The following is a 63,311-nucleotide window of genomic DNA, read 5'->3' as shown; positions in this document are numbered from 1 at the left end:
ATTTTATAGATAGATTTAGGTTTAGTATTTGTATGAGCTATCAAAATATGCTATCATATTGGTTTATAGGCTGAAAGATCATCTATTAAGCAATATGATTGAACTTAAGTTGTTGAATCAAATATAAGTTGCGACGAGAGAGATAAGAGGAAATATTAACAACTTATTAGAATTCCATATTACTAATCACGCTCATACACGAGGACATGTGAATAAAATCTAACTCCATCAAGTTTTCTAAACTATTAAACACCGAAGTTCATTTTACTTTATATTATTTTACTTTATGTCTTTTCAAATTTTCACAAACAATCAGAATTTGATAAATCATTCTTAAAATCATAGACATTATTGAGCAATTTATGAAACACAACCAATCCATGTGGAGATGATAAAAATTGTACTTGTTGTTGAACTAGCAACACCCCACCATTACGAGTGAGATCATGAGGGTGAACCAAGATCCCCAAGACATGTTAACTATTTTTTCTTTATCCCATGGAGCGCTAGCATCTCCACAACAACTTAGGGGTCCTATCCAAGTCGAGGATGTCCTCATAGCGAACCAAGAAACAAATACTTTATAAAGATATTTCTCGCTCGCCGTCCTGAGGCTGACTGACATTGTCGTGGAGAGATTAATACGGTTTTAACATATAAAAAAAATACTTATGAGACCCCTAAGAGTATGTCTCAATGCAAACCAATTGGATGATGGAATTACTTTCCTCACAATTGAAGATTAACGGTCACCTCTAAAGATTTATGCTCCCTCAATATCTTAGAGAAATAAGCACACTCTAGGAAAACCCAGGTCCTCATCACCACAAAGAAACTCTCACTCAAATACTTGTCTGCACCATCAACGTTACAAAATAGGTGACCTAGAGGCTCAATATCACGTTCCTCTTTAAAAATGTCTTGGGGGGAATAAAATACCCCATAGGAGAATTCTTTCACTCATTGGATTAATAAATATCCCATCAGCAAGAATATCTATAAGGATTTAGGGATATGATCATGCAACAGAATGACAAACCTTAATGAAGACGTTGAAATTGTGGATAATGGATACCTTTCTCACTTTTTAGGGGCGCAAAAGGCTTAAAAAGTGCAAATTGTTCGTCCTCACATTGAAGGACTATGTGAAGGATAAATTTAAGGTCCTTAAACCCGAATATATCAACTCCTTGGGCGAGTTTAGAAAACACTTCACATTCTATTTTATCATGTCTCTAAGGAAGCCGAAATCAGTAGAAAGTATGGGGACTGAGTCAGAAGAGTGATAAACCTCTAAGGTTTTACCTAGAGAGGTTAAATATGACAGTCGTCTAGAAAAGGAAGCAAATAACAAGATGAACAAGTATCTTCATAGTGAGGGACTTCAGAGGGGTTTGAAGTTCTCTTAAGGCGTGGGGATTAAAGAGTTCGAGAACTTCAATAATTTACTTGGTCGTGCAAAAAAGTATATCTAGTACAAAGATGCTGGAGATAAGAAAAGCTATTAACGACACCGTTGAAAGAGATTATTTGAGACTGACAAGTAGAAGGAAGTGTGGCCTAACAAAGATAAAAGCCTATATAAATACAAGGACTATACGCCTCAAAACACCTCTAGAGATTGTATTTTTCAAGAATGCGTCAATACAAAATTTAGAGAAGATGATGGGGAGTTCTCAAAAAATGATTGAGAGTGAGCTAGAATAGAAAGAACAAATATTTTTTATTTCTCTAGAAGAAACAACCATAATATAGAAGATTTTCTCCGGCTAAAGGACGTGATCGATAACCTAATCAAGAGAGAAAATTGTCAAGGTTCGTAGTACAATCTCGTATTATATAAGCCCGAACGAAGGAGTAGAGATTCAGAGACATGTCTCCTTCTCCAAAAATAAAAGTTAAAAGCGTTTGGATCATTAAAAAGGAATAAACTCTTAGAAGATGAAGAAGAAAATGAGTTGTGCATGATAAGCTCCATCTTTAGGAGTGTTCTCTCATTGAGGAAATTTCCAGGTCATCATGAACGTTAATGGGAAACTTTCTGGTCTTGTATTTGTTATCAACCAATTACTTCACACCATACTAGTTAAGAAAACACCTTTTTAAGATTCCATAGTTCCACGGTACATCATGAGATAAACATAATTTCTTATCCATACTAAAAGTTTATATACATACACTCACTCTTAGACCTTATACTTCACTATTTAATTTCAATACTTCATTTATTCGAGAAAGTATAAGGTGCCAAGAATATATACTTCATGCTACATTAAATTTAACAACACAAATTGAGAAAACAAAACAAAGAATAAGTGAGAATAACATGTCTTGTATTTGTCTTAAAATGCATATAATAACCCTACCTATATAAGTGGCTATATATGCACACATATGATATTTAATTAAGCACCGACCACGTGTACATTTCACATCTTTCAAATCTTATTATCCAAAAGTTCTTGCCCCCTTTTACAAATTATAAAATAAAAAGAATTATTGGTCAAGAAACAAGCCATAATTTTCAAAATTGAATTTATCCGAATAATACCATTTTCAAAATTTATAAATTTTGAAAAAAAAAATATAATTATGTAATAAACAACCGTAAATTAAGTGAGCAAATTGTATTTGATATATTTTTTTTATTTTTACAGTTTCAAATAAGGATAGAGAAAAATTTAAAGTGCAAAGAGTATATATAGAAGTGTTTATATATTAATAATTTAATATTACTCACTCATTAGTACAACACATCCACAATAAAATTTAAACTCAGAATTTTGTAAAATTTAAAGTAAAATACTATCATCTTGACACAATATGTATTTGTTATTATTTGATATTCATAAGATGATAACATGATGCCCAATTTAAGGATATATATGAAAGTTGAGAAAAATAAATAGCAGCCTTGTTTTTGTAGTCAAAAGAAGCACTTATAGAAAGCCATCGTTTTCAATTCTATAATCCATTCTATGTGTGAATGAAGCCAAGGGGGCATTGAATCATAAGAGCTGTTTGTGGAGGACACTATGATTGCCAAAAAAGACAATAGGAAAATGTCTTTATTAACAGCTTTTAGAGAGCAAGATCAGCCAAGTCAAAAGATTTGTTAACAGCTTTTAACCAAGAATCTGCTTTCTTTTTCCTCATTTCTTCGTTCATTAGAGGTCGGAAAATGTTTGCATTCTTCATTTTATCCTTAGAACCGAAAATGTAATCTTCGTTCCAAACTCCAACAGCTAATCCAGCTGCATATGCTGCTCCGAGAGCTGTTGTTTCAACGTCAGCAGGTCTAACTACAGGAGTTGCGGACAAATCCGCCTGTTGAACATTATTAACAAAAAAATTTCATCATTTATGTGAAAAATGGCTTCAAACAGCTTAATTAAGTGTTTATCCATGTTGTTTATAAGGTGTTTTCATATGCTATACTGCAGAGCTTGTGGAAATAAGCTGAAAACAGTTCATGGACATATCATAAGTTGTCTGGATAAGCTGTAACTAACCTCAAAGTATGTATACCAATAAAAAAGCTTAAACCAAATAGATCATCAGGGTAAGCATTTCAAAAAGTTAAAATGAACATGCGTTTTCGAAAATGAAAATAAAAAATATTTTCAAAGTAAAAGGGGCCTTAAAACAAAATGTTAAAGTTAGTCCAAACCTGAATCTGCATCATCAGGTTGTTAACAGTTGCACCACCATCTACTCTAAGCAAGAACTCCTCTTTGTTAGATTCATTGAATCCAGAATCTTTGCGCATAGAATCAATGACGTCTTTCACTTGAAAACATATGCTCTCGAGCACGGCTCGAGCAATGTGACCCTTATTTGTATACCTCGTAATTCCAATTAAAACCCCACGAGCATCATCACGCCACCATGGAGCAAACAATCCATTGAAAGCAGGAACAAAGTAAACACCGCCGTTGGATTCAACTCCTAATGCCATAGCCTCTATTTCACTGGCATTTGAGATGAGATTAAGACCGTCTCTAATCCATTGTACCGCTGCTCCAGCAATAGCAACAGATCCTTCCAGCGCATAATTGGTTGGAACATTAGGACCAAGCTTAAAAGCAATAGTTGATAGTAGGCCATGCGTCGATTGAACTACTTCTTCGCCGGTATTCAATAGAATGAATGCACCTGTTCCGTAAGTACTTTTAGCCTCACCTTTACGGCACGCTTGTCCAAGCATGGCTGCATGTTGATCGCCTAAACATCCAGCAATAGGGATACCGGAAATTGGCCATCCAGTAGCAACATTGCCTATAATTTCTGAATTACTAATAATTTTAGGCAAAATTTCAGGAGGGATTTCAAGTGTTTTCAAAGTGGATTCATCCCAGTTGAGGGATTTTAGGTTCATCAGCATTGTTCGGGATGCATTTGAAACATCGGTAACGTGTAATCCTCCTTTCACTCCACCGGTTAAATTCCATATCAACCAAGTGTCTATGGTTCCGAACAAGGCATCATTTTTCTTTATAGCTTCCTTGACAGCATCCACATTTTCCATCAACCACAGAAGTTTCAAAGCACTGAAATAGGTGCTAATAGGTAAACCACAAGTCTCTACGAAGTGTGTTCTACCGCCAGATAACTCCTTTTCCAGTCTCCTGTTGCAAAATAATAAACATTTATGAGATTTCTGATTATGGCAAGCAAAAAGGCAACAAAGGAATGAGATAGTGCACCAAACTCAAACATTGAATGGTACTAACATCAATAGCATAGCACCCAACAGTTCGACAGAAATAATCAGAACATTATACAAACCGATCCCTATGGTGCAAAGGCAAAATGGTAGTTCATTTGAAACGAGAGATATGATCTACAATGAAATCGGGAGGGTGATAGTTTTTCATTATAAATGAAATATTTACACAAAATATGATTAGTGAACATTTTCCCTTGGCCTCATACTCTCTTTACCTTGAGAGAAGGCACATTAAACCCAATTGGTCCTAGACTAAGCACGATTTTTATGGTTAATACCTGTTTTCACAATGTCAAACATATTCTTTAAAAAGAGATCAACTAAAGAAAAGGCCAATTAGTGTGACAAGGATGTTTGCTTTCTAAAAGAAAGACTTATCCAAACTTAGACAATGCGTCGAAGAGTGTGATCAAAAGATTGTGTTGCTACAATGACAGTTGACCACAAGGAATCCATTTCCTACAACAACCATACATATATGCCATTTTGCTTAGACGAGATCAATCTCCTTGCTATGTAGGACCAATATTTCAGATCACAGACGTGTAGACTATCCGACATACATGGTTTACATTCAATCACTTATATTTTCTCAAATTAGCGTTTACACGTCCGTGTATGTGTCCGTTCCTCATAGCCTTCCAAACAGATGAATTGTACTCTTAAGCATGCAAAGATTCAATTATATGCGCAACAAAGTAGAACAAAATGATTCCCTATACTCAAATTGAAAGAAAAAAAAAAAAAGGAGAACCTGCAAACGGAGGCAGTGCGAACATCCATCCAAACAATAGCATTGTGAAGAGGGGCACCAGTGGATTTGCTCCAAACAAGAGTAGTCTCTCTTTGATTTGTAATCCCAATAGCTTTCAACCCTTTACTCACATTGAATCCATCAGCTGTTGCCTTATCCACCGCCTTAGTAATACAAACCTTCACACTCTCCAATATCTCCATTGGATCATGCTCAACCCACCTTCCAAACCAAAACACAAACCCATCAAAATTTTCAAATAAAAAACAAAACTTTACAATGAAAACAAAAAATCCCATCAAAATTTTCAACAAACGAATAAAATCAAACATGTGGTGGACATAATTACCCTGCTTGTGGATAAAACTGAGTGAATTCAACATGGTGAGATCCAATTGGTGTAGCTGATTTGTCATAGATTATGAATCTGCTACTGCTTGTTCCTTGATCAATTGATCCAATGAAAACATCATCTGTAGACATGTTGTTTTGTTCTTCTTGAGATCAAAGAGGATAATGTTGTTTTTTTTTTTGTTGTTTGAGGATTGAATTGTGGGAATAATCCGAGGAAGAAAACAACAAAAACATTGTATTTATGTAGTTGACTATTGAACTAATGCCGTTTTTTTTGGGGAAATGCTGATGTCAATCCTAGTTTTTAGGTAAACGAATCATTACAAAGTTTGTCAATTTTAGATAAAAGAAAGGAAAAAAAAAAACAGATTCCTATATTTACTTTCCCTCATTTTCTCCGTCTTTGTTGGTTTTTTATTATAGTATTTTTTTTGAGTAAAAATAGAAAATTATAGTTTTAAGAATTTTTTTTTGGAAATAATAATTATATATAACAAAAAATCAGTTTGATACAACTCGCGACCCTTAGAGTCCAGCAAAATCATCACCAAACAAACTTAATCAACTATCATCTGAGCTATTTTTTCTCTATATTTGGGGTACACCCGTATCCTATTTACAAGGGTATCTATGATCTTTTTCCCTATATAATTGTAAGAAATTAAATATACCTCTATGATAACATTTTTACATGGGATAATCGATTTATTACTTGTTTGTTACTTGTGATTTAATTATGGGAAAATTACATTCACCTCTTCTGATCGGTTAAAATAACTCTAACACCTCCTCTAATTTTAAAATATACCTTAATCTCTAGTTTATTTATTTATATATATCAATGATAATTGTTAGTGGAAAAAAATGGTAGGTAAGTGTCATCAATATATAAAGTTTTTTAGTGTCATTTAAAGCTAGAGAAAGTGTAATCAAGGATTTGAACTCGAGTGGTAAACGAGTTTCTGTTACAGAACGAAGGTTCGAAAAATATCAAATTTGATTCTTGATGAAAACAATAATTGATTGTGTCATAAATAAACGGAGGTAGTAGTTGTTAGAAGAGCTGGCAAATCGGGCTACCCGGCCCGTGACAAGCTCGGGCTTTTGGTGGATCGGGCTTAAAAGTCCGGATTTTATACAGGCTAAAATTAAATTGTCCAAGCCCGGCCCTTCACGGGTTTCGATTATTCCGGCCGTCCCGAATTATATTTAATATTTATTTTTAAAATTTAAAAATTAATATACCATATAATAAAAACTAAAATATATATGAATATTGAGTATTAAAAATAATATATTTTAACTACATGCATAATATATAAATTAAACCATCACATAAATATACCATTTCAATCAAATAATTAAGATTAAGTGTAAAAAACTAGGAGATTAATATTTATTTATCCGTCACTTTTCTTCTTCTGTATCCCCTAGAGAGGGGTGATTTAGGATCGATTTTGATTCAAAATCACCCCTCCAAATCGTTCTTGTTTCTCTATTAATTAAATAAGTGATTTTCACATATATTTAGTGTTTTTTGTGTGATTTCGTCATTTTAGTGTGTCGTTGTTTGTTTTGATTTCCCGTCTTTGTGCGGTGTATTTTGTTTTTTTGTCTTTGTGCGCAGTGTTCATTTGTTTCAGGTTGAAAGATGAGTTTCAATCTAATGCAGACCCTATCTATGACTTTGGTGCCATTAACGCTAAAGATCTGGAGACATGAATATTTCAGATATTTCAAATGGCTATTAACATGAATGCTGTCATTCCTTTTTGTTTTTGGCGAATCTTAATTTGTATTGCAACAATGTACTCTATCAATTGGGGATGAATGAACATTTTAATTAGTCCAAAAAAAATGTAAAAAACTACTCACCCTAATTAATTTAAGAATTAAACTTCAATAAAATTAATTTGTACATAATAATTTATGAATTATAAAATGTAGAAAAGAATTAATAGCTAAAGTTAATCAAATGGATGTTGTCTCTATTTATTGATGTTCAAATCAAAATTTCCACATTGAATTCATATAAAAAAATCACTTATCACATTAAATTTATTGGCAGTCATGTTAGCTGGGGCACCTGAAAAGTCATGTTGTAAAAATGTGTTTTTGCAAAGTAAATTATGATACACATTCACTACACATACATGTGAAATTTTTTACTATATTCTTCTCCATATACAAAGAAATGAAGGAACAAAATTTCAATTTTATTACATAATTGACCTATAATTATTCCTTTTATTTAAGAAAAGGAAGACTAAAATAAATAAAAAAAAGTGTATTACAAAGTAGAGGAAATGGAAAATAAAGATCAAGATCATAATAGTAAAAGCTGCCTGCATAAGATCATATATCTCAAAGAGAAAGATCAGCTAAGTCAAAAGATTTATTGACAGCTTTTAACCAAGAATCTGATTTCTTTTTCCTCATTTCTTCATTCATTAGAGGTCGGAAAATGTTTGCATTCTTCAATTTATCCTTCGAATCAAAAATGTAATCTTCTTTCCAAACTTCTACAGCTAATCCAGCTGCATATGCTGCTCCGAGAGCTGTTGTTTCAATGTCAGCCGGTCTAATTACAGGAGTCGCCAACAAATCCGCCTGCCAACATTATCGACAAAAAAAGCCATCAGTTGTGTGAAAATATAGATCAAGATCATATTAGAAATATTTGGAATTAGATGAAAGAAAGAGTTTCATAGAACAAAATGTAAAGTTAGTCTAAACCTGAGTCTGCAACATCAGGTTGTTAACCGTTGCACCACCATCCACTCTAAGCAAGAACTCGTCTGTCTTAGAGTCGCTGAATTCAGAATCTTTGCGCATTGAATCAATGACGTCTTTCACTTGAAAGCACATGCTCTCAAGCACGGCTCTAGCAATGTGACCCTTACTTGTATACCTTGTAATTCCAACTAAAACACCGCGAGCATCATCGCGCCACCACGGGGCAAACAATCCATTGAAAGCAGGAACAAAGTAAACACCGCCGTTGGATTCAACTCCTAATGCCATATCCTCTATTTCATTAGCATTTGAAATGAGACTAAGACTGTCTCTAATCCATTGTACCGCAGCTCCAGCAATAGCAACGGATCCTTCCAGTGCATAATTGGGAAGAGCATTAGGACCAAGCTTAAAAGCAATAGTTGATAGTAGGCCGTGCTTTGATTGAACTACTTCTTCGCCGGTATTCAATAGAATGAAGGCACCTGTTCCGTAAGTACTTTTAGCCTCGCCTTTACCGCATGCTTGTCCGAGCATTGCCGCATGTTGATCGCCTAAGCATCCAGCAATAGGAATACCGGCAATTGGCCATCCAGTAGTAACATTGCCTATAACTTCTGAATTACTAATAATTTTAGGCAAAACTTCAGGAGGGATTTCAAGTGTTTTCAAAGTCGATTCGTCCCAATTGAGGGTTTTTAGGTTCATCAGCATTGTTCGGGATGCATTTGAAACATCCGTAACGTGTAACCCTCCTTTCACTCCACCGGTCAAATTCCATATCAACCAAGTGTCTATGGTTCCGAACAAGGCATCCTTTTTCTTTATAGCTTCCTTGACAGCATCCACATTTTCCATCAACCACAGAAGTTTCATAGCACTGAAATAGGTGCTAATAGGTAAACCGCAACTCTCAACGAAGTGTGTTCTACCGCCAGATAACTCCTTTTCCAGTCTCCTGTCTCAATTATTTTAAGTGTCTACATGTTAGTATTGTATTCAGAATACGCGTATGTATCAGTGCTTCATAGTCTCCAAGACAAAATCCGTGTATGTGTCGGTGCTTCATATTATTCAAGAAAAATGAATTATACTCTTCGCATATATACGCAGCAAAGTAGAATATAAAAAAGAGGACCTGCAAACGGAGGTGGTACGAGCATCCATCCAAACAATAGCATTGTGAAGAGGAGCACCAGTGGATTTGCTCCAAACAAGAGTAGTCTCTCTTTGATTAGTAATACCAATAGCTTTCAAACCTTTATCCACATTGAATCCATCAGCTGTTGCCTTATCTACTGCCTTAGTAATACAAACTCTCACACTCTCCAATATCTCCATTGGATCATGCTCCACCCACCTTCCAAACCAAACACAAACCCATCAAAATTTTCAACAAAAAAAACAAAATTTTCAACACTATAATAAAATCAAACATGTGGTGGACATAACATAATTTAATTACCCTGCTTGTGGATAAAACTGAGTAAACTCAACATGGTGAATTCCAATTGGTTTAGCTGATTTGTCATAAATTATGAACCTGCTACTGCTTGTTCCTTGATCAATTGCTCCAATGTAAACATCATCTTTAGACATCTTGTTTATGTTGTTTTTGTTGTTTCAAGTTTTAAGTGTAATCTGATGAAAAAAACAAAGACCTTCTATATATGTTGTTGACTATTGAATTGATGCTGTTTCTTTGGGAATGTTAACGTTAATGCATGTTTTTAGGTGAATGAATGATCATAATTTTTTTTGGTACAAGTAAATTAAGCAATTTTAGTAAGAGGATCCGCTCAAAATTAGTAGAGGATTAGTATTAATTGCTACTATATCAAGAAAAAAAATGTAATTCAATAATATTTTTAATGGATTTAAACCATTGGTCTTTTTTTTGAAAAGGAACAATATTTTTTCATTAATGTTTTTAAATTTATGGTACGATTAGGGGTGGCAAATCGACATGTTCCTTCGTTTAGATTTGTTCTGTGAAAATCCACAAAAAATAGAGTGGAGTAAGACAGACATAATTGAGAGTGTGGGTCAAAAATATTAGTTCGTTCTAAAAAAAGGTGAGGGTAGGATGAGGCGGACCCACAGACAATAGATCTACACTACATCTTTTAAGATTAAAAATATAAACTTTTATGTTAATGTCAACGTCCGCAACCGACTGAAAAAAAAAAGGACGAGATAGATCGTACACATTGGTTTCAACTCTTGGTTTGTCTCGCACTAAAGTGTTGGACCGATAAGTCTGCACTCGTTTTGTCATCCTTAAATATGACATAATCGAATAATATACTATGATCGGACGATCATGTAAAATTAGTTTATGGGATCTATTACACTTTATAATTAACCTATTTTAATTAATGAGAAATTGTTTAAAAAACACTTTATTTGAATTATGAATTTATTCTGTTTTTGTAAGTTTTTATTTTTTGAATTGCCAAATTTATTTTTTAGTCTATCTAGATTGAAAATTCATAGATAAGGGTATATTGATATAAGAAAATCAACTATCATGTGAAGAGTTTCATGTTTACAATAGAAACAACATTTATTAAACCGTTATGGTAGTTGGAGCACCAGCTTTCTCGTGTACCAAACTTTACTTTTTTCATGCAAAGTCCGTTAAAGTTGGTTTGACAGATTCTTCGTTTGGATAGAAAATTCTCATATTTTACTAAAAACTCCTCAACCAAAGGTTTTATTTATGGTGAGGTGTAGTCTTTTGAAGAATTGCCTATAATAAGACTATCTAGTTTTAGCTTTTTTTTTTATGTTTTTTATATGAAGGATAATATATATGAAAAAGATTCATTGACACAAAAAAGTAAAAAGTTGGGAGACAAGGTCAAAACGCACTCAAAATATCGAAATCTAATAAAAGGTAAATCAAGTATATTTTTTACATAGCCGTTCTTAATGTTAATCGGTAAAGAATCAAAAAGAGTGAAGATAGTAGATGTGCGACCTATTTTAGCAAAAAAATCGGCACAACTATTTTCTTCCATAAAAGTATGCAATATGATAAAGGACATGTCCATGATAACCTTGATACAAGAAAACCATCTTCCTCTAAGTTGCTAAGGAACCAAACTTAAGCAATGGAAGGAGAAATCTTTAACAACTGTAATAGAATCAATTTCTGCCCAAATGAATTTCCAACCTCTGTCTCGAGCTATCTCAATGCCCCGAAAAACACCACAAAATTAAGCTAACAAAGAATTGTTCCAAGAAAGCGTCTTAACAAAAGCAAGGAGAAAGAAACCTGAATTAGCTCTGAAAATGCCCCCACAACCTGCTGAACCTGAGGTAGAAGAGAATGCATCGTCAACATTACACTTAATCCAATTTGAGGGATGAGGGTTCCAGATAATTTCTTTGATCACATGAGTGTTAACCGGATGGATAAGAATTTTGAGTGTTTGGTGAAGCCAAAAATCAAACCAGCCATGTTTGTATGTCAGCTTGGACTTCGAAACTGTTAACTGAATCTGCACCAAAATGTTATTATAAATGAATTGAAATTGCAAAAATTTATTCTTGAACCTAACAGAATTCCTGGAAGCCCAAATGGCATTCATCAGAAAGAGGCAGGAAGCTTGAATGACAAAGACACCTTGCAGAGAACTGGCCTTGGAACACGAATTCAAAAAATAAATGCAGCCTTGTGTATGTCGATTTGAAGATTTCCCAACCAGTCCCATAATTTGACATCAAAAGGACAAAGAAAAAATTAATGGTCGATGGATTCCCGGTCAGATTTACAAAGGGAGCACTTAGAAATCATTGGTAAGCCTCGAAGTTCTAATTGATCATCAGTAGGAATTTTGTCTTGTAAAATCCTCCAAGATGGAAGCGAACATGAAAGAGGAATACATTTATGCCAAATGTAATCCGTTCAGGGGAAGAAGGGAGAGGCATGATGCTTGTATTAGTAAGCAAGCTTTAAAGACAGAGTTCCATTACTAACATTTTTCCAAGATAATTCCCCAGCGAATTCGGTAGTTAGAACATAATCTTTCGTTCTCGTCTAAAGAAAAGGGAAAAGATCCCTCCAAGCAACCGGGAAAGACCAACAATTATCAACCCAAAACTTATAGACTTTGCAATTTAAATCAATACCCAAGAGAATATCGTTTAAAGAGATGAGCTCATTAATCAACGAGTCACCACACCAAGCGTTCTTCCAAAAACGGATCCTATGACCATCCTCAAAGACCAGCAAGAAGAGGCCATCGCAGAGAAAAAAATATATGTAATTCCACTCTAAATCATTGAGGTAATGTGATGGGTAATTAGCCCGCAAGGTCTAAGGACCCTTTGACGAAGGATTACTGCCCAATCTTCCTAGAGTTAAGAAAGTCCTAGCATAATTTCAAATTGGAGGCCTCATTGAGACAAGTGAAAGATCTAATGCCTAAATCACCCAAAGCTTTTGGTTAACAAACCTTTTCCACGAATCCGTTACCATTTTCCTTTGATTAGAATTGCCACTCCAAATGAAGTTTCTACAGGCGCTTTCAATTTGCTTCAAAAGAGTGACAAGCCAAGAATACACACCAATAGAATGAGTGATCATAAAGTGGATAACAAATTTAACCAAAATTTCTCTTCCCACAATAGATAACAGAGAGCCTTTCCAAGAAGCCGATTTAGAAACCATTTTGTCAGCAAACAGATGAAGATGATAAGATTTAACTCTGCCCTTAAAAATTGGAACTCCAAGATATTGCAGTGGGAGGGATCCTTTACGAAAACCTGTGATACCCAATAAGAAGTTAAACCTGCTAGAACTTATACCACAAACCAATATAGCTGATTTAGAAGTGCTAAAGATTTGACTAGAAGCCTTAACATAATGCTCAAAGAAAGAAAATAGGGCAGTAATGTTAGACTTGGTACCTTTGCAGAAGATAAGAATATCGTCGGCATAAAGAATGTGAGAAGGAAAAGACATATTCTAAGTTCCCTTCATAGATTTCAAATTGTCATTAATCACCAAACTTTAGATACCTCTACTTAACACTTCCTCAACCAAGTAGAATATAAGAAGAGATAGAGGATCCCCTTGTCTAACACCCCTTGCACATTTAAAGTAACCACGAAGATAGCCATTCACCATAACTGACACGAAAGCCGAGTTAAGAATAGTAGATATCCAATTGATGAATTTAAGACAAAAACCAAAACAATTTAGGACCTTGAGTAAGAATCGAAAGTCCTATTTACATCCACTTTAATAGCAAGGTTACCACAAAAACTCTTTTTATCCAGAAGATTGAACGCCTCAAAAGCCAAATAGATACAATTTTTTATGTTTCTACCTCTAATGAATCCTTTTTGTTCTTTAAAAATCAAGAGAGGCATAAAGAAAACTAACATGTCTGCTAGTTCACAAATATATAAGCTATTTTTATCTACTAGTTAATTTTTATTAATTAATGTGACTGATTTGAATTGTTGTTGGTTAATTATTTATAGTCGTTAAAGGATAATGAACTAATTAGAATTAATTAATAAAAATGAAAGAAGAGTGATGTTATTCTTAAAAGAACTATTTTTCTAATTAGAAAAAAATGGTTCTATCAATTATTAGTTTGTCTTGTGGTGATTGACAATAAATTTAGTAGGAAGAATTACGATTTGATTCCATGCAATTGCAATAAAAAAGAAGTTAGAACTACTTAATGACAAAACTGACCCGTCAACAAAATTAAACAGATTAGTGGATAAGATATATATGGTGAAAAAAAAGGAAATAATTATATGAAGATATAGAAATTATCGCATTTAATTAAATAGATTCAATTAGTGGAAATTGAAAAGATTATAAACTAAAAAAAAATACTCCCTCATAAAAATATTTTATTCAGTGTTTTTTTATATTAATTTTTTTTACAAATAATCCAACATTTATTATTTTTTTAATATTTTTTTATTTTTTGTTCTATTTAACTACCCCACTAATTTTTTTTGTTTTATTATTAAAATCAACTTATCTAATAGTTGAACACTAATAGGTTGAAGAAAATCATAAACCAAATTCCTATCCAAATTAATCCAAATTTTAAAATGGAACCCAATATTATATTTCAAAAGGTGCCCCATTCAATAAAATAAAAAAGAACCGGGTACCCATATTTTAAACCGGTTCATTCTCCATTCTCCATATTCTCCATTCTCAGTTCTCCCAACCGCACAACCAAACAACAAAATCTAACAAAATCCAAAACCCTAATCCCAAATCCGACGAAATCGACGAAACCATACTTCAAATTCAACGAAATCGACGAAATCATTGTTTAAATAAACGAAATCGGACAACAACTTGAAACTCTCTTCTGTGTTTCAGGTAAGCAAATTTCTATTTTTAAGCTTTTTAGTTTCATTTGAACCTTTTTAGTTTCATTTGAACCTTTTTCTTTCAATGCAATCCGTTGTTTTCACGATTCATGTCTGTTTCTGAATTTTGGTTGTTCATGCTCCTTCTGTAGCGCTCACTCTGAAACTTTACTTGTTTCAATTTTTGAATTTTATTTGCTCCCTTTGATTCTTGCTTGTTCCTACATTGGTTGCTTGATGTGAATTTGATGTGAGTATTCGTTGCTTGCTGTGAATTTGTTGTTAATAATATTTTTGTTTGTTATTTCAGCTTCGGTTCAAAACGCTAGCTGCTCTTGCCTCTCGTCCTCAACTTCAACCTCAGGTATTCTTCTTCTTCTTAATGAGCAAGCATAACTACTTTATGATTAGGAGAATTTACTATAACTATGCATTTAGAGAAAATTGAACTTCAATATTTAGGTGGAATATCTATCATTAAACTTGCTACGAACAAACCTCGTATTCTTTTAATATTTACTTAACCTCGTATTCTTCCATTTTGATCCCTTAGAGACTAGAGTGTGTTTAACGATGGATTCTTAATTTTGATGTAATTTTCTGTGACACTTGAGGATCCCTTAGCGATACGGAAAAGCTTATGAGGTTGTCTAACTTGAAGCTAACATTCTTGTTAGGATTCTATATCAATTCTTCAATGATTACAAATATGAAACGAATTATTCAATATGTGTTTGTATAATGAGATTAAGGAAAGTTTGTTTGACTCCTAACTTACAAAAACAAAAAGATTCTCAACCTTTTTTCATGTAATAGTTACCTAATAGTTATTGTATGTGTATTTTAGTATCATTATTACTTTCTTCTATGCACAACAATGCCAAAGTGGAAAAAAAGTGTTTAAGCAAGGCATAAAACCATAAGCTGATATGTGTTGTTTTCCATCACTGAACTTTATGTCTCAAACTTCAATCCTTGTTTGCTATATGTTGTGTGTCCATTTACTGCTACATTTGCATTTTTTTTTCTGAGGCTAGCTTATGGAGAATTGGCTTTTCAATTTAGTACACAATTTATTGTAAGAAAGAACAATTTAATAATTTAAATTGTTTCAACTCTCTTGCCGAATTATTACTAGCTCTGATTAGAAGATTAATCGTTAACAAAGCATGATAATGGATTAAAATAAAACAGATTTAAAAAAAAACTGGTTTTAAATTTTGTTTTTTTTCAAAAACTGGTTTTTAAAAGAAAATAAAAAACTGGTTTTGAGAGAACCAGTTTAAAACTGTTCCAGCCACCACGTGAGTTGTTTTTGCACAGTTTCGTTGCTTAATGATTCTTCCTTTTCCCCCTTACGATCTAGGTTTTCTGATTTTGAAATTTCTGATTTATTAAGTTTCATCTTTTCTTTGTTATTTAGGTTTCACATAATCAAATTAATGGCTTTGGGAACAGTCACTAAAAGCTTGGGGAATAAACTTTTTCCCGCGTTATCTTCCACTTCCAGGCTACTACATTCTCATGCCACCAGTTTCGGTTAGTTGCATTCAAATTTTTTCGTTTTTCAGTTGTTGATTATTGAGAAATTGCTTTGATTCACATTTCCATACAATTAGGTTTCAAACATGTAAATGAAGAAGAAAAGGCGCGCATGGTCGGTAATGTGTTTACGAGTGTTGCTGCGAGTTATGATACCATGAATGATCTAATGAGTGCTGGATTGCATAGACTATGGAAAGAAAGGTTGCGCGCATTATTACATTGTCCATTCTGTATAATAACTTCGATTTTTCCTTTCTGTTTTCATTGTTTGGATTTGATTTATGTAGTACCGATACTTCTGATTGAAGGCTTGTATGTATGGTATCTGTTAGACATTAGTTTGTCTTCATAGGATTTGACATTAGTTTGTATTTTATGCTCAATTTTTCAGGCTAGTTTCCATGCTAAATCCTTTTCCTGGAATGAAGCATCTTGATGTGGCTGGTGGAACAGGTCTGCATCCTTTATACTCCTCATCTTTAAACTCGTAACGGTTTCTGAAGAATATAAAACATTCTCATGAGTGGGGTGATTGAAATTATTGTAGTATTAGTAGTTAGATAGAAAGAAAGATAGAAGAACTTGTTAATGTATGATAACTTGATATACCAACAAATAAGGGTAATATTAGAAAAAGCAATCAATACTACTTGATGATACCTTCAAGTGACTAATAATTTGAGATGAGTTAATATTCTAAAAGTGACAGATAATATGAGTTGGGAGAGTGTGAAGTTTCTGTATATAATCTTCAGAAGATTGAAATTTGAAATAAATTGGTGCAGTCTGGAAACATGTGTAGAGAATGGATGAAAGAAGTTATAGACTTATGGACTGGTGAGAGGGATGTAGTTAAAGGGCAATCTGGTGCTGTAAAATTCCTACAATGGGGAGGTACAGTGAATGGTTTAAACCATTTGTGAGGATCTCTTGACTGTTGTTAGCAGTTTTACTTTCCGCCTTCCTGGTCACACGGTCTCTTTCGTAGAGTGTAATTGTATTTTGTTTAACTTAAAAGCTTTATTCTGCTCACCAGTATTGTCTTAATAAGTTAAAATGGAAAAAAGTTAAGTGATTATGCTGCTTCATATAGAGATAATTAGTTACAACTTTTTTTGTGTAAAAAACTACTTTTCTTTTTTAAATAAATATAAAAACTTATAGGATTCGATTGTTACGGATTATAAAAAAAGTGTATCAAACAGATGAAAACTTCTAAAAGTAATTATTTTGTTTTAGAAAAAAAAAAGTTTCTTCACAAAAATATGATATCAAACTGGTTCATAATCATTAATAAGCTTTAGGATTTTCCTTTTGAGCTTAAGTTTCTTTATTTTACAGGGGATGTTGCTTTTAGAATCTTGGATAACATAAACAAAGTTAAGCAGAGAGGACTTCCAGACGCTTTTAAAGATTCTCTAGAGTCAGAAACTCAGATATATGTATGTGACATTAACCCTAACATGTTGAATGTTGGCAAACAGCGGGCCACAGAGAAAGGTAAATGAGAGTGCCTTAGAATTCAACACTTACTTCGAGCTTTCATGAAGGCTTTTTGTTTAATTTATCTTGATTTGTTAGTATTGAATCGTGGTTGTTTCTCTGCTTATTGTGATAGGCTATGGAGAGGAAGGTTCCCTTGTATGGGTGGAGGGAAATGCTGAAAGCTTGAGTTTTCAAAATGATTCAATGGATGGTTACACTATTGCATTTGGGATAAGAAATGTTACACACATCGAGAAAGTTCTTAGCGAAGCTCATAGGTTGGTTTGCACTTTTTTACAAAATTTTCCGACTTATCAGCTAATTGAAATCAATTAAATTTGTGCTGAATTTACAGTTATATTTATCATTTCCTTGACAGGGTATTGAAACCCGGTGGCAGATTCCTTTGCCTTGAACTAAGCCATGTTAGTCTTCCAATATTTAAAGAACTGTGAGTATCATTTGCTCTATTTTTACATTTGTATATATGACATAATTGAAGTTTACATGGAACTTTTTCGTCTCCTTTTTTACTTTCATGCTTAAAATTTTGGGCAAGAGAATATAGTTTATTGCAAGGAAAAAAACAAGAGAATGTGTCTTGGGTGAGGATAAGAAATATATTATCAGTAATAAAAACTCCTGAAACATGTATAATCAAGGCGCTAGAGAGAGTTGTGTGGGAAAAGCGATATCCTTAAAAATAGAGGGATTCCTCGGCAACTAAACTTACTCTGATCTACATAAACTGCACACTGCCATAGAATCATAGTATTCTTCCATACTTGAATTGGATATAACTCTTGATGCTACTCTTTTTCTCTTGCAGGTATGACTTGTACTCTTTCTCAGTTATTCCACGCATCGGAGAGATGGTTGCTGGTGATCGAGACTCCTATCAGTACTTAGTAGAGAGTATCCGGCGTTTCCCCCCACAGGTTACCATTTTTCAATCTATTGATAGGTGTCTGTAAGATCACATATACTCATTTTAGGCTCATTTGATTGTGCCAATTACGAATCCAAGTAAAATATTGAACATGAAAAAACTTGTCAGTTGTCACAAAAGTATTGGCTTTTTACTTAGCAGTGTATTCTGTTCTGAGTTATCTGTTTCTGTGTTGACCAATGTTTGAAATTGATGGATTGCAGGAAAAATTTGCGTCAATGATTGCTGATGCAGGGTTTCAAAAGGTAGAGTATGAGAATTTAGTTGGGGGAGTGGTTGCCATCCACTCAGGGCTGAAAATCTGATGTTTATGAACTTTAACCCTTACTTATATAATAATTCATACATCTATCTTAACTGTTTATAAGCAACTTCATGTATGATGCTAGAACTGGTAGAGTTTGTGAGAATGTGAAGTGTAATAGAAAGGTATCGCAGTGGAACGTTTCTCAATATTATCATGTCTCTTTTTTTTTTTTTTACTACTTTCACATTTTTACTGCTAAATCTGTTCTTAATTTTCTCCTTTTGGAGAAAAATGTTATCTATCTCTTTTTTTTTTATAACTATGAGGGCCAAGGCCCAAAAAAGAAAGCAACTACACAAGGGCTACATTATAGCCCAAAAAACCAGAATTATCACTATCCAAAGATCTTTTAGAGCCCCATGAGCTTGGTTGTAAAAAGTGATGTTATTCTCCCTACTACCAATCTTTGTTAAAGCATCAGCACAAGCATTTGCGCTTCTATAAAAAGTGATGTTATCTATCTCATTTTAATGTATGAAGAAAACTTTATTAAAAAGGAGAATGTATCGGGTCAAACTGGATATTCGTCTTAACTCTACATTAATACATTAAATTGTGTGAAAATATGAAATGAAAAATTATTATAAATATAAGCATTTTATATTAGTATTATAAGACATGATTATAGATGCTCTATTTATAAGTGAATTTTATATTAATTTTTCACTCATTATCTTGTTCTATCTAGGGATGCAATTGGACATATATATTTAGTGGGTACTTGGAAAAAAATATGAATAATGGATAGGGTAATAATCTGTAAGATGGAGATGACTAGAAGTAATTACTAGGTGTAGGTACGAGTATTTTAATACTCACTTTACTTTATATTTGCACAACATTTATATTATTATATAAAAATGCATGTTTATCAATTTAAAAAAATATTATGATTAAACTAGGATACATTTTAAAATAATTGGTTATTTATTTCAAAGTTCAATAATCAAATAAACTTTAAATGATATAATATTTTATAATTGATTAATTTATTTTTTTACTAGATATGCAGTACATATATAATACTTAGGCATATGAAGGATATTAATATAAACATTGGTGCACACATGCGTATAAGATCAGATACGAATTTTGAACATATATAATACTTAGGCATATGATCATGATGGATATTAATATAAACATTGGTGCACACATGCGTATGAGATCGGATACAATTTTTTTCAAAATTCGGGTACGTGGACAAGTACTATAATAGTATATATTTAGGCATATGAAGGATATTAATATAAACATTGGTGCACACATGCGTATGAGATCGGATACAATTTTTTTTTCAAAATTCGGGTATGTGGACAAGTACTATAATAGTCTGTCTGTCTATTGTCATCCTAATCATATAAATAAATAAAAAATACATACTTAAAAAGAGAATAATACAACACAATTTATCTGTTTTCTTTTCTCTCTTCTATTTTTTAATGGGTTTAATGGACATACAGTGACAGTGTAAAAAAGTTTTACACTGTTATCCAATGACAATATATCATTTTGCCATGTCATCTTAGTAATTTTAAAATAACAAGATGATTTATTGGGATACATAGTCCTGATTGGGATACATATATCATTTTGCATTATTCGTTTAACACTCTCAAAATACTATCTAGAATCGAACTACATAAAACATTAAAATTTTGGTACTGAAATAACATTAACTAAATGACATCTAAAAATGTATTACGTTAAGGTACATAATACTTAACAATCAATGCATCAGATGTCCTAACTAAAATAGACAGGAAAATACAGCAGAAACAAATCCATCAGACATCAAACTTTGATCTTCTGCCTTCTCGCCAAATCTCCAACTCATAAAGTTTACCTGAAAAAACAACATAATTGGGGGTGAGATTACTGAACACTACGAGACCCCAAATACTATACATTCGTACTTGACACAACACACACTTTGAAGCTTACAGTGCTTCATACCAACAGACATAATACTCGAAGCACATAACGCTTCACTCACACAAGAGAGTCATAGTTTATTAGTTATACTTTCCCGATGGATCAATACGAGTAATGAATTTTAGCCCAGTTGCATCGGTATCTAACGATCAATTAATTCGCACCCTCAAGGGTGTGGTGTTACAATTTTTCCACCTTCCTAATTTTGGGTCTTACATCCTCAAGGGTATTGGCTTACTGATTCATCAGCCTTCTTACTTTTAGATGTGCATCCTCCCCATGCCGCGCAACTAACTAGGAAATCTTAGGTACTACAACTTTACCTAACGGTTCCTTATATACATATTCTGCTCATTGAGGCACTGTCGAAGAACGAAGCATAACCGCTTTTATAAATTTCACCATTGGGTGTATTGAAGATCCTAGATACTTTGTTTACAAATTTCCACCATGGTTCATATCAAAGCTCCTAGGCACCTCAAATAATTAGAATCCAATATTTTACACCTCAATTATTATCTTTTAAGGTTCCTCGCTTACCGATTTGTTACTTACTATATATAAGTCTTACACAATTCAACACTTTAAGAGGCGTTTACCAATTATTGCACAGTCGAACTAATAGGTTCAAATACTACGTCAAGACCGACTAGTGTTTTACACCAAAAATGTCCAATTCGGGATTAATCAATACATATAAGCCCGATTCCGATTTTACACCAGATGTAGATTCTACACTTCCAACTCAAAATTTCCCAATCATAACAGTAGACGATTACCCCGAAACTCATGCTCATCAATTTCTATTATATCCCCTAATTATTCCTACCATGTGGACTTATTCCATGATAAAGCACAAACATAACATGCTTAACAAAATGAGTTATATCAACAACAATCTTATCAAGTATGTGTATTTTCTCATATTTCAAATATATAAAAGAACTCAGCCATCACACAATCACATATTGCATACAATACCAAGTTATATCGTGAACATGCATGAAGATAGCAACATAACCATACCACCAGGTTCACATACTTATAACACATACTAAGTTATCATGAAAACATGATATCTCATTATTATAATATAGTACATTGAACTAGTTTTCCAATGCATCCAACCGCACCTCGATCAGAGTCGTGAAACTTAAGTTACGTTATATTGCGGCAAGCCTAGCTCAAGGTGAATGGGTGATGCGTGCCATCTTTAACTGGGTTTTTATTCACGTCTAGTTCGTGACTAAAGATGGAAACTTTGGGAAAAACCCAAAACCCGTGGGTGATATGTGTATTTCCTTTTGTTTTCCACCTTCATCTTCATCTTCATCTTCTTTTTTTTCTTCCTAGAGTCAAGGTCTTTGATGATGCAACCTTAATCCTTCACAACCTCTGAGCGATTACAACCAATTGAATTTATGGGTTCACTTGACATATTTCGTTTAAATTCATCATCCCACCTAAACAACTTGTAGCTTGAGAATGCCTATAAATGTTGGACGACAAAAAAAATCAGATAAATAATGAAACATTAGATGAACAATGGACATTGTCCCGTGATTCGCATGTTTTCAATATCCCCTTTTAGGGTTTTATGTGGAATTCAAAATGTACATCCTCATTGATCTATTTCAACCACATACTTGGATTTGAAATGGATTAGAGTTTCCAACTGAGGATGTACCCATGCCTCACAGTGCAGAAGTGGATGACAACTTGTAAGAATAGTGATTTGTGTAGAGGAAGACAAAGAAGAGAGGAAGAAGAAGAAGAAGAAGAAGAAGAAAGACAACTTGAAATACAATTTTCTGCAATTTTGGATTTAGTCCTCCTTTTTAAAACCACGAAACTCTCATTTTCACGTAATATTAGAGTATTTGTGTAGAGGAAGACAAATAAGAGAGGAAGAAGAAGAAAAACAACTTGAAATACAATTTTCTGCAATTTTAGATTTAGTCCTCCTTTAAAAACCATGAAACTCTCATTTTCACGTAATATTAGAGTATCAGAAAAGAAAAATATAAAATTAAGTCCACATCATCACTATTTGTTACATCATTTTTTTAACGGAACTTTAACACCAGTGACTAACACCAAAAGAAAAAGAACAATTATGGACTCCATCCAAAAAAATATTTAGGAACTAAAACAAAAAACACGCCAACTTATAAGAACCAAAAGATTATTTATGCCTATAAGTTTTCTTAGATTAACTCTTATGGACAAATTTAAGAAGTTGAACGACAAAGTCAATGTTACATTGTAAGAAATGAAAAGCATTTGCCAAACTTCCACCAAGAAAAATGAATCTCCACAATAATACCAATTAAAATTTACCAATATTGATATTTTATGTGATATTTGATATATTTTGGTAGATTGAAGTATCTATAAAGAAAAATGTACATGTGAACTTCTTAATTGATCTACATGAATGGAAATCAACACTTAGATCAACAGATATTCTGGTGTAGGGGTGGGTAGGAGTAAAATATATATGTGTGAACTTGACAAAGGTTTTTTCACTGGTGAGACTGAGGATTGAAGCTTTTATTATGGGACAAACACCATTCAAAGTTGTTCCAAGCAAAATGGTCAAACATGAGAAAACGTATTCGGATAATCAATATTCTTTTATATCATTTGTCTTTGATACATTTCGTTTCCTAACACCAAAATTAAGGATGTCAATTTGCATTTGTCAATGGAGATCTATATGAAGATTATCTGTTCGGAACTCCAAAGTTGGGGAATTTTCCCCATGCGGATGAGGATGGAAGGAAATTTTCACCCAATGACATCCCTAACTAGAATGAGTGAATCTTATAACGAGAGTCCATAGACTTATGCAAAGTGACATTGCATCTCCTAGATCAACGGATGTAATTTTTAAAATGATTGATTTTATCATCCAAAAAAGAATAGTAACGCAACTTGTTGTCCCTTTCCTTATATTTTTGTATAAACTTTATTATGTACTAACTAGGTCCCTAAATGTAAGAACCCCTAGGGTAAATTATGTTAATTAAGAGAGTTGGTTAGAATATTAAATGTATTAATTATTTGAATGATTTTATAAGTTCATGAGTGAAAAATAATTAATGTTTATATATGAGTATTTATTACCGATGGTAGAAAAAAATCTAATATAATTAAAGATTTATTTGAAATAAAAATCAATGCACTTTGAAAATTTAAGAGTATCTTATAAAAATGGTAAGAAAAAGAAAAAAAAATTCAAGAGTGTTTTATAATTAGAAATAGATGAACTCAAAAATATTTGGATGAGATTGTAAGTCATCTTTTCAACAGATTCTAGATTCGAATTCAGCCCTGAAAGTGCAAGAGAGTTAAATTTTATTATTGTCCTATTTAGTTTGAGAAATTACTCATTACAATTACCCCAAGACGGAAGTAGTACTCTCTCTCTGGCCATTATTATAAGCAAATATTATTTTTTTAGATTCATTGAATAATAAATGTATCTGGTCTTTTATGTAGACAAGATACATTCATTACTCAATAAATTTAAAAAGAAAATATTTGCTTATAATTTAGGCCGGATGGACCGTCCCATAATGAGTGATCAAGCATACCATTTCACACAAATTAAAAAATGGTATAAAAGTAAGAAAGAGAGAATATCATTTTTACTATAGTACCCTTATCATGTATTTAGAATAGTGAAACTTTTATTAATTAGAAGATAAAATTAAAAAAACTGTATTAAAAATTGAAATGGATCATTTATTTTGGGACACCATTTTATTTCAAATGGATCATTCATTTTGAGACAGTGAAAATAAAAGTTTATTGTAATTGTAATTATAATTATAATAATAATAATAATGATTATGTCAGGATTGTTTATTGATAATAGTAATTGATTAGTTAATTGTCATAAACATGTAGTACACGAATCAATCAACGAGATTATATAAAATGAATGGCAAGAATTGCATCATTACGTGCACATAATGCGCAAGGCACCCAATTCGGGTCCCACTCACTCCTCAACTGGATAAAGCAAATACTATTTCTTCCTTTTCTTATCGAAACACCATATTCGCCACGTGTCACTCGATCGTTGGTTCGGAAACAGGCTCGGTAACGAGCCACGTCGCATTCGCGGGTTTTCGTTCAACAACCCCACACCCCCCACTTCACGCCACTCTTATTATTTTCTTCTTTCACTCACTTTCATGCTTTCGCTTACAACTAGAGCCATTCGGTGATCGCTTCGCTTTGATTCTTCTTCGTCTTCTTCACCGATCATGTCACGGTAACGGTTTCTTCAACTGAATCGTTTTTCGTTCATGCGTTTTTTTTTTTTTCATTTTTGAATTATTGTTTGAAATTAGTTTATCTCTGACTGTGATTAGATTATGTTTATTTCACTCTATTATTTAGATTTTTTTGCTCCGAACTTTTAAAATTTTACGAGCATGAATCATTTTTTGTATGAGAAAGGTCTTTCATTTATGCGTTCTTTTGTTTCCTTTTTTGAAATTAGACGGTAAATAACCGTCAGCCGCGATTTCGGTCGGTACAGTTGTTGCAACACTGATTAGTGTGAATTAATCACAATTTGTTTTTTGATTTAAAAATACTGAATAACATGATACTGTTTTGTCGCGGCCGTTATCGCTTTTTTTAAACCTGATGGAGTCTCTCCGGTTTGATTATGTTTACTTTTTCTTTTTCCTCAGTTATTTTGCTGTTTTTTGGTTCAGAGCTTGAATCAGTTTTTTCATGAGAATCGTCTTTAGCATATGAGTTTTTGTTGCATTTTTAAATATTTGTTTGAAATTAATTTGTAGATTTTTTAAATTATGATGTGCTTTAGCTTTACTTTTAGTTTTGAGGCTTGTATGATGGAATCGGTTGGTTTTATATAGTGATAGTGTTTGTATGTTTCTAGAAATAGATGTTGTGGAGTCTTCTTAAGATAAGACAAAATATGGAAATTTCTTGTTATGGTTAGGTTTATTACATTTTTCGACTTTTCTAGCTGATTTGAAAATTTCGATCTTTAGCTTGGTTTTTAATTAGGTTTTGACTAAACCGTTTAAAGAATGTTTATTGAATCAGTTTCCAGTGGCAGTGAGCTTAATTAACCGATTATTGGCAAGCTATTTTAGTTCATTATTTGTTGAAAATAAATTATAGTTTTTTTTTGGTTGTAATTTAATTAACTCACTAATGTAAGTACTTATGTCATGTCACAACATGCAAAGAGAACTCTTAATTGAGTAAATTGTTTCAAAACGACGTAGTAATTTCCTGAATGATCAATTTGACTAATAAAATGTATTTGTTCTCTTTGACAGGGTGAATTTGGTTTCATACATGCATTTTTGGTTATTGAATTGATGATGCTAGCGTTCTGCTTCTCTTTTAGTGACATATTTTGATTACTACAATATTTCGACTATGGGTGGAGCGTGTTCTCGGAAGCAAGAGGGGGATAATGAAGATAATCTTAGTAGAGGATTTTCAAAGAAATATTGCAAATGTGGGAGTTTGAAATGGTGGACATCATCGTTTTCTTATCCATCCATGGATTTACGCACACAAAAAGGAGAATGTCCATCACTGCTGGACTTGTGTGTCCAGAAAATAAGTGAGGTATTGTCTAATTTTATGATAAGTTTTCATTGTCCATCCAGACTCTATATTTTGATCTAAGTTACGTGCAATCTTTATTTGACTCAGGATTTGGATAGACATAATACATTTTCTATGCTGCCACGAGATATAAGTCAGCAAATTTTAAATAATCTGGTCTACACTCGACGTCTTACTGGTGGTTCTCTTGAAGCTTTTAGAGATTGTGCTCTCCAGGTAAATCATATTAGATTAATTATAAACTTGACTCATCATATCTCCTTGATCTAAGTGGTTAGTTTTATCGCATAATTGCCAGGATCTGTGCTTGGGAGAATATGCTGGTGTTGATGATTCTTGGATGGATGTCATCTCATCTCAGGGTTCATCTTTACTCTCGGTAGATCTTTCTGGATCTGATGTCACTGATTTTGGATTGACTTACCTTAAAGAATGTCAAAGTCTCATTTCCTTAAATCTAAATTACTGTGACCAAATTTCAGATCACGGACTGGATTATATCAGGGGTATTCATCTATTCTTATATATGCACTTGGATGTTGGTCCCTTGGCATCTTTGTTTTGTCTTTTATTCATCTAAAAATAGAAGAATAAAAATTTCTTATCAGTGTTCTATGGCTAAACCGTACCCATGCATTAGTGTGTAAATGAGTATAATACATGTTGTCTTATTTTCACTCTTCTTGATAGCACATTAAAAATTAATCTAGCATACTCATGCTGCCGGTAATAAGAATGTTACTTTTATGACAATAACTACTATTAGGCCTTTTCTTAGAGAAGTCTTTTTTTTTTTTTATATAAAAAAAGTAGTCATGAAAAATGATTTCTATTTTAAGAACATCTACCATAGTGGTCGATTAGGTCAGCAAGTGTTTGGTCATTTATTACATTTGAATACTATTAAGCACTTGGATTTAGAAGTAAATGGTCTCTGTCTGAGTTGAATTCATGGCAAAGCATTATGGCATTGTTTTATTACTTTAATCTATGCGGCTGACCTCACCTTGTCAGAAAAGGCTTGGTTGTTGTATCATTAAGCATTTGGCACAGTTAATTTCCAAATTTGGAAATGGTTTTTAAGCGAAAATTCCTCATGTAGCTTTCTCTTTTTCAGAAAATTTATTTATTAGTGACGCACCTAGTTCTAATATATCCTTCAGCTATATTGAAAATCTGCATATGAACATCCTATGCAGATCATCTTCATGAAATATGACTTTTACTAATATATCATATTCCAAGAATGAAATTCTGCATTGGTGAAGCTGACATGATTATTTTCACTGAGAAGATATTTTCGATATACCTACCCATTTACTAATCCAAATTGAACAAAATGAAATCTGCAGTGTGCCTGAAATGATTTTTGTACATTCAATGATTAATATGTCATTAGTTCCATTGACCTCTCTGCCAAGCCTTTTTGTCGTATAATTTTTTTAAAAATTATTCATCTGGCTCTTGTGATGTTACTTATGTCTAAAACCGTTGTCTATAGATTGCTTTTATTGGTGGTTTACAACATCTGTAATGGCATATTCCAGGTCTGTCAAACTTGACATGTTTGAGTTTTAGGCGAAATGATTCAATATCTTCTCAAGGAATGAGTGCTTTCTCTGGTCTTGTTAACCTGGTCAAGTTGGATTTGGAGAGATGCCCTGGGATTCATGGAGGCATTGTCCATCTTCAAGGTTGGTTCTAAAGTGTATCTTTGTGTGAAAACTAAAGCTTTACCAACCAATGCTCTTTAGTGAACTTCAACTACTCTAGTTATTAAATAACATGCAAAAAAATGCTTAGACGGAACTTTTTGTGAAAAGTAAACGACTTGCTATTACTGGATAACATTTATATTTGTATATGGGCATAGCAGAACACAAATATGAGGATAGTAAAATGATGAAGGGATTCTATTACAGTATTTGTGCGTGCAGCATGGATAGAAACCCAAATTTAATTTCTTCATAACTTCAATCAATTTATTTATTTTTCAGGTTTAACTAAGTTGGAATCTCTCAATATGAAGTGGTGTAATTGCATAACAGATTCTGATATGAAGCCTCTATCAGGTTTGTTGCAATATGCATCCTTTTGGTACAATAGCTCAAAAGTTTACAGAAGTTTTGTTGTCAAGACTTTCTTCGACGCCGTTAGTGTATTTCCACTACTGAATAGTCCATATTCAGGTTATTGGCTTCATTTTAAGAACCTACACAAATTCCACCTAAGTTAAACTGCCCTGAGTGAAAATCTACAAACTGTTTTATTTCTCTAGAAACAACAGATTGCGACAACTGTGTTTGACAACCGTATACTTGTCTGTGTATCTTTATCTTTATCTTTATAGAAGAAATCAATGTCATCTTATTGGACACATAGTTCTGTAACTAATTATACATCTATTTGATTCAATTTGCTTCCAGAACTTGCAAGCTTGACAAGTCTAGAGATCTCATGTAGTAAAGTCACTGATTTTGGCATCAGTTTTCTAAGAGGTATTGTACCTTGCCTTTTATTGTGCTGTTTCAGAGCAGTAGGGATTATATGATTATCTTATACCAAGTTTATGGGTTATTATGTTGTTCATGTGTTTCTTATTTCTCTGTGACAAACTGACAATGCCCGTTTATGATTTTTTTCTCTCTCTTGGAGCATGTAATTAATTGGAAAGAGATAGGTTCAACGCCAAATTTTCATTATCATCAAAATATTTGTGGTTGTGTATAAAAATGCAAGGGGTGATTGATGTTTGCACTGGGAATCACATTTCTGTATAACAATATTTTCTTCAGCCAAACAATTCATAATAGAAGATTTTGAAGAGTATATATTGCTATCAGCAATTATCAGCAATCTTTTTAAGAACAGATGTTTGATTTTGAATATCAATTTAGTTCTATTTTTAGAAGTTTCAGTTAGATATTCAATCTTATTTGTGTAAAAGCCAGTAAGAATTTTTGATCCATTCTTAAAAAATATATTTCTTTGATGATGTAAAGATTTTCCAATTACCTTGAAACATTGATATTGTTAAGTTGTACATCTTAGTGCCATTGCAAGATTTCACTGCTTACCTGTTAAAATTAGTTATTTTTCTTCCGTTTCAATCTTGTCTTGGTTCATTCCAGGATTACAGAAGCTTGTCCTGTTAAATCTGGAAGGGTGCCTTGTATCATCTGCATGCTTGGATTCTCTTGCAGGTTGAATTCCTTCATAGAATTTTAAGCTTACTCTGATAATATTTTAGTTATGCTAATATTTAGGGCATAATTTCCCTATTTATCCCATGAATGCTCTATGCATTGTTCTTTTGACTGGGTGAGTGCTTTAAGATTGAAGCTGAAACCTGTTTAATAGGATGTCTTGAGCATACCATACCACTCCATGAAGACTCTGATATTAGCAGTCTGCTACTTGTGAAACTTAAAAGAAAAAGACGGGGGGAGGAATGTGATTCTACTCAGAAATATATATCTGAATTTTATTCATTATTCATTGAAGTTAGTTTTCCCGGTTCGGAGAGTAGTGGGTCCAACTCCAAACCTTAATGCTTTAACAAAAGGAACCAAAATGTTGTTTCTAATAGTGTCCAACTGTCCATAAGTATTTCTCTTTTCCCTTTTTAGTGGCATTGAGTTTCTTTTAATTTTTTTGAAATGACAAGTGTTAGTAATAAGCTGTTAGAAATGTTGAACCCACAACCCATATTATCTCCAGCCCTTATATTACTCCTCAAAACCACCTTGTCACTCCTATAGTAGCATTGAGTTTCTAATGGTATGTGTTTCCTTGATTCATTTAAACAGGTTAAAGTATAAATATTTAGAAACAACTGCTATTTGTTAATATTATCATAATAAAATGAACTCTGTTCATTGGATGTACAAAGTGCATGTTTCTCCAGTATATAATAACTTAATGAGGATGTAATACCCATTGGATTTCTAATTCAGTATTTGTTATGTTTCCTGCCAGAGCTTCCTGCACTGTCAAACTTAAATCTTAATAGATGCAATATTTCTGACAGAGGGTGTGAAAAGTTTTCGAGTAAGTTGTTAAGAATTCTATAGCTAATTTTTTCAGGCTATAATTACATATTTTGCAGGATGCTTATTGGATTCAATACTCTTTCTTTGACTCCATAACAATTATTGGGGGAATGTCATTGGTAACATAACCTTGTTTTTTTTACAGGAATGGACATGTTGAAAGTATTAAACTTGGGATTTAATGACATAGGAGATACGTGTTTAGCTAATTTGAAAGGTGATTTAAAATATTGGATAAATTATCTCTTCCTCTCTTTATTCCCCCCACCCCCACGTGTTATGGCCAGCTAGGGAGCAAAACATCACCTTATCTATGGAGTGCATGATGTGAAGTCATAACTTAATGCCAAATTCCCTAATCAGTTCCAAATAAATGCATAAAAAATAAATTATATAAGTATGAATAAATAAAAACTTGTTCACAATGAAAGGTTACTCGATTTGATGTAAATACTTCTATCTTTTTCTCAAATATATTTTGTTTTTATATTGGATTGATAATGTGGACCTGCTAAATTGGGAATTGATAATGCAACTTCTGAAATATGTAGTGTCATACACGACTCATTGTGACAAACCTCCCTTTCTAGCATTTATATAGGCATGTCGTAATAACTGGTTCAAAACATATATATTGTTAGCATTTTGTGGAGTTACATGTTTATAATCTTGCTTGCAGCAATTGATCTTGTATTAACTTATTTTGTACAAACTATTAACTTTCATGTGCAGAATGTCTGCACTGGTAAAAGAAATAATATAAAAATGTAAAGTCTATTTGTTAGAGTAGAATAAAGATAGGTATATTTGAAAGTGGATGATTGTATCTAACAAATTTGTTACTTATGCATACTTTTGATCAGCATTGTCAAAGTTGGAGAGCTTGAACCTTGATTCATGTAAGATTGGTGATGAAGGATTGGTGAACTTGGCAGGTAAATGCTTGAATTCACTCAAATTTCCCTCTCTTGTACACTTAGTTCGGATGATGAAAGAGATAGAAAACTATCTCTGTTTGCATGGGTAGATAAATTATCTCCGTTTGTCTGGATGAATGGAAAATTGAATAGAAGCCAATATAGAAATATGGATAGCCAGTTTTAACCTTACAAGGAGACGAAAGAAGAAAATGAGGGTAAAAATGACAACATTCGTATTTCTCCAAAAATAAGGGTAAAAATGGAGTTTTTTTGTGGTCCCACAATAAATGATGGTAACTTGGAACATTATCTACATTACAGTTGCCATAATTGGTTCCAAATGATGAATTTAAAGAATGATTATGTTCCATGTTATTTGTCTGTCATTGTAAATGCACATTTCTATCTTAAGAGTAAGTGTAACTCACATTTTCTTCACAATGCTTCTAGGTCATAAACAATTGATCTGCTTGGAATTGTCTGATACGGAAGTTGGAAACAATGGCCTAGAGCATTTATCAGGTTAGTTCTGACACTCAATTATTATTTGCAAAGTTTGTGCACTTTGAAAGAAAAACTTATGGGTGGACTTGCTATTGTGTCTGACCATTTGGAATTGATTTCTGTTTCTCTCTGTCTCCTGCATTTTCTGTTGCATATTTTCTTGTTGAATTTAGCTTTATCCCTTGTTAATTTTGAATGGCAAGTGCTGATGATTATCTTAAGGTGATCTCTTGAAATGGTTTAGTTATAGAAATTAGGTGATTCTAAAGACTTATTTTAGCATGAGATATCGTGACGTAGATTTTGTTGATATCTTTGCCAATGACTCTAGTGTTCCTTTTATTACTCTTTTATGACGTAGAATTTGTTGACTATCTTTGCCAATGACTCTAGTGTTCATTTGATTATTCTTTTATTCTATTTCTTGTAGGATTGTCAAATCTAGAGAAAATAAATCTGTCCTTCACTGCTGTTAGTGATAGCGGTTTAAGGAAATTGTGCGGACTCACATCTCTTAAGTCACTTAATTTGGATGCTTACCAAATTACAGATGCTGGACTGTTAACCCTTACTAGTACGTGTTCTATGTAATATTTACAATTCAACTATTGGTTTCCTTATTTCAGTTTTTTTTTACATGACCTGCACTCATCTTCAATCTAATTGATTTGCTACCAATTTTTTTATAATCCAATAATTTCATAGCCTTTTCCCACTAGACTGGGTTGGCTATATAAATTAAACAATTTCATGATCATTTATAATGGCTGACTATTTGAATCCAAATTTTCTTTATGGTTTGACCTAAGGGGCACTTGTTTCAAGGTATATAATCATATTTTCAGGAATTAAGTTCCTAGGGATACCTAACACAATTATCTGGAATTTTATTTGTAGCTACAATTTATAAGTAAGTTTGGTAAGTACATAAAGTGAAAGTGTGAAGTTATAGTTGGTTGAGTTTTGAAATAATTTTTGGTCCCATGAAAATCTTAGATTCCCACACTTTATCACGGGAATGAAAAGAAGATGGTATGTGTGAAGTAAATTCTTAGGAATCAATAATTGTCGGAATATATTTTTAAAATTTATACCAAACATGAAAATTTTACATTACTGAGCGTACTTTTCCAGTATTGTTTTGCATACCTTGATCAACCCACACTTTTATAGTTTTCATCAGTCTCTCTCTACATCTAACTTTTGGACCATCCTCAATCTGATATACCCTGTTTACCCTCCTCTCTATTGGTGTTTCTTGATCTTCTTCACACATGCCAAACCACCGGAGAGACTTAAAAATAATTATCATGAATTTTAGCAAGTCTTCCCTTGAAATTACCATTTTTTTTCTTTTCCAGACATATATTTGATTAATTCTAAGCGTCAAGTATTATGGCTTTCTGGATTTCTCTTAATTTTGTTACATGCATCATTTGAATTTGCTGATGCAGGTTTGACTGGCCTCACTGACCTTGATTTGTTTGGCGCTCGGATCACAGATGTTGGGACAAATTATTTGAAAAGTATGCAACATGCCATTGGCGTATTTGCTTACTACAAAGTGATTAGTTTTTGATATATTGTCTATACTTTTTGGTTTTCTTATATCTTTTGGCCATTTATTTATTTTTGCTTGCTTTTATATAAAAAAAAGTGAAATATGTTGGTCAGACGTATTTTTCAATATGCATGATCTTGATTTGATCTGAAATGTAATTGGAAAATGCCTGCCTCTCTTTTTCAATGCTTAGTTTTCTTGAAATATATTATTTTTGGTTCACGAGTTTGATCTGATCACTAGTTTAAGTAGTCATTTTTAACTCCCTCTGTTCTAGTCAAGATTTGTTAGACTCGGTTTGAAACAATTAAAGTCCTCTGACTGACATTCACAGTAGCTTTTGATGAATTTATTTTGTCAAATAATTAATCTCCAAATTCAATCTTAATTCTTGTGGTCAGCTGAGTTCTTTAGAATGAAGTGCATGTTACTGCTGGTTCTTTGATTGAACCAATGTCGATTGTAATTTGAAGTCAGTTATTTTTTAACTTATTGTGAAACAGAATTCAAGAACCTAAGGTCCTTGGAAATATGCAGTGGTGGATTGACAGATGCTGGTGTGAAAAATATCAAAGAGCTTACTTCGCTAAAGTGCTTAAATTTATCACAAAACAGTCACCTTACGAACAGAACAGTGGAGTTAATTGCTGGTAATTTTGCGGACCTCTGTTTTTATTTGATTATTGTGGTTTCATTTTGGTTGCTTCATTTATCTCTTGATCATGTTGAAAACCTAACTAGCCAGGTGTTAATGTGAAAAGGAAGTTTTAGGGCTTGACTCATTTATAAGACTTGAATTGATGCCTTTTGTTTAAGGTTGTCTGTTTGTGAAAATCCTAAATGCAACAATTAGTTTGTTGTTCAAGGTCTTTCTAGTCAGGAAATGTATGATTATTTATTCAAATTCCTACACAAGACATCTAAATTCCACAATACACACTAATCTATGCCAAGGTTGGTTTGTGATTGTCATTGCTTTCTGCTGCCGTTTTCCAAGTCCTATTTACCTGAGTTGTTAAAAGTGTAGTTTCTTCAGAGCTTTGTATCGGCAGTTCTCCCATTCATTTGCTGGAACAATATTGTATTTGTTTTTTTCTTTCTTTTTTCCAATAATATATCGATTTCTTTCACAATCAATGTCATTTCCGATTTTCATGAAAAGGGGGCTATCTAAATGGATGTTGTTTTCTTTTACATAATTCTTGCTATTCATTCTACAGTTTTCTTCTACATTTTATTGGATGTCTGCACTCACATATTTATGGTCACAATTTCAGGGCTCACTGGGTTGGTTTCTCTGAATCTTTCAAATTCTCGCATTACCTCTGCTGGACTGCAGCATTTGAAAACGCTGAAAAACTTGAGATCTCTGACATTAGAGTCCTGTAAGGTGACAGCAAACGACATAAAGAAAATTAAATCAACACACTTACCAAATTTGGTAAGCTTTCGGCCTGAGTAGTTAGTCAGGGCTGTGTTCTACTCTATGTATATATAAATTGCATTGATATGCATACTAAAAAAGCATAAGACAATTTCAAAATGTACATAAGCTAATTAATGGCTATGTGGAAGGTACGAATTGCCTCCCTATGGTACGGAGGTTTTTTCATTCTACTTTATGTATGTAGGTGTTGCAAAAGAATGATGCTAATGTATATATGCTGCGCTTTAAAATTTTAAGGTGACAAATTGCTGAAAAACATGCTTTAAAATTTTAAGGTGACAAATTGCTGAACATTAGTTCATCAATATGTAGATAATAAATATTTCTTTGTATGTATGAAATATAAAATCAAGTGTTTAGTATTCCAATTTTATTGTCTAATAAGTTGATGTCTTGCCAATTTTTTTGTCTATTGTTATATTTTCTTATTTTATTAATAAATTTAAACTTAGAACTAATTTGGTTGACGAAGAATATTATTGGTATTTAACTAAATTTCATGGTATCTGAATTTGTCTTGGAATTTTGGTCTTCTCTTCATTTTCTTTGGAGGAGGTTCAGATATTTGAAAATGTGATAAATAATTTAAAGGAGTAAATGCCAAAATAAAAAAAATATCGACAAATATTAATCATAAACATACTTATATCAAAAAAAGAACAAACAAAATATAAGTGTGTTTGTTTCAAGGTTTAAAAATATATTATTGGAAATATAGCTATGGGATTGTAAGATTCCCATGTCATGGATGATTTAAGGTTTAAAAGATTATTTCAAGATATTTTTTATTTATAGGAATCTTATTTACATATGAGTTTTTTATTTTTATTCCAAGGTTTTAAGAGTGGGAGTATAAGATTTTCATGGGAATAAATGTAATCAATTTTAACCTTCCACTATCACTCATATTTACTATTATTTTTTAATTTTTTTATAATTTAAAATAAACACAAAAATTATAATTATTTATAGGAATCTATATTCCTACCAAATCCATAAGTTGGAACAATATTCTCAAGAATAATAATTCTAGATATATTATTCTAAGAAATATTATTTTAAACTGTGAAACTAACACATACTAAGTGTGTAAATAGAGCAAGAGCTATCCTAGGGTTTGGGTAGTCTTTCTAAAATAAGTTGTAAATGATTTCCAAAATATAATTTGGAAATTGTAATTTTATAATATGTATATGAATTGTTATTGATTTAGTGGCAGTTGAGATATGTGGTTCGATAGTAAAGTTTAACACCGTGGACTCATAAGTCAGGGGTTTGAAAAACAATATTTGAATCATTCTTTTACTTTTCTAGTGCACAAGAATAAATTAGAGAATTTTATTCGGTAAAATATCGTTGATCGATATGTTTAATGTGAATGTGCGATTCATGTTAAGGTTTTCAAAGTATCCTGAAGAGGATTCGCCGGTTAACTCATTTGCATCTAATTTGCCTAAATTGGTGGAGGCGAATCGAACCTAAAGTTTAGTGTAAACATACGCTTTGGAATTTATTTTGTGCAGCTTTCATCGTACTATTTTCATCTTCTTCTTATTCATGTTTTGCAGCAGACCCTCAACACAAAATATAACAATCTTTAGGTTCGATTTATGATTCATTTGTGTTTAATTAACAACTGAAAAATTTGATGGAGAAATGAACAATCATTCTTGTTTATTTATGATCACGGTGAAAGGTACACATTTTTATTGTATGATTATATGATATGGTTATGAAATTAGCTGCTTATTCGTGAGTATCGATTATTGTTAAGTGATTTGTTTCTATTCAATTGGTCGCATTGTCATGATCATATTCAGTAATTGTTTAAAATTATGAATATGTTTGAATGGAGTTTTCTAAAATATGTAAATGTTTGGGTACAATTCATATAGGAAAAATGTTGGTGATTTTAGTATCATCAATGTATTTTGGTAATAATGTGATTTACTGTAGGCCGATGCAATTATGCGTTAAGCTTGAAACGAGTTAGGGTAGTGCGGAGTGCACGATCGTAGAGCCAAACGTGCAATTGAATACGAATAATAGAAACGGGGTTCCAAGGGGCGGAGCCCCTGGCGGGGTGCGGGGGAGCGCCCTGCCGGGGTCCAAGGGGCAGCGCCCTTGGCTGCGGTGCGGGGCAGCGCCCCGAACGAAAATTTCGTTTGAATAGTTGCACCCTTTCCCAACCGACATAACCGTTTTACCGAACAGGTGCGTCGTTTCCCAACCAACATAACTGTTTTTACCGAACAGGTGTGTCATTTCGGTTTCTATTGTTGATCTCCTATATAAGGAGTCATTTGGCCTCGGTTTCGAATACGAAAATATACTTCCTCTACATTCTGATCTGTTCTCCATTGTCAGAAACAGATTGTTCTTCGAGAATTATCCCCGCAAAGATTTCGTGAACCCAGACAAGAATAGGGTCGAAATACTTTGTTCGGAAAGTGAACGAACAAGATTCTTGAAGATATCCAGGATTAGCATACCTATATCTAACAAACAACAATTTTTTAAATTTATTTCTTTATAGTTTAAAATTGTTTATTTATTTATAGTTTAAAATTGTTTTGGGGAATAGAAAATTTTAAAAGACATACGTGGGACATGAACTCATTAGAAGTGTCAAAACCACTATACAATCTCATAGTACTTGTTTTAATGTCTTTGTTAAAAAATAATTCACACGTAGTTTTTATTTTGTGCTACTATTTGATGCATGTAACTTAATTGTGGTTGCCATTTTTTTATTACTATATGTGTGTATGTCGACCTTTAAATTATTTTGGTGGTTTCATACTTTGACTCATACGTTGAGAGAGTAATTGAAAATGGAAGAGAATAATAAAGATAAAAGTTATGATGATATGTTTAAACTGATATTTGTCTATGTTAGACTTAACATATGTTAGATTCAAAAATACATAATTTATATGTGAATTTTGATAAGCATGATCGATATGTTTATTTTATGATGCATTAATGTGAAACTTGACATTAAATTTTGTTTATGAATATTGCTCATCATGAAGTATTGGATTTGCATTTAGTTAAATTATTAGTTACATGAAATAAAAGTTAGTCATGACAAATTTGTATGATCATGGTTGTCGATTGCTATAAATATTAAATGCATTAAATATATTTTGAATATATTTAAGTGAAATTAAAACTTCAAAATTAAAAAGGTTTGCAAATGAAGAATGACGTAAAATTTGTGTATATGACAAAATGAATGACAAAAATGTCATGATGATAGTTTGTCGAAACTATCAAGAATGTAGAATATATTTTGCATATGTTAAATGTAATAATATGACAAAAGTGTCATGGTTTAATGATAGTTGGTAAATGCTATCAAGAGTACATAAAATATTCATAGACATGACTATTTGAAATAGTAAATATTGAAAGGTTATTAAAGTTTGGAAAATCTTGCAATTCTTTGACGAAAGGATTGACAAGGATATGATGTCTTTGGATATAATTGAAAAGATCTAAGACGTTATTAGGGATGTGGAACAACCCATATATAACTAATCATCGATAGTGGAAACTCAACTCACACTTGATTAAGATTAAGTCTTGAGTTCAATGATGAAAGTAAACTATTAGAATGATTGAAGTACTTGACGGTAGATAACATACCAAGGGTTAAAAGTACTTGAACCATAAGAATAAATATGGTAGGATGATGTTTTCCTCTTAATAGACACATAGCATATGTTTGTTAGAATGCATGATTATGAGTGCGTTTCTGATATAGTCTACCTATATGAGAATGAAGTAATGCCGCTTCATAGAGTTCAAGGGCTTGACTCTTAAATTCTCATGAAAGGAATATGAGACACAAGGCCTTATTAAATGTGTCATATTAATAATTCGATCAATGATACTGAGATTTCATGTGCAAGTTATGCACGTTTGTTCTAATGAATAATTGATTTAAAGCTTGTCTACCAATTTGTTTGAGGATGAGTGAAAATTTAACTTACTAAGTAATGGTTCAAATCGTAAGATATCTTTATCTGAAACCATGAAATTTCCAGAATAATGGATTTAGATATATTTTGAAAATGGTGGGGGATTGTGTGAGAAATTTCCAAAATATATTTGGAAAGTTGCAATGGTTAAAAAAGACCTTTTAGAGAAAAGGTGTAATTCTTTACAATTGAAGCAATGTAATCATTCATGAACAATATCTTTCAAAGGGTTGTTTCCCTTCACCAAGTGGCATAAATTTCTCTATAAATAAAGATAATTTGTAGACTTAAAAACATACAAAAATAGCATGTTTCAAGTGCCAAAAACAATATTTAAATCACTTTTATTTTTCTAACGCACAAGAATAAATGAGATAACTTTATTCAGTAAAATATAATTGATCAATATGCTTAATGTGAATGTGCGATTCATGTTAAGGTTTCCAAAGTATCCTGAAGGGGATTCGTCGGTTAACTCATTTGCATCAAATTTACCTAAATTGGTGGGGGCGAATCGAACCTAAAGCTTAGTGTAAACACACGCTTTGGAATTTATTTTGTGCAACTTTCATCGTACCATTTTCATCTTCTTCTTGTTCATGTTTTGCAGCAGACCCCAATACAAGATCTAACATAAGTTAGGGTTTGTTCATCTCATATTGGATGGCATCAACAGTTTTTTAAGTTGTCAGATCTTGAAATTGACGATTGATGGAAGCAGCAAATGTGCCAAACTCATTCCTTAGCATAAACTAAGGGTCAAGTGCAAGTGGGGATTAAGGGAGAGTCTTCTATCATGCTCTCATGCTTTGTGAAAGTTTCATGTGAGGAATCACGATGGGTGTGTGAAAGCACTGGATATGATGGGATTTGATAAGAGGGATCATGGGTTCAATCAACATAAGTTGGAATTATAGTTGGGTGGTAGTGATGGTGATGATGACACTGATGGTGATTTTTGGTGAGTTTCATTTGGGAGAATAAGAGCGGGAGAAGTTGTGTTCGAAACAATAATATTACAATGGAGGGTTTAGAAGACTTACTGGTTCTTTTAAATCTTTTACTGAAAGGTTTAAAATCTTCCTCTTCTTCTTATTTTGGTCTTGAGGATAAGGGCTTTGAAGTGAGGCCCGAAACCACTTTTGCGAGTTTAAACGTACTAGGTTTGTGGCGTCAATTTCAAAACCAATTTTTCAAAGAGCATTTGGATGTAATGAATTTTCATATCAGTTAGTTGAAATGTGACATGAGAATATTTTATTGGATAACCCGTGAAGATCCTCTACCACAAGTCGAAGAACTTTGCCACAACTGATCACATATACATGTTTCGGATGTGGATGCTGATGAATCGTCCATAAGTGAACTAGATAAAGTTTATTATTGACCAGATCATTATTTGCAAGCGAGCTAAGAGTAAGCCTTTTTTTATACCTCCTTCATTCAACTTATTTTGGAAAAGAAATGTGTTGTTATTGTGTGGCATTTCAAAATGTGATTACATGTAGAGATTTATCTGTTGTATGTTTTATCGTTTTTTTATTTCTTTCTTTGTTTTCTTGGCAAAGTGGGAGAATCTTATGAGATATATATCGAATTTTTTACATGCATTAAGTGTTGAATGTAGAGGGATTTGAAAGCTCAAGATTGTGTATCAATGCCCTCATGAGCTTGCGTATCAATTATGTGTCGACCAATAATTGTGTATCTGGGTTTGGATGTTTTTGTAACATTTTTGATTTGTTATGATTTGATTTATTTATTTTATTAATTTGGTTGTAATGTGATAATTCGCTGTAGATTGTAACTTGTGTCACTCCTTAAATTAAATAAGACAGATTTATTGATAAACTTCAGTAACTGATCCTTTTGGTACCAAGCCTTGTTAGAAGATCCTCTTTCCTATGCACGTAAAGGTGGTTCCCTATAATAGAAAGACTATCAGTTAAATACTTGGAGAATAAATTGGCACACCAGCCTTCCACTTTGTCGCCGACGTCACAAATTGCAGCACGAGCTTCAAGGCTAACAGGGTTATAAAAAAGAACTGGTCCTCAAAGGGTTGCAGATCTGGAAGAGGTCCAAAGCCATGGACATTTGATTCCAAGTAAATTAATCCTCTACCCCTCGTCTGGGTCACCAGGTCACTGGGATATTTGAACAGATGAAAGAAAAGGATCATAGAAGGCCCTTCATTTAAATACTTGCAATAGTACTGGTATAGCTTCATGTAGGTCCACCATGTAAGATGAAGTTATAAAGGAGTCATTTTCAGGTGCTCCATATCCACTATCTCAAATGCAACGAAAAGGAGACGAAGACCCATGGCAGAAAAGTGAATTTATAGAAAGGACCAATACAATCACACTATTTGTCACATAATCTTTAATCCTCATAAGGACTCGGGATTCCCCAATAGGAAGACGAACCAATTTCTGTTAAAGCATCATCAAGACCACTTGCTTTGGCGAAAACATAAACAGTGGAAGAAAAGGCAGGATCCACCTAAGAAGATGGAATATCCCACTACAACAAATAACACTTTTTATGATGAAGTTTTCACCACAAAGAATTAAAGACTAATGATATATGTAATGGGAACATCTTGTTTTATTTTTATAAAAAAATCAATCTGTTACCTCAATTTTAACAAAAACCAACATAAATATATACTCGGAGTTTGAGATTCGATTCCCAGCTCCAGCAATTTTATATTTTATTTAGAAACAAAAACGTGCCTTGATTTTTAATAGATTTTACGTCGGATATGTTATCTCGGTTTTGTTTAAAACTGAGATAAAACTCTCGATTTTTTTTATTTAAATACCAATTTTTTGCAAGTTTAACGAACTTCGTGACTTTTATGTAGTATTTCACACAAAAATCTTCAAAAAGACTAAATTTTGCAAGTTTAACGAACTTCGTGACTTTTATGTAGTATATAGCACACGAAAATCTTCCAAAATATCAATGTATTCAAGTTTAACGAAATTTGAAATTTTTATGTAGTATAACACACGCAAATCTTCAAAAAGTCCAAATTTTACAAGTTTAACGAACTTCGTGACTTTTATGTAGTATAACACACGAAAATCTCCCAAAATACCAATGTATGCAAGTTTAATAAACTTCGTGTATTTTGTGTAGTATAGCACATGAAAATCTTCCAAAGTATCAAAGTTTGCAAGTTTAACGAACTTCGTGAATTTTATGTAGTATAGCACACGGAAATCTTCAAAAATACCAAACTTTGCAAGAAAGGGTGCGTCCCAGAAAAACTTCATATCTAACCTTTCAAGATTTTACTTCACATTCTTTTTCTAACTAATGATGTACTATTTACTATATAGAAGCTTAATTAAAGCAATCCGCAGATGTAATACGTATAAAATTCTAACTCATGATGTACTACTTACTATTTATTTCATAGAAGCTTAGTTAAAGCAATCCGCAGATGTAATACGTATAAAATTCACAAAGTTACATGGAAATGGTGATGAACTTTTGGCCGGTCCCTCTTGCCACTACTAAAAATATGACATTTGCTTAAAGAATTTTACATCAGGTATCAAAATATAAGATGTGAAAAATATTTGTCAAAACATTTTACATCAGGTATTTATTTCCAATGATTTAAAAAAATGAAAAATGTATAACACAGTGGCAGTATTGTAAATAAAATGAATAAAAAAAAGGCGGTGGCAGAATTGTAAATAAATGAAAATCTTGTTATAAGGGATTTTACATCGGGCCTAGTTAATACCCGATGTGATAAATGTTACGCTTAGTGGGCCTTCACATCGGTCCAAATAAAACCCGATGGGAAATGTTACGATAGTGGGCCTTTACATCAGGCCATTAAAAAACCGATGGTAAATGTTTTGCCCAATTTTTCTCTAAAACCCTATCCATTCTATGCTACGCCCAATCTCACAAAAATCTTTTCTCCCTTCTTCTTCTTCGGCCGTCACAACCCACTCGCCTTCCTCCTCCTTCGACCTCTGTTCCCCGACCTCCGTTCTCCTCCTTTGTTCGTCGACTTCCTCCATCTTCCTTTGTTCTCCGACCCCACTCCTAGCCGTCACCACCCACTCGCTCCGAATTCAAATCTGACGACCACCCATCCTTCTTCTACAGGTTCTTCACTCTTGACTCCTTCTTCTCTTCTTACTAACCGTAGCAACATTCTGATATTTGTCTGAAAATAGTGTAAGAATTTTATATGCTTTGTTTGGCTTTTGTGTTTCAATGTGTTTGGATTTTGCTATTATATACAGGTGATTTGTAGTAAATGTTTGTGTGTTCTTTGTATTGTGGTAAGAATTATTGAAGACAAATAAAATCAAACACCGTAACTGTAACATAACCATTTTCTTTCAATTTGTGTAATTCAGATCTTATAGTAGTTGTTACATGGAACCTCTATCATAGAAATTGGTGGGGATTGTAAATACTAATAAACTTTTTTTTATAGTTTTGCGAAGCTTTTTATCCTTATTGAGATTAGTTGTTTGTTTCTGTAGGCTAGATGTAATGAAATTCTATGTAGGGGAGTTGGACTATTTTCTGGTATTACTGTGTTACTCTACCATATCTCTGTTGTGAAGACTAAGATGCAGTTTTCTACAAAGGATGCTGCAGAGAGAACGGCATCTTCTGTTGTCAAAGGATTGCTTAAGAAAGACGGTATCCATGGTTTGTATAAAGGGTTTGCGACGGTCCTTACTGGAACAATACCTGCCAGAATCGTATTTCTCACTTTCTTAGAGACCATTAAGGAAGCTTCCTTCAAGATGGTTAAACCGTTTGAACTATCTGAAACTATTAAGGCTGCCATAGCGAATGGCATTGTAGGCATGGCATCGTCGCTTGTGTCACAAGCTGTGTATACTCCAATTGATGTGGTACTATTCTCTTCTCTCATCTTCTTCCTTATCAAAATGTTATAGCATTCACTGATTCTTAATTGCTGCTTATTACCTTCAGATTCGCCAAAAGTTGATGGTGAAAGGATGCTCAGGCCATGCCCAGTATAGTAGTGGTTTGGATGTTGCTTGGAAGTTGATAAGGTCTGAGGGCTTCAGGGGACTATACAGAGGGTTTACCTTGTTAATACAAAACCTGTTGGCCATCAGGTATTAAGATGTTTCCCTTATTAACTGCATTATATTCATCTTTATAAAACTGCATTATATTCATCTGTATAAAACCTGGCGTGTCTCCATGCTCGAATTTTTCCAACCCTCTTTTGTCTCATTGCAGGATCTAGTTGGTCTGTTTATGTCTATATTACTCCTTGTAGATTTCATCTTAGTTTTGCTTACATTACTTCAGATATACTTGTTGCCGCTAATGAGTTTCTTCTTAGTTTTATTTGTCCTCCCTCTTGGTGTGTTATTTCCATTTCCATATGGAATCAGTGCTTTGTTTAGTCCAGGGCCTAGGCGACCAGCTGGCCTTGCTCGGCTATATGTTGTGTGGAATCTGACCTCCGTAGTCAATGTTGTAAGTTGTTCTAAACATGAACTTGCTTCTAACTAGAGAGAAAGAAAAAGAAACAGTGATCATTTTTTAATTGAGTTTTATACCTATAAAGAGTCAAAACAAGCATTTATATAATACTATATAATATATGAGCACACACACGTACCAACTTATATCGATTTTGACTGGATATAGATTTTATCAATTAATCCAAACACGTCTTTATTTGTTTTGGAGGCTATAGTGAAAAACAAAGTGCTTAATAAGGATTAGGTTGGAAGTGATGATAAACTTGGTGAAGTGTTCATGTTGAGTTTGTCTTTGTCAAAGCAAATTGCAATTAAAATAGGTGAAAGAATCGTTTGAAATTCAATTAGTTAAGTAACTGAAATATATAAATATTTAGCAAACAGAATAGATTGGAAGTCAAAACACGTCTCTAAGAAGAGAGGGTAAGTTCATGCAGGTGATTAAGAATACTGTTTTGTTAAATTTATACCAAACAGAATATAGTATAGTATTTGACCTAGTGTCTATACTATATTTAAGGTGTGACTCACTTGACTAGTATAAGAGAAAGAAGGGAGGTTATGTAATATGTATTAAATCTAAAACACATGCTGAGATAGGCATGATCTCAACTCAGATTGTTCATCTTCTCTCATACAGATTTTGAGATATGTATATACATTAATACATTCTTACCACAAATTTTAATATGAATCATAACCTAACTAGTTTAAAAATATTTTAAGTTTCAATAATAAAATTCTCACCGTATTTAGATTTGACCTAAATCAATATTATAAATTTGTAAATAGAGATTTGTTTTGATTTATAAATATATGTTGCTATTATCTCTCATATTTTAGGTATTTAAAGGTCTAGAGTTTGAATTCACTGACACGGCCACCATACATTACAAGACACAACACTATGTCAATACTGATAATAATTTGATTTTAAAAATAATAGTTGAATATAACCATGTGTCACTGTGGTGTTGGTGTCGGACACCACACATGCCTTTTATGTGAAGTATCATATTTTTCATTATATTATTTTCTATTTAAAGTGATATCAAATAAGCTCGTTCACTATCTCAGGCATTTGTTTTAACCTTAACTGTGAAATGGGTCTCTTGTAACAGGTAGTTGTCTTCATTTGTGGTTTTATTCATTATATAGTTCATTCACATGACAAGCATTTCAACATTCAATCCTGGAATTTAGTATGTAAGTAGCAAATAATTGTTTTTTATCAGATAATTAAAATTGATAGTACCTATTTGCTGTGACTATTTGACAACTTTTTCTAAACCTTTGTGCTATGTGGTAATGACCAATACAGGAAAGAAAGTGAATGGTGGATGCTTCCTTCTGATCTATTCCTGTGCAAAATAATTCAAGCTCGTCTTATTGATTGTCATATGGCTAACTAGGAAATACAAGATCTTTCATTGTATAACAGTGACACTAATGTCTTTTGGGATTCTTGAGCCAGTTTTTTATGTCTTTTGTAATAGTGGCGGATATCTCAGCATAAATTGCTCAAACTTCTTGGTCTTTCGTTTGTCTTATCAGATATTTAAAATTATGATTATACATGCAAATATTCAACTCAATATCATTTTTTATAAGTTATGAGCTTTATCTATCAGATAGGTGAATGTGGTCTGTGTGATATTGGCAAAATATAAAAAATTAGGTATAACAAAATTAAAGAAAAAAAAGGTGAAACTGATCTATCCATAAAAAAATTACAGGACATATTACATTGGGCGAAATACGAAACCGATGTAAAAACCCACATTTTACATCGGGCTATCATGGAAACCGATGTAAAAACATACATTTTACATCGGACTATTACGAACTCGAAGTTAAATATCGCACATATATTTTAAAAAAAATATTGGATTTTGTTTCACATCAGATGTAATTTTAACCGATGTGATATCATGATTTTTCACATCGACTTGTTGCCCGATGTAAAATGTCCTGGATTTATTACATCGCCTGGATTTACATCGGATCCAGACCCGATGTAAAATGTATTTTTCGCCCGATGTAAAAAGTGTTTTCTGCACTAGTGTGCTCTCCTACTCTCAACGTCAGCATGGCCGAGGATATCCTATGTGTCGTGTGCAAATAGTATATCCCCGGCCACGCTGACATTGAGAGTGGGGGGCGAGAGGGACCAGCCAAAAGTTCATCACCATTTCCATGTAACTTTTTGAATAATGTTAGATATGAGTCAAGTTTTTCTAGGACGTACCCTTTCTTGTACTACCAGTACATTGTTGAGTATCCATCTTCATAACAGATGTCTCATAGTTTTTTTTTCCGACTCAATTTGCTTTCCAGTTTCAATTACCTGTGTCTTAATGCACTCTTCTGACTAACACTGGCAATCTCACATTTAGACATAGGAGAACGGTATTTAGCATCATACCTTGTCTCGATACAAATAGGGTCAACTTGTAAAACACGCCTTTCACCATTTTTAGAAAAAAAACTTTCATCTTATATGTACCAACCTGAGAACCAGAGCCTTTGTTATTTTCCATACTTCGCAATGATGTCACCCTGTCGGGTTTCTTCCTAGACTATTCGTCCCGATTGTTCCTATCACATATCGTCATGACGCATGCCACTATTGTCACGTTCTTCAACGAGATCGCCAAGCAAACGATTACTCTTAATTTCAGAAGTTTTTGCTTGGACCAGACTGTCTTTAGCTTCCTTAACTCAATACTCTGTTGAAGTTAGTTTGTGAGGTGTAGGATGTGCATTATATGAAATCTAGTCCCCCTTCAATTTTAACGATGACTTCCCTTCCCCTCCCGTTATTCACAACTCTTCTTGAAGAGTGGCTGACTTTTACAACATCATCCTTCACTAAAATGTGCCTTGCTGTCAAAATGTGTTTATCCAAAGCTTGATGAGATGCAATACTTTTTCTGCACTTCGTTGGCTGATAGTCTTTATCAACATATCTTCCTTCTGTCTCAACAGTCATTTGGTCCTTCACTGAAACGTGCCTTGCTGTCAAAATGTGTTTATCCAAAGCTTGGTGAGATGCAATACTTTTTCTGCGCTTCATTGGCTTATAGTCTTTATCAACATAGTTTCCTTCTGTCTCAACAATCATTTGGTCCTGACTGCCTGGTAAGGAAACTCAACTCACCCTACCTTTTCTAAATTTATCATCACCTTCAGCAACTAGATTTCCCTCTTTATTCAAAATTTTATATTGATTTTCCTTCCTTGAAATTTACTAGTGTTTCCCTTATCCACACTGTTACCATGCAAAAAGTTTGAGCTGTTATACTTCTTAGTTTCATCATCTGACTAGCCATTGAATTTCTATTTCTTCATTAAACTGTCATTTTTACTGCTACTCTTCACATTCAAGGAACCAACACCAGAAATGATTCAGCCTAATCTTCCTCTTTCTTTACAGGGACTAGTAAGCTTTTTTTTAAGAAATACAACCATAACAACATTCATAAGACAACTCAAAAATTATAATCAAAATTCTAACCTCATAGGAAACAATACTAATTAAAAAGCTTTTTTTTTTAAATATAACCATAACAACATTAAGACAACTCAAAAATCATACTAAATTATAATCCTACAACTTCTTCCTCCAAAATTTTCCCTCCAAAACTAATTTATCTATTAATTATTAATTACCTCTAAAACTAATTTACCTATTAATTATTTATTAATTATAATAATATTAAATTGAAACTAACAATAAAAATCCTATTAAATTAATAATATACAAAATATTAACCTACCAACTCCACTAACCCATTTCTCATAAACACTTAAATAATAATTAAAACATCTTTTATTATTAATCATTAATTATAATAATATTAAATTGAAACTAACAATAAAAATCATAATATACTAACCAACTCCACTAACCCATTTCTCATATTGGCTAAAACACTTAAATAATAATTAAAACACGTTTTATTTAGCTTTATAATAATTTTTAACATAAAAATATTTCTACTAAATAAATGTTAATTAAATTATTAAAATGATATAACAATATGTATATCCTCATACTTCCACTAAATAAATATCAATTAAATTAACTATAGAAATTTCATTACGCGAACCCAACTTCTCAAATCCAAATCATTATGCTTGGCTAAAAAACTTAAATAATAATTAAAACATGCTGTATTTAGCTTTATAATAATTATTAACATAAAAAATATCATTACATTGACCTTACATTCTAAAAGACTTAAATCAACAAAATGTGGATCCTTACACTAATATTTATAATAAATAATAAATTAATTAAATAATTAGCCTCAAAGTTCTATTAATTATTTTAATTGATTCATTAACTAATTAACTCTAATTCAATTAACTAATATTAATTAAAAATTAAAAAAATACTCATATAATAAACCCACCCACACTCACATTCCTACAATCCCCAACTCCCTCACCCACACTCACGCTTCTATTACCCCCAACCCACTCACCATTTACTTACTTTATGTTTCCATTAACCAACCTCCACAATTTTAACTATAAAATCTCATCATTCTAACATAATTTTTATAACTTTCATGGTAATAATATGCTAAGCTTTTTTGTTATTTTTTTCATTGTTCTTCTTTCTTCCTCCTCATTTGATTTATTTTAAATTATTTATTTGTTGTAATTTTGTTATCATAATTTTTCTTAAATTGTTTTTACAATTGCAAATAATATATAAAATACAAGATATCTAAAACTATTCATAGACGATGGTTCTTTTTTCTTCCTCCCCATTTTATCTATTTTAAATTATTTATTTTGTTGTAAAATATTTATAGATGACTCTTATAATTCTTCTTATTGTAACATTTTTGTTTAAAGACATAGTATCAATCTCATTATCATTATTGGGATTTGGCTTTTTTTTTAGTTTTTATTGTTTGCTAATTTTTTAATTATTTTTTAGTAATTAATTGTGAGAAAAGTTGGTGTGAGAGGGGATGAATGAAAAGAAATACGTTTTTTTTAATATGTTATTTAATAATTAATAGTTTTAAATTAATTAATAATATATATATATATATATATATATATATATATATATATATATATATATATATATATATATATATATATATATATATATATATATATAAAATATGTGCTATAGAACTTCACTTTACTTAAAAAATAAGACATTAATTTATGTATTTTTATTAAATAAAAAAATACAAAAAAATAAAGTAGTTCACGTATTCATCAACTACTAATTAAAATTTAACTCATTAATAACTATTGTTAAATCAAACCAATGAAAAACCAACCATTTAACTATTACAAAATCAACCACTGATACATAAATCCCCACTAATCAATTATCATTATTCTTTTATTTTTTATAGAATAATTTTTTATAGAATTAGCCGTGCATCGCACGTATACGTCTAGTTATAATCAAAATTCTAACCTTATAGGAAACAATACTAATTAAAAAGCTTTTTTTTTTTTTTAAATACAACCATAACAACATTTATAATACAAATCAAAAGTAACAATACTAAAATAAAGCGTTTTTTTTTTAAATACAACCCTAACCTCATTCATAAGATAACCCAAAAATTATAATCAAAATTCTAATCTCATAGGAAACAATACTAAAAAAAAAGCTGTTTTTTTAATACCTTATATGAAACAGTGCAAAAAAGCTTTTTTTTAAGAGATACAACAAATAGATGAATATAATTGAGGTTACCAATAGTTTGCCATAGAACAAAATTGAAACGAAACTCAGGATACTAAAAAAAAGTTTTTTTTTTTTTTAAGAAATACAACCATAACAACATTCATAAGATAACTCAAAAATTATAATCAAAATTCTAACCTATAGGAAACAATACTAAAAAAAGCTTTTTTTTTTAAATACAACCCTAACAACATTCATAGGACAACCAAAAAATTAGAATCAAAAGAAACTATACTAAAAAAGCATTTTTTTAATACCTCGTATGAAACAGTACTAAAAAAGCTTTTTTATTTGGATGGATCTGTACTGCAAAAAGCTTGAGTCTTTAGATACAGAAGTGGATGGATAAGAGTTTACACAATTATGTGTGATTTGGTAAAATCCCAAAATCTGTAACAAGAAACCGAAATTACATAAGACAGAAAGTTTAGGGTTTGGCTTTTTTTCGGGTCACGCAGAAGCTCAAGTAAATAGATATGTTTGTAAAATTGAGTATCTGATATTTATACTAATAATAATTTCTTCTCATTTACTTTATTTTTTATATAAAAAAACACATCCATTTTTTGGTTTAATTGTTTGTATGATTCAACCCAGGGCCGTCCCAAATAATATGGAGGCCCTGTTCTAATATTATAATTAGGCCCTTAATAAAAAAAATTGTAATATATTTATTTTCTAGCTCAACATTATCATATGCTTAAACTTATCTTACACATTAAAGTTTTAACCCTTAAAACTTGTCGAGATTTTCTTGTAATTTATTATAGAATGCTCTATTTACAATTACACATATTTTTAATTTAAATTAGATTTAATAGTGCTTTTCAATTTGATTCTTATTTAATTGATTTGTTCAACATATTCTATAATAATTTAAACTAATAACTAAATCGAACTAAATCATTAAAAAAAAAATTAAAACACTTTAACCCTACAAAAGAATAATTGGTTGAAAATATTTTAATCATACACTTTTCAAAAAAATAAACCACATATATGGTGAGGTAATAATTAAAAATTAATAAATAAAACAATAAAATAAAAAGAATTTATGTTACCTATAGCCTTATTATTTTATTTATATTAAAATAAACCGTAGGATATATTTTTTTCTACCCATTTATGCCATTAATTCATTTCATATTATTAAATGGAAAAGGGGGAAGAAATAGCTTTAGACAGTGGGAAGAAATAGCTTTAGACAGTTATTACTTATTAGTATATATTTATTCTCTATTTTTAGTATATGGTTCCAATTCCAAACAGCTGTGTCATCAATTTCATAATATAATTGTTATAAATACTGAAATTATATCATGACATACCTTAAATAAAAAAAATACTACAAATTATGAGGCCCTATGCATTAAGAGGCCCTGTGCAATAGGTCTGTTTGCACAGCTCCTCCACCGGCCCTGATTCAACCCATTTTATATATCAATAATGTTTAATGAATATAATAAATGTCTTAAATTAAATATATATATATATATATATATATATATATATATATATATCATTGATTTTTTAACTATTAAATATCTCATAATATATTATTTAATAAATAAAAATATATATTTAAACTAACATTATGTTAAAATTTAACCAGACAACAACACGGTTGTATTTTCTTCGACACAGACCATGTTACTAAAAGGTTATATATCGCATAAACGCTAAAAGGTTATACGTTAAAACATATAACTATTGAATCAAGGAGAAGAAAGTGTCTCAAGTGTTTGATAGAAAAATTTATCATGAACAAATAAATTACGCTGATGAAAGTAGAAATGTATTTGACAGAGTGAGACAGCACGCTGACGAAAATGGGTGTTGTCTATCTTTTCCACTTTTCTACAAAATTAGAGTCTTAAACTCTACTTGTTTCAACTAGTTTATTTCTAAATGCTAAAAGTGTCTTATTCATAAACAATCTCAATTTTTGATCATTTTAACTACACAAAAATAAGATAGAAGTTGGTAACCATTCATTTGGTCTTTGTGGTTCGAAAACTTTTCATACTAGTCGATATTACCATACGCTTGCAGCTTGTCATAAACCTATAAATCTATTTTAAATAAAATAATTATATGTTGCACTAGCCTACATTAAAACACACTCTAGTTCTATCACTTAAGTAACTGTATCCATATTAACATGAAGTTTGACCCTAGGAAAGCCTCGAGCACGAAAAACTTATCGCCCTTCTAAAATTCTTCATAACTTTGTCACATCTGTTCTACAAGTGTCCATCTTTAGAGGTGTTCATGGGTACGAGTCGACTCGCGAACTCGCCGACCCAAACCAAATCAACTCATAAATTGTCCAAATACGTTCATTTACGAGTATACCCGGCTCAACCCACAATAACTCATATAATTTTGGTTTATGTATCAAGTTTGAGTTTCTTAACCTATTAACCCAACTGGTTGATATACATAGTGATTTGTTTTGTTAATATTATTATTATTATTATTATTATTATTATTATTATTTTAAATGATAATATAAATTAATATATCATTACAAACCACTTTTTTTTACTCACCATCAATCCTACCACTAGATCAATGACTTTACGTAATTTGAATGCTAATTGTTGTTTCCTATTTTCTTTTGTATCATTTCCAATTTATGAAAATAATGTGTGAAATATTTTACTATATTACTCCATGTGTCTCTAAAAGATAGTCGTTTTAGAAAAATTAAAAGGTTGCATAATAAGTGTTGTTTTGCTTTCCAAAAGATTCATTCAATTTCTTTTCTAAATTGTCCTTAACTTTGTTGAAAGTAATTCCTTGTGTCGAAGTAGGTTGCTCGATAGAGACAAGGGAGTGTTGAAAAAATTTGTTTGTGTGAGAACAATTTGTTACACACATATTTGTTTTAGATCTAGATAGATTTAATTTAGATTTAAAATAGATTAGATTTGGTTTAGTTTCAAAATAGGTATTTTGGGCTATTATAGGTTTGGGATTTGGCTTAGGGAGAAAGCTAACCTAAATCTATAAATGGGGATTAACCCTCATTATTTTGTAATCAAGTCAATTGAGTTGTATTCATAGAATTTGCAGTTGCAAGTGAATAACAAAGTTTTCCACAGTTTGTGGGCAGAGAGTTACTCTGCATAAACCCTAATCTCTTTTCTTCTTTAAATGTCCTTTCTTATTTTCATTGTTATCGTGTGGTGGTAACAATCTTGTTCATCAAGATTGATAGAAATTCATCATAGTTTTTGGTGGATTTCCAACATCTGGTATCAAGAGCTCTAGTTTATCGATCAAGGGAAAAAGAAGAAAATCACGATGACGGTGAATTATGGGAATGAAAATTATCCAGCAAGTCTACCAATTCTAAAGTAGGATAACTATGAGAATTGGTGAATTATGTGAATGAAAATTATCCAGCAAGTCTACCAAGTCTATGAAGGTTCTATTCAGGTGTCAAGGTCTTTAGGATCTTGTAAAGGATGGAGTAGAAGAGCTTGAAGAAGACGCTTTAGAAGAAGAAATAGAAGAATACGAAGAATTGAAGAAGAAGAGTTATAAAACACTCTTTATAATTCATCAATGTCTGAGTCCAGATAACTTCGAAAAGGTTAGTGATTCAGAATCTGCAAAAGATGTTTGGGAGATTCTTGAAAAGTCTTTTGGAGGCGCTGAGAAGGTGAAAGAGGTGAGATTACAAACTCATAAAAGAACGTATGAACTGCTTCAGATGGAAGATAGTAAAAACATAACTGATTTCTTCATTAGGGTTAGGAAACTAGTGAATCAAATCAAGATACGTGGAGAAACGTTAACAACAAGAGTAAAATTATATTTCTAATTATATTTTTAAATTTTTATAACAGAGTAAAATTCAGATATACATATCTGAAATCAATTTTTTTTAATAAAAAATGGGGTGTTTCTTTTTTTGGTTTATAACCACCGGTTTAGTCCGGTTCGGGGGTTAGTTCTGGCATCAAGTGGTTCCAGCCCCCCTCCCGATCGTAGTTGCGGGGGATCGAACCATGGTCCTCCCCACCAAGTTCAACGCCAATCGCCACCGAACCAACTAACGATTGATAAAATGGGGTGTTTTAGGATATGCATATCCGAGCGCATCGCATTTTTCCGTAAAATTCAGATATGCATATTCGAAACCACTTTTTTTTTGTAAAAAAAATGAGATATATTTGGATACGCAAATCCGAAAACACTTTTTATTAAAATATAAGGTGCATTCAGATATGCATATCCGAATTCTGGGGGTATTTTAAATTTTTCGTTAGAGGCCTGGAAGAAGAGTATTAGGTGTGGAAAGAAATTCCCTTAATATACAATATTGAAAAAAAAAATAAAGAGAAAAAAGTATGCACTATTTAAAATATTTTTAGTGTTAACCAATCAAAATACATATTCAACCAAATCACACTTTTAATTTAAAAATACTTCTATGACAAAATATTATAATTTTAATTTTATTGGATGACAATACCGTATAAACCTAATTATAATGACAATGCACTATCTTTAATTTTTAAAATAAAATATTAAAAACAATCAAGCACGAGGGTAAAATTTATAATTGTTTTTGTCATACTAGTACATATTAGTACAACATAATCATTACAACGAGCAGTAGAAAGAGGTGTTAAGTCTGTTTCGTAAATTGTACATACAAATGATGCATGGCAACAATTACCATATACTCTCTCCGTCCCACAATGAGTGACACAGCATAGCATTTCACACATATTAAGAAAAATGTAGAAAAGTAAGAGAGAATGATGTTTTTACTATAATGCCCCTAATTATGTATTGGAAATTGTGAAACTTTAATTGATTAAAGGGTAGAATTGGAAAAATTATATTGAAAATTGAAATGAGTCATTTTTTTGGGACACTATTTTATTCCTTTTGGGCCACTTATTATGGGACAGAGGGAATACAATACAGTAACTAAAGAATAATCAATTTGGTATTTTAAATGTCTAAAATACAAATCAAAGAAATAAATTCTTTAGCAGAAACCACACCAATCAAAGAAATTGAAGTCTCTAGCAAAATCCCAATGTGTGTTTATTTTTGCTCTATTATCCACAACGTGGGTTTATTTTTGCTCTATTATCGGGAGAAGGAGTGCCAAAATAGTACTTCCTCCATCTCATAATAAATGTCATTTTGAGTAATACGCAGTTTTTAAGAAAATGATTGAATGTGTTAATTTTGGTAAAAAAATGAATATCATTTAGTAGAATACCCTTATTAATTATAGCCAATAGAGTAATTGAATAAAGTAAAAGTAATAAATATGGATATATTAGTGGAAAAATAATACTAATAATTGGCGTATTGAAATTGTAAATGAACAATTATTTTAAAACAAAAAATAGTGCAAATAAGACTCTTATTGTGAGACAGAGAGAGTATTATTATAATCTAACACGACATAACAATTATTCAACTAAAGAATAATCCACTTCATATTTTACATGTCTAAAACACCAATCAAAGAGATTGAAATTAAGATAACGAATATATGGGTATATTTTTGATGGACAACCATCATTCCAATCATACTTATTACATTGAGATGGACTACTAACTTCATACACATGGTTGCTCTCATACCCCATTCTCTTAGGGTTGCTCAATGCCCAACAGTTTCTCCAAGAAACATAAAATAATGCAATATCACCCAAAGTTTTCATCTTAACATAATTCATGGTTGACAAGTCTATCTTGTAAACTTCCCTCCGATAATAGGAGGATATTGAATGAAACAGTAAAAGTTGCTCATCACAATTAACCAATTTAAAGGAATTCGAGGAATCAATATGAGGAGTACTCTTGAGGTTTAGAAATTGAATATTTCCAGAATTCAAGTTTAGTACCCCTATGCTGGCCTTGTCAGTGACAACATATATTTTATAATTCAAAACCACAAAGTCGACTACCACCTCTTTTGGTTTTAATGCTGAATAAGTAAACCAACCATTGGATCGAGATCGATAGATACACAAACGGCTAGGCTCTTTGCATAAAACCACCAAGACATATTTCTCAGACCATTTCTCAAAAGCAAGCAAGACTTTGTATAGATTATTGAACATAGATTCGTTGGCATTGATTACCATTTTTTTTCTTGTAAATGGATTGAATAGCATAAATGATTTATTTTTATGGGCCAAGATGAAATATTGGCTGGAAACTCCAACAAAAACATAGTTGGGAGGCTGGAAGCTTCTCATAGTCTTCAAATAATAAACTTTTTGATTGGGTATGCTAATAAAGGAATACGAGTGAGGACAATTACCAGTAGTATAAGTAGTACTCATCATTCGAACAAGCAATGGTTCTTGGGATGACACGAAATTTGATTTATGAAAAGTCCTCCAATTCTTGCAAACACCCGAAAACGAAAAGAGGTCTTCAAAATCTAGGGTTTTGCAAATGGTATCAAGCACATCCCAGGGAAGTTGATCAACATGACGACCATTACCTTTGTATCAAAACAATGACAAATGTTAAGGGCATTTTTACTTATTCTAAAATTTAATTAAGATAGAAAAGAAACAATACCTTTGGGATTATGAGATGAAAGGAAGAAGTTGAATTCCGAAATTAAATCGGGATAATTTTTTAGCAGCCCCTTCACTGTTGAAGTAAGAGAACTTAGATCAATTGTTTGATCACGGTAATCGTTCAAAACTTGTCGAAAATCATGAAAATTATGTGGAATAGTAAGTTTTACTGCCTGGATAAAATCTAATGCACGTGAATCCTCGGATGAAACTGTGATTTGATTTTTCTTGAGCATGAAAGAGTTGAATTCCAAAATTAAATCGGGATAATTTTTTAGCAGCCCCTTCACTGTTGACATAAGAGAACTTAGATCAATTGTTCGATCACGGTAATCCTTCAAAACTCGTAGAAAATCATGAAAATTAGTTTGAATAGTAAATTTTACTGCATGGACAAAATCTGATACACGTGAATCGTCGGGTGAAACTGTGATTTGATTCTTCTTCGGCACGAAAGAGTTGAATTCCAAAATCAAATGGGGATGATCTCTGAGAAAGACCTTCAATCTGGCAGCAACACATCTTGCTCTAATATCAATAGAATGATCTTCATAGTCCTTCAAAACTTTTAGAAAATCGTGAATATTATTTTCTCTCTTATCTCGAATTGCAACTTTTACTGCATTCAAATACCCTAATGTATCTTCGGTAACACCTGAGTTTGAAGTCTGATTTGCATAATTGAATAGCTGCTGTAGCAGCACGGCTTCAGATTGAGCCATGAAAATCGCCTCTGGGAAAGATTGAGTGTCTAGGTTAGACAAGAAGTGGTAACGTATGGATTGGGCTGTTGAAAGAGAATTAGCAGCTTTATACCTTTAAACCCTCACTTATATACAAGACCCCAGTCCCCATAATACATCTAATATAATTTATTTTTTTAAGTTATAAATGGTAAAAAACTTTAACGTTATTTAGATCCATTTTAAAGTTATAGTTACATAAAAATCAATTATAAAATGTTTTTGTTATTAGTAGTATCTATAAAATATTTTTTTTCAATTAATAAAGTATTTATTGTCAATAGATATATTTGTGAGAGAATGATATTCATATACTCTGTCAATGTAAAGTTTTTTTACACATTCAACAAATAAAAAATCAACAATCTCCTATGTCATTAAAAAATTAAAATAAAAGTGGAATATAATTGAATACATATTGTGATTGGTTGACAATGTAAAAATATTTTACACTATTAGTGCATCACATGTAGGGGTGGCAAAGCGGGTGGCCCGCCCCGTTTAGGCCCGCCCCATTTAAGCCCGTCCAAAAGCGGGGTGGGGCGGGGCGGGCCTACTTAGGTGTTCGAGCTTAAAAGTCATGCCCGCCCCGTTTACTAACGAGTTGGCGGGTTGGCGGGCCGGCCCGCGAATTTTTATTAATTTTTTTATTTTACATTTTGATTTACTACATAATTAACAAAAAAAATTAATTATTACCAAAAATGTCGATAAAATATTTTTTTAACAACGCACAATAGAACTTCAACATGTCTTAAGTCCAAACAGTTCAAAAAATAAGACAAATAAAGATCAATTATAACAAAATAAACTCGACCACAATAAAAAAGCGTATCAAAATAAATAAATAAATAAATAATACATATCACTCTAATTCTATTTAAAAACTAGCTACTAGAAAACCCAATTAAGAATTTACATAAGACAGACAATGATAACAATTACACCGCATAATACATCTCGGTGCATAAAATATCAACACCTAACTTTCTCACTAATTACTTCATATAAACTTATATTAATCGATTCCTTAATAGTTGAATCCAAAATTTGTCACACTTATAGACTCATCAAATCCCTCATTTACTTAAAATTCTAAAGAAAACATGTGAGATAATGTATTAACAACTTAATAATTATGCATGTTATACAACTGTTCTTTTATTTCAAACTTTTCCAATCTAAGAGAAGAGTGTTATATTTATAGTTAAAGTTGTTTTAATTCTAAATAAAAAATAATTTTTTTTAACAAAAAGCCCGCGGGCAAAACCCGCCCCGCCCCGCCTCGGCCCGTTTTTTTAAGCGGGTTAGGCGGGGCGGGCCAACTTAAGGTACCGAGCCGAAAACCTCAGCCCAGCCGCCTAAAATGGCGGGTCAAACGAGCCGACCCGGCGGGCCTGACCCGTTTTGCCACCCCTAATCACATGTTTTCTCTATTTGTAATACTTAAAGATTGAATATATCACTTTTTTAAGAAATATTTAATCCATGTAACTATAAAAAAAAATTGATTTTAAAATTACGATTTTAATATAAATTTATGTAAGTTATCTAAAAATTTATTTATACTTTAAATAAATAATACCAAAAATGTCCAACAAATTGAAACAATAAAAAAAAGTTAAAGGAGAATAAGAGAAGACAGAAGGAAGAGAGAGAGGATGGGAGAAGAAGAGAAGACTGGTTAAAATTTATTTAAGTAAACAAATATTTCAGAACTAATTATAAAATATTAAAATTTATTTAAGTAAAAAAAATACTTTATAAAATTTTTGGCATTATTTATAAAATTATAAATTTGTTCTCGTTTTAATTTTTTGTTTTTCTAGGATATAATGTATTGTTCTTTTGTTATATGTTATAAATATGTTTGTAAATCTTTTTAAATATAATGAAAAAGTATTTTGTTTTCATTAATAATTTTTAAATTCATTTACTTAAATGAAATATTCTAAAAGGCAAAATAAGAATCATGAAATTGTTCACTTAAATCATAATGTTGGGTCAATTCTCAAAAAAATTATTAACCTTAAAATTATTTACCTTTAACATCTTTAAAATAACTATTAAGATAGTGAATAATAAAAAATTAAACAATAAAATTAATCAAATTAATTGATATTTATTAGTTTCCATATCTATAAAATCATAGAATGAAAAGTAATATAACAGTATAGTTATAGAAAGGTTTGATATTATCATTAATTATTAACTATTAAAACAAATTTTATAATTATTACTCATATAATGCAATATTATCAATCAATTTAAGAATAGTAGAGTAAAATCAGTATTTTAAAAACATTTATATTTTTATTAGTAAATGAAAGTTAAAGAAAACTAAATATAATTGAATTTATTTGTCAAAAAATATTTTAAATTATTATTATTATTTTGTTAAAGTACAATTGTGAAATAGAAATAAATATAATTGAACTATAAAGTTTTTTAAAAAATGATTGATAATATTTCATTTTTCAATAATTAAATTTATAGTTTAATTTTCTCGTTTCATATTAATGAATGTTAAAATTTATTAATTTTTCTCATTTCATATTAATAAATTTTAAACTATAGTAATAACAAAAAAATAAGAGGATTTATGACACATTGAATTTATAATCAAGTCATTCTTTAATCGTAATTTTTGTATTTAATAAAATTAATATCATTAATTATTATTTAATTCATATTTATCATGAATACAAACAAAATAACTTTAATTCATATTTATCATGAATACAAACAAAATGACTTTAATTCATATTTATCATGAATACAACCAAAATGACATTTATATTCTTATTTATCATTAGTCACCTTTATTCTTATTTATCATAAAGAAAAAAAATTAGTACAAACTGACATTTACATTCATCTTACCCATGCCTAAGAAAAATATTAGAACATTGTTTTTTGTAATTTTTTAAACAGCAAAGAAAATATATTAACATCTGTTATCTTTTCATATAATATAACCTGTCGCTCATTTGCTATCCTATCATAATTATATGTAATAATAATATTTATTAATATACTCATGAATAATATTTACTACCTTATACAACAAAATCACATCAAAAATGTATAAACTAACATTATTTGACTAAACACTACAAATACCAAACATTTTTATGAAAAAGCAAAATAAATTGAAGTGATAACCAAATGTGGCATAAACTATATAAAATTTGCATGTGCAAAATACAAACTGAAACAAACAAAATATAAGAAACTAAGAACACTCAACAAAACAACCATCTATGCCTCAAAAACTAATTAAATTACAACATACAAAAATAACACAGCAACATCATATTAATTCTACCCAAGTAATCAACATAACACCACCACACACTTCCATTGACATAAAACAGAACAAATAAGTAGGATCCAATGCAGATCCTTATTAAGGTGAAGAAGTTTCACCATTGGAAAAGAGAGAAAACAGAATAGAAAGGGGAAAAGAGATTCCAGAATAATGGAATATATGTTTATTGATTGGTACAAGTGGTGATACAATCCATATATAGTATATTCCTATCATATAACAACCAATCAGATTGGAAGTTATCTAACCAACTAACCAATGACCAACTAACTAACCAAAGCCTTATCAGCTATGTGTATTAACTAATTTAATCCAATGATTAAAACTAGCTAATCTTAACAGCCCCCTCAAGCTAAGCATGGTGAATGTTGATCATGCCAAGCTTGGAAATAAACTTGTTGAAAGTTGAAGTTGACAGTGCTTTAGTTAGAAAGTCAGCAAGTTGCTCATGTATGGAGATTGGTAGCAGCCAAAGTAAACCTTGCTGTAGTTTTTCACGGACCAAATGGCAATCTATCTCAAGGTGTTTGGTTCGTTCGTGAAATACCGGATTAGACGCGATATGCATGGCACTTTGGCTATCACAATAAAGGACAGGAAGCTTGGTACACGTGATGTGCAGTTCTTTCATAAGAGCTATCAACCAAAGTAACTAACATGTCGCAAAAGATAACGCCCGATACTCAGCCTCTGAGGAAGATCTGGAAATAGTGTCTTGCTTCTTTGCACGCCACGATATGAGAGAAGTGCCAAGAAAGAAGCAATATCCTGAAATGGACTTTCTTGAATCAAGGCAACCTGCCCAATCTGAATCTGAGAAACCAAGGATCTGCAACTCAGCATTCCGGCAAAATAGAATTCCTCGACCAGGGCTATTCTTCAAATGGCGAACGACTCTACAAGCTGCATGGTAGTGTGCCATTGTTGGGTTGTGAAGAAACTGACTGAGTTGTTGAGTAGCATAAGTAATATCAGGGCGTGTGGTATTAAGGTACAACAGACGGCCTATTAGACGTCTATATGCTCCAATATCTTCAAAAGCTTTGCCACTATCAGCATGTAACTTGACGAATGGATCAAGAGGTGTAGGAGTTGGCTTTGATCCAAGCATACCAGATTCCTACAAAAGATCAAGACAGTCTTTCCGTTGTGACAAAGAGATTCCTGCCTTTGAATGAGCAACCTCGAGGCCAAGGAAATATTTAAGTATTCCCAAGTCTTTGATACTGAAATTCTCATCCAGAATGAGTTTGATACGATCAAATTCAGACATAGATGTTCCAGCTAAGATTATATCATCGACGTAGACTAAGACAGCAGTAAAGTGAGTATCAGTATTCAAAGTGAAAAGAGAATAATCAGAGGTAGATTGAGTGTACCCTTGTTGAAGTAAAACGGCTGTGAGCTTTTCATACCATTTGCGACTAGCTTGTTTCAGACTGTATAAAGTCTTTTGTAATTTACATACTTGATTGGGTCGGTGGCATTGAACGCCTTTAGGTATGAGCATGTATACATCCTCTTGTAGTTCTCCATGCAAAAAGGCATTATTGACATCAAGTTGGTGTAAAAACCAGTCGTTGATGGCTGCAGTGGCAATAAGAGTTCTCACGGTTGTAAGCTTCGCTACCGGTGAAAATGTGTCAAAGAAATCAAGCCCTTCAATTTGGTTATAGCCCTTGGCAACCAACCTAGCTTTATACCTCTCTATTGTGCCATCCGCTCTATGTTTTACTTTGAACACCCATCGATTACCAATTGGTTTGACATGTGGTGGCAGATCTACTATGCTCCAGGTTTTATTCTTGTCTAATGCTTCTAATTCAGACTTCATGGCCTTGATCCAATGCTCTGACAAACATGCTTCTTTGTAGTTCTTTGGTTCGTGTGTGAGAGTGATATTGGATGCAAAAACACGATGAAGTGCAGACAAAAAATGCAATGAATCATAGTTTGAAATAGGATATAAAGATTTGGTTGTACCTGATGATGACCTGCCTGCTGATGCATCAGATGTGTTGCAAACATAATCAGAGAGATAATTGGGTGGATGTTTGGCTCTAACAGGTCTAGGCTCAATGTTGTCATCTTCAACATCTAATGTACCAGGTACAGATTTAATGTCATGGTTTTGGTCAGTAATATCTAAGGATTCAGAGTCAATGT

At 32.0% G+C, this 63,311-nt stretch overlaps 6 protein-coding genes across 10 annotated transcripts; 3 read left to right on the top strand and 3 right to left on the bottom strand.

The window, feature by feature from the left end:
* Positions 1 to 2,813: 2,813 nt before the first annotated feature.
* Positions 2,814 to 6,082, bottom strand: LOC131601149 (glycerol kinase-like). Its single transcript, XM_058872906.1, has 4 exons — positions 5,833 to 6,082; positions 5,484 to 5,705; positions 3,671 to 4,628; positions 2,814 to 3,327 (listed from the first exon to the last, which is right to left on the bottom strand). The coding sequence occupies exons 1-4, from the start codon at positions 5,964 to 5,966 to the stop codon at positions 3,082 to 3,084; spliced, it is 1,560 nt and encodes a 519-aa protein (XP_058728889.1). The 5' UTR covers positions 5,967 to 6,082; the 3' UTR covers positions 2,814 to 3,081.
* A 1,989-nt stretch (positions 6,083 to 8,071) lies between these two features.
* Positions 8,072 to 10,338, bottom strand: LOC131606121 (glycerol kinase-like). The gene is made up of 4 exons (XM_058878400.1): positions 10,039 to 10,338; positions 9,712 to 9,933; positions 8,574 to 9,531; positions 8,072 to 8,447 (listed from the first exon to the last, which is right to left on the bottom strand). Exons 1-4 carry the CDS (start codon positions 10,170 to 10,172, stop codon positions 8,202 to 8,204), a joined length of 1,560 nt encoding a protein of 519 aa, XP_058734383.1. The 5' UTR covers positions 10,173 to 10,338; the 3' UTR covers positions 8,072 to 8,201.
* Positions 10,339 to 14,743: 4,405 nt separating this feature from the next.
* On the top strand, positions 14,744 to 19,390 carry LOC131601148 (2-methoxy-6-polyprenyl-1,4-benzoquinol methylase, mitochondrial). The gene is made up of 10 exons (XM_058872905.1): positions 14,744 to 14,940; positions 15,241 to 15,294; positions 16,354 to 16,469; positions 16,550 to 16,676; positions 16,867 to 16,928; positions 17,817 to 17,975; positions 18,094 to 18,238; positions 18,340 to 18,411; positions 18,790 to 18,898; positions 19,113 to 19,390. Exons 3-10 carry the CDS (start codon positions 16,373 to 16,375, stop codon positions 19,212 to 19,214), a joined length of 873 nt encoding a protein of 290 aa, XP_058728888.1. The 5' UTR covers positions 14,744 to 14,940; positions 15,241 to 15,294; positions 16,354 to 16,372; the 3' UTR covers positions 19,215 to 19,390.
* Positions 19,391 to 25,244: 5,854 nt separating this feature from the next.
* Positions 25,245 to 35,634, top strand: LOC131601146 (uncharacterized). Its single transcript, XM_058872904.1, has 16 exons — positions 25,245 to 25,436; positions 26,485 to 26,782; positions 26,870 to 26,998; positions 27,081 to 27,288; positions 28,330 to 28,476; positions 28,780 to 28,854; positions 29,209 to 29,280; positions 29,914 to 29,985; positions 30,761 to 30,832; positions 30,980 to 31,051; positions 31,698 to 31,769; positions 32,205 to 32,276; positions 32,689 to 32,832; positions 33,713 to 33,784; positions 34,323 to 34,469; positions 35,097 to 35,634. The coding sequence occupies exons 2-16, from the start codon at positions 26,588 to 26,590 to the stop codon at positions 35,279 to 35,281; spliced, it is 1,734 nt and encodes a 577-aa protein (XP_058728887.1). The 5' UTR covers positions 25,245 to 25,436; positions 26,485 to 26,587; the 3' UTR covers positions 35,282 to 35,634.
* A 7,476-nt stretch (positions 35,635 to 43,110) lies between these two features.
* LOC131601145 (uncharacterized) lies at positions 43,111 to 46,360 on the top strand. Of its 5 annotated transcripts, XR_009283587.1 has the most exons (6): positions 43,112 to 43,389; positions 43,776 to 44,156; positions 44,239 to 44,387; positions 44,515 to 44,757; positions 45,887 to 45,971; positions 46,087 to 46,360. XR_009283587.1 is itself a non-coding variant. In XM_058872903.1 (5 exons), the coding sequence occupies exons 2-4, from the start codon at positions 43,866 to 43,868 to the stop codon at positions 45,888 to 45,890; spliced, it is 444 nt and encodes a 147-aa protein (XP_058728886.1). In that variant the 5' UTR covers positions 43,117 to 43,389; positions 43,776 to 43,865; the 3' UTR covers positions 45,891 to 45,971; positions 46,087 to 46,360. The 5 variants fall into 5 exon arrangements, 3 of the variants coding, with proteins under 3 accessions (XP_058728884.1, XP_058728886.1, XP_058728885.1); XR_009283586.1 differs by having other exon boundaries at positions 43,111 to 43,389; positions 44,239 to 44,757; XM_058872903.1 differs by lacking the exon at positions 44,515 to 44,757 and having other exon boundaries at positions 43,117 to 43,389.
* A 9,583-nt stretch (positions 46,361 to 55,943) lies between these two features.
* On the bottom strand, positions 55,944 to 57,793 carry LOC131602050 (uncharacterized). The gene is made up of 2 exons (XM_058874031.1): positions 57,070 to 57,793; positions 55,944 to 56,989 (listed from the first exon to the last, which is right to left on the bottom strand). Exons 1-2 carry the CDS (start codon positions 57,791 to 57,793, stop codon positions 55,944 to 55,946), a joined length of 1,770 nt encoding a protein of 589 aa, XP_058730014.1.
* Between the last annotated feature and the right edge of the window lie 5,518 nt (positions 57,794 to 63,311).

The sequence above is a fragment of the Vicia villosa genome, linkage group LG5, assembly GCF_029867415.1.
Source record: "Vicia villosa cultivar HV-30 ecotype Madison, WI linkage group LG5, Vvil1.0, whole genome shotgun sequence".
In the NCBI taxonomy this organism is placed as follows: Eukaryota; Viridiplantae; Streptophyta; class Magnoliopsida; order Fabales; family Fabaceae; genus Vicia; species Vicia villosa.
Note: the sequence above shows the minus strand (reverse complement) of the source record. Positions and strands in the feature narration are given on the sequence as shown.

Excerpts from the sequence above, each read along its gene's own strand:
- LOC131601149 (XM_058872906.1), bottom strand. The coding sequence starts at position 5,966 with ATGTCTACAGATGATGTTTTCATTGGATCAATTGATCAAGGAACAAGC. Across the intron at positions 5,706-5,832 it reads CAGTTTTATCCACAAGCAGG|GTGGGTTGAGCATGATCCAA; the intron begins GTAATTATGTCC and ends TTGGTTTGGAAG. Across the intron at positions 4,629-5,483 it reads CGCACTGCCTCCGTTTGCAG|GAGACTGGAAAAGGAGTTAT; the intron begins GTTCTCCTTTTT and ends ATTTTGCAACAG.
- LOC131606121 (XM_058878400.1), bottom strand. The coding sequence starts at position 10,172 with ATGTCTAAAGATGATGTTTACATTGGAGCAATTGATCAAGGAACAAGC. Across the intron at positions 9,934-10,038 it reads CAGTTTTATCCACAAGCAGG|GTGGGTGGAGCATGATCCAA; the intron begins GTAATTAAATTA and ends TTGGTTTGGAAG. Across the intron at positions 8,448-8,573 it reads ACCTGATGTTGCAGACTCAG|GCGGATTTGTTGGCGACTCC; the intron begins GTTTAGACTAAC and ends TAATGTTGGCAG.
- LOC131601148 (XM_058872905.1), top strand. The coding sequence starts at position 16,373 with ATGGCTTTGGGAACAGTCACTAAAAGCTTGGGGAATAAACTTTTTCCC. Across the intron at positions 17,976-18,093 it reads ACAGCGGGCCACAGAGAAAG|GCTATGGAGAGGAAGGTTCC; the intron begins GTAAATGAGAGT and ends TTATTGTGATAG. Across the intron at positions 18,412-18,789 it reads CTTCCAATATTTAAAGAACT|GTATGACTTGTACTCTTTCT; the intron begins GTGAGTATCATT and ends TTTCTCTTGCAG.
- LOC131601146 (XM_058872904.1), top strand. The coding sequence starts at position 26,588 with ATGGGTGGAGCGTGTTCTCGGAAGCAAGAGGGGGATAATGAAGATAAT. Across the intron at positions 26,783-26,869 it reads GTGTCCAGAAAATAAGTGAG|GATTTGGATAGACATAATAC; the intron begins GTATTGTCTAAT and ends TATTTGACTCAG. Across the intron at positions 27,289-28,329 it reads CGGACTGGATTATATCAGGG|GTCTGTCAAACTTGACATGT; the intron begins GTATTCATCTAT and ends GGCATATTCCAG.
- LOC131601145 (XM_058872901.1), top strand. The coding sequence starts at position 43,866 with ATGCAGTTTTCTACAAAGGATGCTGCAGAGAGAACGGCATCTTCTGTT. Across the intron at positions 44,157-44,238 it reads TGTATACTCCAATTGATGTG|ATTCGCCAAAAGTTGATGGT; the intron begins GTACTATTCTCT and ends TATTACCTTCAG. Across the intron at positions 44,388-44,620 it reads CAAAACCTGTTGGCCATCAG|TTTTATTTGTCCTCCCTCTT; the intron begins GTATTAAGATGT and ends GTTTCTTCTTAG.
- LOC131602050 (XM_058874031.1), bottom strand. The coding sequence starts at position 57,793 with ATGGCTCAATCTGAAGCCGTGCTGCTACAGCAGCTATTCAATTATGCA. Across the intron at positions 56,990-57,069 it reads TTCATCTCATAATCCCAAAG|GTAATGGTCGTCATGTTGAT; the intron begins GTATTGTTTCTT and ends TTTGATACAAAG.